This window comes from Macrobrachium nipponense, chromosome 44, assembly GCF_015104395.2.
Source record: "Macrobrachium nipponense isolate FS-2020 chromosome 44, ASM1510439v2, whole genome shotgun sequence".
Taxonomy (NCBI): domain Eukaryota; kingdom Metazoa; phylum Arthropoda; class Malacostraca; order Decapoda; family Palaemonidae; genus Macrobrachium; species Macrobrachium nipponense.
In genome coordinates this window covers 49,108,109-49,180,197 of record NC_087221.1, presented here as the reverse complement: position 1 = coordinate 49,180,197, position 72,089 = coordinate 49,108,109, and the positions used below count along the sequence as shown (strand labels likewise).

General features: G+C 42.6%; 3 protein-coding genes across 4 annotated transcripts in view; 2 read left to right on the top strand and 1 right to left on the bottom strand.

Moving 5' to 3' along the window:
* Positions 1-2,202: 2,202 nt before the first annotated feature.
* Positions 2,203-4,984, top strand: LOC135203989 (mitochondrial carrier homolog 2-like). Its single transcript, XM_064233913.1, has 4 exons — positions 2,203-2,220; positions 2,579-2,800; positions 3,062-3,129; positions 4,241-4,984. The coding sequence occupies exons 1-4, from the start codon at positions 2,203-2,205 to the stop codon at positions 4,422-4,424; spliced, it is 492 nt and encodes a 163-aa protein (XP_064089983.1). The 3' UTR covers positions 4,425-4,984.
* A 17,963-nt stretch (positions 4,985-22,947) lies between these two features.
* LOC135204339 (probable small nuclear ribonucleoprotein E) lies at positions 22,948-37,904 on the bottom strand. Its single transcript, XM_064234529.1, has 3 exons — positions 37,746-37,904; positions 24,084-24,252; positions 22,948-23,088 (listed from the first exon to the last, which is right to left on the bottom strand). The coding sequence occupies exons 1-3, from the start codon at positions 37,794-37,796 to the stop codon at positions 23,018-23,020; spliced, it is 291 nt and encodes a 96-aa protein (XP_064090599.1). The 5' UTR covers positions 37,797-37,904; the 3' UTR covers positions 22,948-23,017.
* Positions 37,905-62,125: 24,221 nt separating this feature from the next.
* Positions 62,126-72,089, top strand: part of LOC135204334 (uncharacterized) — a 20,980-nt gene continuing 11,016 nt past the window's right edge. Inside the window, exons 1-4 of one of the 2 annotated variants that reach the window (XM_064234522.1) lie at positions 62,126-62,221; positions 63,447-63,587; positions 63,760-63,854; positions 64,745-64,815. In XM_064234522.1, the coding sequence (XP_064090592.1) occupies positions 63,469-63,587; positions 63,760-63,854; positions 64,745-64,815 (285 nt within the window). In that variant the 5' untranslated portion in view covers positions 62,126-62,221; positions 63,447-63,468. Of the gene's footprint in view, positions 62,222-62,269; positions 62,383-63,446; positions 63,588-63,759; positions 63,855-64,744; positions 64,816-72,089 lie in introns of those variants that run through there. The other variant, XM_064234523.1, reaches the window with a different exon arrangement.

Below are 72,089 nucleotides of genomic sequence, written 5' to 3'. Positions count from 1 at the left end.
ATCCCTCCCTCGCTCTTACGACCAGGGAGGCATTCCAGGGATGGACGAACACCAGTCTGTTCATCAAAAAGACTCAGATTCCTCCCACCAAGAAGTGAGTCTTCCTATTGTTAAAGGACCGAGGGTTTGTATTACGTATCGGAACAAATGACAATTTGTCGAAAATTGCATTTTTCCTAACTATACAAACCTGAGGTCCTTTACATATAGTCCCTCCTCATGCCACCCCTCACTCTGCGTATTTTGCATGGGCCAAAAGCAAAAGTGATTTGTTTACCTCCAGCTGCGCGACGATCGGACAAGCAGTTAACTACCGTTCTCCCCTTGTTCGAAGCTTACGACCGTTCCAGCTGCCGCTAGCTACTTCCTATTGTTAAAGGACCTCAGGTTTGTATAGTTAGGAAAAATGCAATTTTCGACAAATTGTCATTTTTGTGGGGTTGTGGGTCTCGGGTGGTTGATTTGTGTTTGGTTGTCGGCGGTGGTTGTGTGTTGGCTAGCCTATAGCCTATATCCAGTGGACGACAGCACAGCCTAGTCCTAGGTATCAGAAGCCAGCGGTGAGTACCTGTTTGTGTTTTTTGTTCTGTATGTAGGTATTGGGGCAATTGTCCTGCTGTGTTTTTTAGTGTTAAGTGGAAAGTGTGATTGAGGGTGGGTTTGATAGCCAGGCAGGTTAAGTTTATGTGGGGAGGTTACTTGTTTTTGTGATCCCGCCACAAGGTAAGAGCCATTGCTACGTCCTTGGCTTTCAACAAGAATATGTCACTCCAGAATCTGATGAAAGCAACATTCTGGAGATGCAATTCAGTATTCGCGAACCACTACCTTAGAGACGTCAAGATTACTTACGATAAGTGCTTCGCGTTTTTATGGTTGTTTGAAAGAGGATGTGGGTAGGCATCTCTTTCTATTCGTATTGCTAACATTAGAATGGTTAGGTGATCTGTTTGTGCTAGAGCTCCCTGCATTGGTAGTGGTCAGGCTCTGTCATTTAAGAGGGAGAATCCCCATTGACATGATCCGACTTGGATTCTACTGAGTAAGCGGATATCAAATCCCTTCGGTAGACCCAAAGAGTCTTTTCAGCTGTAGGTCACGCACTCGCTGTAGCTCTTCAGGCTTTGCAGACTAATAGACAGTACGTATGAAGTCTTCAGCCTAATCAGGTAAGAACCAAGGTTTGTTAGTATCCTACAACAGATGTTGTTTCCCCTTTTTCCTTGTTAGCTCTGTCTCTTTCCTTCCACCAAGGGTGTCAATCAGCTAAGTATATATCTGGCAGGAAAGTTCATGTACAAAAATGATATTGTTATTTTACAATAAAGTTTTGTACATACTTACCTGGCAGATATATACTTAGCTTACGTCTCTGACGTCACGACAGAATTCAACACTCGCGGCAAACGCGACAGGTAGGTCAGGTGATCTACCCCACCCGCCGCTGGGTGGCAGGTGTATGAACCAATCCCCCTTTCCACCCCCTTTCCAGTCATATTTTCTCTTCCACCTGTCTCCTGAGGGGAGGCTGGGAGGGCCATCAATCGTATATATCTGTCAGGTAAGTATGTACAAAACTTTATTGTAAAATAACAATATCATTTTTCTGCGTCCTCTCATAATTTTCATAAGCGCCTCGGTGGCGTGATCGGTATAGTCTTGGCCTACCACCTCAGTGGCCGTGAGTTCGATTCTTGGGCATTCCATCGAGGAGTGAGAGATGTGTATTTCTGGTGATGAGTGAACTCTCAACGTAGTTCGAAAGTCATGTAAAGCCGTTGGTCCCGTTGCTGAATAACCACTGGTTCCATTCAACGAAAAAGCACCATACAAAGAAACAAACAAACAATGTTCATGTACATTTTGATGTGATAAATTTGCAATACCAAGATAATCTTGGCACAGTTAGTGGATCTGGTGTGATTGGCAGTGGGCCACAATATCCGGAGTATCATTGGAGTGCATAATTGATTGATTTGATTTGAGGTAGTTATACAGTTTATGATTTATTTAAACTGCTAATTCACACTTGACATGTGCCACTGTAAAACAAGAGAAGCATTGTAGTATTTACAGTTGCTACAATGTTGAGTTTCATAGACATATTTGAGTTTTTCCTATGAATTTTAATATTTGAAGTCATTGAAATGATAGTACAATATTTTTAAAAATTGCTTTTGGATTCCCCTTAAGGGACGCAACATGTCTATCCTTGGAATAGTTTGAAAATTTGTTGTCTCAGAAGATAAACTTTAATTGGTTGTGCAGTTGACCTTGCATAGTTAGTTAGAAGTAATTTGCATGGGTTGTAGTAAATTTAAAAACAGCTGGTGAAGGTTCATACATTTTGTTTTGTTAAAATTCAGATAAATTTGATAAACATTTTTTGAATTGGTAAACATAAAATAGCCGTTTTCCCTCTAAGAGGAGCCTCGCAGAATCATTTCACAGTAACTCTTCAGAAGGGAAAATGTGATGATAAATACAATATCAGAAAAAGAATTATATTGCTTTCCTAATTTGGGACTTTGATATTGCTCTTAAGTGTACAGTGGTCATTACAAGATTGCAGTTGTAGCATGTTTCACCTCAACTGGTGTGTGTTTTCCACAGGGGAGTCTTCACTGCAGTTGGAATAATATATCGGGAGCAAGGGATCCTGGGCTTCTTCTGTGGTCTAATACCACGTTTACTTTGTGATCTGACGGCTCTTTGGCTTGGCAAAACACTAGCTCACGTAATCAACAATTACTTAGTAGAAGACAGAGATCTCAAGCAGTATGTCTCAGCATCAATGAATGTAAGTACATAATCATGCCACTTACAGATTTTTTGGTCTGGTTATCGTCATCATTCACTATGTTGTCAGTGGTATTGCAGTTAGAGACTACGTAATTATATTAATTTGACAAACATCTCAGAAATTTCTCTATTCATGAAATATTTTTTCCTACTCTTATGTCATTGAAATGTATATATATAAAAGTTATTTATGGTAATGTCTTATGCATTAGAAACCTGTACTTCATGTCTTTAACATGTATTTTTCTCCGTGTGCAGTTTCCTTGCTGCAGCACTGGTGTATCCACTGCAAGTAGTGTCGAACTGCATGGCCATTTCGGGAAGTGGGTAAGTTGATGGATCATTTACTTGTTGACATGTGGGTATTCTAATTATTGTCATTACTTTTCATTCAGAGTATTCTGGAGTGGGGTTATGTAGATTATTCATTACATGTCCATGTCGTAGACAAGAATGGCCTGTTCGGAGACATGTAAGAATTACTTGCTTATGTCTCTCTTTGGTGTGATGAACTCCATTTTCCAACACAAGGTTTTGTTTTAATTTATTACTTTCAGGTTCTTCACTCCACATAGTTTGCCAGACTACCTATTGTGCAGCTGCTGGACATCACCTTTTTACTACTACTTCCTTTGCAATTTCATCTTCCCACAGCACTCTGGCTATCACTGTAGATTACATTACTGCTTACTAACAGGATATTTTTATTTATTTTATTTTTTTTTTTTTTTTATATAGTACCTGGCTTCACAACCCAATATATTCCCTGAAATATTTTACCTCTTCAAAGAATTGCTTTTGTTCAGAACATTGTGCTTCACTTTCTGCTCCTCCTTATCTTTTGTTACTGTATTGAGTCCTGCCATTACAAATGTTTCAGCATCCATGTGGCTGTTTTCCTCTTTTTAATTCACTTCCTTTCTTGTTACCACAAGCTTTGTTTTGTGTGTCAATGATGACTTCAAATTTTTCTTCTCTTCTGTTTTTTCAATGTATATCTACAACCTCTTCCTCTGGTTTTGTTATCATCACTACGACATTGGATCTATTGGCCCCGGGACCTTCATATTTGCGAACCTTAGTAATTTTCTCCATTGCTCTTGATAGACAACAAAGGATTCGGGGTACTTGAGGGACATCAACTTCCAGCTCAATTTTCTTTGGAACTTCCCATTTTTAGATGTATAATGCTTTAGGGTAGAAACATCATTAGCTTGTAACCCCCTCTGTGCATGTAGTGAGTACTGTAAAATTTATAATGTGCAGATGCTGTTAAACAGTGCAGTAGTATGTACGTAGATCAACCACTTATGACTTAACAATACATATTACGTTTCATATGGAATATGTAGGCCATCTTCTGAGTTTGGAAATTGGCAGTTTGGTTGACCTACACAGTAGTGTTGTCAAGTAATTTATTTTCATATCTTATCTGCAGATTGGTAGCTGGCTCACCTCCCCATATGCCAGTGTTTGATGGCTGGATTGACTGCTATAAACATCTACGACAGATTCGAGGACTGAGCGTGTGGGCTTCTTTGCTGTGGCGCACTTATACTGGCCCATTGCTCTTAGATGGAGTCACAAGTATACCTTCTGTAGATATGTTTACCAAAAGTTAGTTCTTCATCAGGCTTTAATAAATATTGAAGGTAGGGCACTTGATTGTATTTGTATTAATTTGTCAGTTCTGTTCAAAAGAACAGAGATAGTCACTAAGTTAGTGTATAGGAGATATCCTGATTGGAAGCAGTTATTTATTTAACTTACAATATTTATTTTTCATAAATGGAACATTGTGACTTAGGAAGTTATGTGTCATGGTGTCAACTTTTATAAAGTAGTCAGATTTAATTTAAATAAGCAGTGACAGTGCATCTTTTAACATCCTATGGACTAAGTACTGTACTTAGATTTTTACCGTTCAGTAGTTTTATTAGCATTATTTCTTTTTCTACCAATTTAACAGGATTTATGTACACAATTTGTGATCGCAATGAGTAGAGGTGTAGTGTAAGGTTTTGTACACCGTCGCAGTTTTTCATTGGCAATACTTTTTGTCCAAGTACTATTGTAAAAATTTATTTCTCAGAATTGCTTTTTAATACTTGCCCTACCCTTTTATAATAATAGTACATATTTGTATTGGTTAATAAGATTACACTTCAAGGACCACATTCAACCCTATACCTATATCAGATGTAAACTTATATGTTTCAAGTTACTTAGGAATAGAAATAGGCGTACCACAGGTTGTTTTGTGTATTGACTGAAAGTATAAACATTATTTCGCATCTATTAAAGGCTGAGTGAAATCGTTTTATATTCATTAAACAAGATGTTTCTTGAAGTTTTAGGAATGTTGAGTTTTTGTTCATTCTATTTTTGAATGGTAATACTGATGTTGCATTGTTCCTGCATATAGTTCAGATATTTAAACATTGTTGAAGAAAGTGTTCAAGAGTGTTCTGTATAAAATGTATATGTTAGACTCTAGCTTAAGTACCACAGCTTTTGCACCCTAACTGAATTTAAGGGTTTGTACAGTTCATTGTATACTTGTAGGGTATTAATAAAAAAGTTTTTGTTTTATTCAGTTATTGATTACCTGTGCAGTTCATAGGAACTTTCAGTAATGGGCTCAGTGTTTGCCTTGTGTTTAAATACCAAGTAGACGTACAGTCGTCCCCCAAGGATTCGCAGATTATAAGCACCACAATCCTCCGCGAATATTTGACACCCCCTCTGAAAATGCTTGCAATTGCCTCTCTTGATGGTTCAACCACCAAAAAGCCCATCTAAAAACACTTTAAAGTACCATAAAAAATGTATTTAGTCACAAAAATACAAAAATATCAATTTTTGAAAGTAAATGTATTTTTCCTAACTATACAAACCTGAGGTCCTTTACATAAGGAATTATGGCCATAACTACTGTATGGCAGGCGGGTAGGCTAGCCTGCCCGGATGTAAACACTCCACTTTGCCTTACACCCCAGGTTCAAATTGAGGGGTGGCATGAGGTGGGCATACTATATGTAAAGGACCTCAGGTTTGTATAGTTATGAAAAATACACTTTACTTTCAAAAATTGTGATTTGTTCCTACACGGTATACACGGTCGGTCCCTTTACATAAGTTAGACTCGTTGATTGGTGGGAGGAATATGAGTGAGACACCTAGGCTGCTACTCCTGGTTGTAAGAGTGAGGAGTGCCCTGCCTCTGACAACTTGATTGGAGCTGCATGATCAAGAGTCAGACTTCTGGGCCTTTTTGAAATGAGTGAGGAATCGTAACTATCCGAAAATGGGCTGTGAAGAATATTTAGAGTTGGAGGCATTAATGCAAAGTTCTGGGAAGGATTTGCATTATTGCCAGTCTCCTTCCTCCCCTTGCTAGAGGAAAGAGCGGGATTGCTTTATGATTCTGGTAAGAAATATAAAAAGGATGCTCTGTGTAAGCTTACTGCTCAATCCGCCCGAACCAGCCAGTGTAAGTTCCATTCTTATCCTCAACCCGAAGGATGAGGTGGGGAAGGTGGAGAGGCCAGTCACTCTCGCATCCTTCTTACCTCTAGAACTGCACACCATAGGTGAGATGCAACTTGTCCTTTTGAAGAAGCCGGGTAAGCAAACACAACCTGCAAGCATCCACCACTGGTCCAAGGAAATGAAGTTTCCAAGGACCTGTGGGCAGGCCCGAAGGGAAAGATAAATATGGTCGCAATGAGATCTTATCTATCTTCCTGTCTGACATATTCTTCGGAGTGATGACAAGTACACATCCACTGGACTATCTAACTGCAGAAAAGTCTCTCACGGTCTCGTAATATTCGGAGAAAGACGTGTCATTGGACACTTCTGCAGTGGCAATCCGCAGTGGATAAAGTCACCGACACACCAATAGGACAAAGTAATAACTGATCTGGATAAACCAATACAAGTCCACAGTGTAGCTCTTGACGATCTCGGACTCTTCAAGCTGCCAACTGACTGCGCTCAGTGTGAGCCGTCATGCATCCGAGACGTAGTCATATGACACTGGCCTTTAAAGGGTTATGCCGAGAAATTGTCTATCTTGTTCGCTGCCGATGTTGGGAGACAAGATGATGATTCTCTCAAGGCATGCGCCCATCAGACGATAGTCAATTGCCTTCTAGAGACCTAGGTCCCTGGTGGCAAGACAGAAGTTCTCACAGTAGTTGAATCTCAACTAAGGAGAACCAATACTATATGGTAGTGAAAGACTAAGGTGAATGCGGACCTACGTGTTCGCAGTTGAAACGAGAGAAGTCAACTCTCAAGACTCAGAATGTAGAAAAAGTCCCGTAGATGACACCAACCAGTGAAGACAGCTTTAATTTCTGTTGTTTTACAGAGGACTGAAAATCTAAACCGCTATTTCATTACTATTCGGTGAAAAGTCAGAGTTTGCAATGAAAGCAGAGCATCTTTCAGTAATGAAAACGGATTATACTGCCTGAAGAACTGCTCCTCATGGGCTGGATGAGGGAGGACATTTCTATTTACTGGCTGAGGCAGGCAGCGCCGTACACTGCTAGCTCTAACTTGTCATCTTGAGTTGCCAGGTATTCCATTCCATTCCATGAAGGAATGTGTTCGGCTAGAACCATCGAGCCCAAGAAAAATACGCTCGAGCATTTGCATTTTAACAGAAATGGGAGGGAAGAAAACCCTCCTATTCAGTGAATGCAAACGCTGTGGTGGTGTTGTAAACAATACCACTAGTATCTCAAAATTGAAACCGGTAACTCTTGGGAGGCCTGCAAGCCAGTTCTGAGTTGTAGGTTAATTAAGAGAAGATACTATTCGTCTCAGTCACATACCCGTAGTGTTAACTAACTTATATTGCCTACTACTCGGGAATCAATTCAAAGGATAAACAGAAGGCTCGCCATTGCTGCGAGAGAAATAAAAGTAGGTTCCTGTACATCTACCTCCAGCCTAAATTCCCTTCCATTTGAGGAACAAGAATGAGGACTGGAAGCAGACCTCCTTCATTCTCTAATGAACTCTAATGAAGAGAGCGAAGGTGAAGTTTTCCCGAAGGAAGACTTCTGCGGTGATAACAGGATATCGAAGACTTGGTTTTGGTTTGTATGGTGTTTTTACATTGCGTGGAACCGGTGGTTATTCAGCAACAGGACCAACGGCTTTACATGACTTCTGAACCATGTTGTGAGTGAACTTCTATCACCAGAAATACATCTCTCAGAAACCTCAATGGAATGCCCGAGAATCGAACTTGCGACCACCGAGGTGGAAGGTCAAGACCATACCGATCACGCCACTTAGGCGCTTGATATCGAAGACGACCAGTTCAAGCTGAACTGGATGTTCCTAAAACCGTAGCACTGGAGAGGCATACAAACACTCGGTGCTATCCATCCTGAACAGATGGACGTATATTCGGTAACGATCCTAGGATTGCCAACAAAAACAGTCTTTCGGGTTTGAATTCCGAGGAGTAAACTCCACCAAATTCCTCTTATTTTCTAGTTTCATTCTGGTATAACCAAGAAGTAAAGAGAGAAGAAAAAAAAAACGATGATTGACTGTTATTGCCCATTCTTCTCTATCCTGGGGGTGAGTGTGTACTGAGGCGACGGACCGTCAGGTCCATCCAGGTCAAGCCCCTCCCGAGATATTCTTCCTTCAAACGCTAGAAATTCCAGGAATTAATGGCTTATTGAGACTCCTGAGTTGGTAATAACAATTACCGAAAATGTCTGCCGACAGGATGTTGAAATTACAGGAAAACCCCAAACACTCCTGACGCCAGGAATTCTAGCATTTGGCCAGATTCCTGATTACCATGTAACAATTATCAGGAATTCTCGTCTAGCACACACTGGACCGTGGTCTCGCCCAAGTGTTTGCAGATCGTAGAAGACAAAAACGCTCAAGAGGGCTAGAAATTCCGAAGAATCTTAAGCGCTCGGCGAAACCCCACGATTTTGTTAGACGATCATCGGGTGGTGGTCCTCCCTGATTCCCGTAGAAATTGAGGAGGAATGGGCAAGATCCTTCCTCAACGACATGGGCTTACGTCCGGTAGGACCCGAAGGTCCCTCCAGGAATGCAGTCCCTGACGATGAAACCTACGGAGAGTGCTCTGCAGGATCCCTCCCATTCACGTCGCAGCCATAGGAAGAGAGGGAATGGGGGAGGAAGACTCGGACACTCTCGCTTCCCTTGCCAGTGGAACTAGCAGCCAGAGAAGCAAGTAACGGGCAGCCATCAACCTGTGGTGATAGCTGCTCTGAGTCTAGGAAGAAGTTTTCCCCCAGGGTGGTTACGAAACTCGTACTGTAGGCAAGACGTCTGCCGCCAGCGTGACCGTCGTCTGGGTGGGGGTGAGCGTGCGCCGGACAAGAGAGAGCCGATACCGTCCTCCGACGCATCCCAGTCCTCGTCAAGGACAGTCATGTGAACAGTGGTGATGGTCACTCAGCGAGTCTAGGAAAAGCATCGTCCTTGCCAGCCCCCACAATCTCCTCCAACCACTTGAGCGTAAGATCTGTTCGGTCCCAAGGCTCTCGTGGCCAGACTGTAAGAAGCGCATTCATCACGGTCCCTCCTGTTCGCCTCGTTCCTCCCGGTGCAGTCCGAGGAGGTTGAAGGGACAGGTGAGGGAGACCTGACGCTCCTACCCTGCCTACCAGCAGAACCAGTAGGCTGGGAGAACTCCAGGCGATCGCCAACCCACGGTGGTGATCGAGCTGCAGGTCTGGACCAGCGGTCTCCTTGCGGAGAAGCGCTGGAACAAGGACGGTAGCGTCAGTCTCGTGCATCAGGGAAACTGCTACGAGCGCTCCTACCCTGCCTACCAGCAGAACCAGTAGGCTGGGAGGACTGCAGGCGATCGCCAACCCTTGCGGAGAAGTGCTGCACCGAGGACGGTAGCGTCGGTCTCATGTGTGAGGGGAGCTACTACTCGCCACGGTCCCAGAAGCAGCTGAAAATGTTCCTGGAGACCTGGAAGGACCTATTCCCAGCCTCACTACATGAACAGTTTGGTGGGAACGTCACGTCAACCCAGGGTACCGGACAATCACTGCGTGAGTGATCGCCGGCCTGGTGAGTCACCTGAGCGACTCTTACCATCCTTCCGTTCTGTGCCTGAGTCCTGATATGGAGGAGTTATGAAGTTCCATTTGACAACGTCTGTGTGTGTGTGAGAGAGAGAGAGAGAGGGTGTAATTGCTGTATGGATAGTTAATGACTGAATTGGTTGTTGGTAGGTTCTGGGCTGTTTGCTGTTGGAGGTCTGTGTTTTGAGTGAGTGTTTTTGAGTCAGTCCAGTCTTAAGTCAGAAATGGTGATAGTCGGTGGTATCGGCAGCGATCTAGTGAAGGCGGTGAAATTCGTTTCAGTTGTGTGTTGTTGATTTGTTGTTGATTGTTCTTAAGTTTGATGTTGATTGATTTAGAGCTGTGTTGTTGGATTGTTGTGCTTGTGAGTTTTTTTGTTGGGTTATTGTGAGTTGTTATGGTTGAGGGTTGTTGTTGGGAGCTGTTGTGATTTCTTGAAGTTGTTAGTGGGTGTTTGTGTTGTTGGTTTTTTGTTGTTGTTAATTGTTTGTGCGTTGGTCTTTTGTTGTGTTGCTGTGTTGTTTGGTGGTTGTGTTCTTTAGTTGTTGTTGTGCAGTGGTCTTTTGTTGTGATATGTGAGGTTGTGTTTCTTGGTTGGTTGCTGTGTTGTTTGTGTTCTTGGTAGTTGTTGTGTTTTTGAGTTGTTTTGTGGTTGTATTCCTTGGTTGTTGTTGTGTAGTTGTGGTCCTTGGTGGTTGTTCTTGGTTGTTGTTGTTGGTGTTGTTGTTGTGTCTTCGACCAGCGGACAGCACAGGATAGCCCCGGAGTAACTGGAATGTTGGTAAGTACGTGTGTTTTGTGTTGTTCTTGTTTTGTGTTTTGTTTTTTGTTTTGTTTTTGTGTAGCTGTGAGGTCAACTGTCCTGCTGTATTCTGAAGTGTAAAGTAGAAAAGTGTGACTGGGGTGAGTTGGGCAGCTGGACTGATTAGGTATATGTGGGGGGGAATTTCTGCAGTTTTTTCCTAGCTTGTGATCCCGCCACATTATTTTTTGGCGCCCGAACAGGGACTGTTGGTGCGGCAGCTGCAGGGCAATTGGGTAGTGAGTTGTGTGATTGGTGGATAAGTGAGGATGGAAGGGTTGAAGGAGATAGAGAGGCTGAAGGAGGAGCTGAGGTTGGCGAGGGAAGCTAAGGGAAGGCTGGAAGTGGAGAATGAGAGGTTAAGGGTAGAGTGTGAGGAACTGAAGAGCGAGTTAGAGGAAATGAGAGGAATGCTAAGGAGTGCAAAGTGAATGAAAGAAGAGGTGAAAGTAGCGGAAGAGAGAATGGTTGAGAAAATGGACGAAAAGTTTGGGGTAATGATGAATGCAGTGCAAGAGATGATGCAGGAAATGATGAAGGGATTCGTGGGAGAGGGAGATGTAGGAGGTAGGCCTACTGGGTCTTGTGATGGGCCAGGAGTGATAAAGAAAGTGAAAGAGCGAGTGGATGAGAGTACGAGTGACGAAGGTGATTCGGTTGTGATAGGTAAGGGAAAGAAGGGGAAGACACAGGATAAGGATAAACCTGAGGACAAGAATAAGAAAGTGGCTGAGGAAAAGAAGAAGACTAAGGGAAAGAAGGTTAGTAAGGGTGATGGACAGGATGAGACTAGGTCAGAATACATTGGGGAAAGGGCTGAGAGTGATTTGGATAGCGGTGAGTGGAAACAGGTAAGTAGAAAGAAGAAGGGTAAGAAGAGCGTAGTCAGGGGTATGGACGTGAGCATGGAAGTGGATTCGCTGTATTCGGAAGAGGGAAAGATGGGTCAGAATGGAAGTAGCGAAAGTGAGAGTGAGAGTGAGCGGGAAGTACGAAAGGCTGTGTATATGAGAGAGGTACCCCGATGTGCACAATACGAGGAATATGGTAGTAGGGACATAAGGGACTTTTTTGAGGAAGAGAGTTAGGTAACTTTTTGACGGGATTTTTGTTGGATATGTATAGGGTAATTATGAGTGTAGGGCATGTGCCGTATGAGAGTGTAAAAGCTAGGATTGTAGAACAGGCAAAGAGGATAAAGAGTAGCGTTAGATATAGGAGAAAGCAAGATTTTGAGGAGGCAAGAATGAATGTTGGTGAGTCGTTGTCGATGTATGTCTAGGTTAGAAACATTAGCTAGGAAAAAGTTTGGGGACGAAGGGATAAATGAGTGTAAGGAGTTGGTGCGAAAGTTGTTGGCGACTGTACCAGAGTGTATATGAATTTGTAAATCTGAAACGTAAGGAGAAAATGCGATGGACGAATGAAAGGTTAACATGGAACGACATTTTAGAAATAGTAGAGGATTACGAGTTAGATAGGTGTATGAAAGAGAGTAGAAGTGTTAGTGTTAGGACTGAAGTAGCTGAGGTTGTACCAGAGTTTAGAAGTTATAGGGAGGCAGTTTTGGAAGGGCCGAGGCGAATGGCAGAGCGAGTGGTAGATAGGAGCATTAGGGCAAGTAATGTGAGTGTAGTTAGCCCTAAAAGAGATAGGAGTGCGAGTGTTGGAAGAGTAGGGTCAGTTAGTCGTGAGCGAGAAGATCAGTGTTATAGATGTGGTAAGCCAGGCCACAGGAAGAATGAATGTCGGTGGGCGTTAGGAGCGTGCTTCGGGTGTGGACAAACAGGGCATTTAGTGAGCGAGTGCAAGAAAGATAGGGATATTAAATGTTATAGGTGTGGACAGGCAGGGCATATAGCTAGTGGATGTCGGGGTACCCGTATGAACATAGTTTGCTGCAACTGTGGGAAGAACGGGCATTATGCTAGGATGTGTAAAGAACCGTGCGAAATGTGTTGAATGTGGAATGGAAGGTAACGTGGCGAGTGTGTGTAGGCGAAAGAGGATGAGTCAGGCTGGAGTTCGGGAAACTAGGTGAGAAGGGGATTCAGTTGGGTGGGTCCTCTGGTATGCGGTAGTAGGAGGTGATGCATGTGCGTGAAGGATTGTTACATGAAAAAGGGTTTGGGGATGGAGCTCATGAATGTATGAATGTAAAAGTGAGGTGCAAAGGGGTGTGTTTGGTTGCTTTGATTGATACTGGTTGTAGTGTCAATATTCTTTTTAAGCAGGGATGCGACAAGTTTGCAGAGTGAGTGTGAAATTGGGGAGTGTAAAGGGGAGGTACGAGGAATAGGATATTTGGGTAGCCATGCCTGGGGAGGTGGAGTGGTGCATGAAAATGTAGAAATCGGAGGGGTAGTGGTAGATGAAAGTGACTTTTATGTTGATCGAGGGGAGTGAGTGATAAGTATGATATGTTGTTGGGGTACAAGGTTCTTCTTGAGGAAGTGTTGGGATAAGTGGTCCGTCCAAGAGCAAATATGGTTGAGTTGCATATGAAGGGAACATACGTGGAGAGTTTGTACTTAGGTAGAAATGGGGAGGTAATCAGTAAAATATGGAAGGGGTGCCGTTAATTGCGCAAAGAGAGTGTAAAGGTGCCGCGAGAAGTTGGAGAAGTTGTTAAGTGTGAAAGTTGCGTGGCCGGATAGTCTTGGGATTGTCAAAGGTGACAAAGTGTACATACGTGTTGAGGGTGTGGATGCGAGCAAGTTAGTAAGAGCAAGCGTGCATGTATACGACGGGATTTTGGATATGGAGAATCCGCGGGTTTTTGTAGCCTCACTGCCGAGTGTTAGGAAAAAACAAGTGCGGGGTATACGTGAAGGTGATTGTGTGGGGTTGCTATACACGTTGTTAAGTACGGATGATGCAAGATATGTTGAAGTGAGACAGGTGATGACAGGTAGCATGACAGGCAGTGATGATTGGGAGTATGATGAGTTGAGAGGAAGAGTTGAGGTCAGTGAGAATGTTAGTGATGCACAAGAAGGATGGCGGGTTGATGCAGATGTTGTGGGATCGGCGGGGTGCGTTGAGTCGTGGTGACGAGGATTTTTGGGGTCTAAGCTTCCCGAATTCAAGATCTTGTTTTTGGAAGACGATACCCCCATATATCATCGTCCTCGCCACGTTTCCCCGCCTATTACCCGAGAGATTGAGGAGCAGTGTGAGGAGCTTGAGAGTGGGAGTGATAGAGAGGAGTGAGAGTGCTTGGAATAGCCCCATAGTCCCTGTACGTAAGCCGGATGGAAGTCTGCGGATGTGTGTAGATTATAGGAGGGTGAATGAAGTGACTGTGAAGGAGCGATTTCCGATGAATGTGGTGTCTGATTGTGTGTACAAGATGCATGGGATGAGTGTGTTTACCAAATTAGACCGGGTAAGGGGCTATTACCAGATGCCTCTTGAGGAGGGGGGAGCATGGCCTGTTACTGCTTTTTCAAGTGGTAGTTGCACTACCAGTTTAAACGGTTGAGTTTTGGGTTGGCTAAGCGCCTGCTGCCTTTCAAAGGGCAATGAATGGGGTTTTGGCTGGGTTTGATAGAAGGAAGGTGACTGTGTTTATAGATGATATTTTGATGCGAGTGAAACTGTTGAGGAGAATATGGAGCTGCTTAAGAAGGTATTAGAGCGGTTGGAAGAGGTTGGAGTGAAAGTGAAGTTGGAGAAGTGTTCGTGGTTGGCTGGGGAGGTGGAATTTCTTGGTCATAAGGTAAGTGCTAGTGGCGTAAGGAAGAGTGAAAAGTTTGTGGAAAAGGTAAGGGAGTTTCCACGTCCCCGGACCGTGTGCGAGTTAAAGGGGTTTTTGGGGTTGATTGAGTTTGGGAGGAAGTTTGTTAGCGATTGTTCGGGTATAGGGAAGCCGTTGATGATGGGACAGGGAAGAAAAATTGTACTAAGCTAAGGTGGGATGAGCGAATGGTGGGAGCATTTGAGAGATTGAAAGAGGAGGCCGCTAGAGATGTCACCTTGGCTTTTCCAGACTATAGTGAGGAGGCGAGTGAGCTTGAACTTGCTATACTGATGGGCGAGCGAGGTTAGTATGGGAGGGTGTTTGGCACAGATGCAAGAGGTGGATGGGGAGGAACAGTTGAGAGTAATTGCGTATGTAAGTAAAGCTTTTAATAAAGCGGAGCGGAAGTATTCGGTGGTTGAGAAGGAGCTTGCGGCAATAAGGTTTTGTGTGAAAGGGTTGAAAGTGTTTTTATATGGGGTAAAATTTGTCATCCGGATGGACCATCGGCCATTAGTGTATATGATCAAGAAGGAGAGTGTGAATGCTAGGATCGCGAGGACGATTGAAGATTTGAGTGAGTTTGATTTTAGATTAGAATATGTGCCAGGGAGTAAAAATGTGATTGCTGATGCAATGTCTAGGGGCAACGGTGTCGTGAAGAGTGACTGGGGTCCGAATGTGGTGCCTGAGGGTTTGGTTGTAAGAGAGAGGTTTGAGGGGGATGACAGTGTGTGTGAATGTTTGTTTTCGGCATTGAAAGACTTGGAAGGGAGAGGTCTGGTTGAAGAGGTACCTGGTAGTGCGAATGAGTTGCGAGTGAGGTTGATGAGTGAAGTGCAGAAAGGAGTGGCATATGCGGAGGAACAAGGTGGGGAAGAGGAAATGTTGCGTAAATTGCTTTTAGCAGTAGCTGAGTTGTTTTGGATGGGATAGACCGGTCGAATATCGAGGGAGGATAAGTACGGGCAGTGAGCATGGGGTTTTGAGGATTCAGTGCGGGGAAAATGGTTGTAATTGGTTGGTTAGGAAAGGGGACTGTGAAGGGGTTTTGAATCAGGAGTATGGAAGTGGGGAGGTAGCTGAGGATGAACGCGGTGAGGATAACTGTGATGTGGATAATCAGGTGGATGTGGCAGTGAATGTGTGTGCGCATGGGACACGAGGGAAGATGGTGGCGATGGTCAGAATAAATGATAGTGAATACTGTGGTTTGGCTGATACAGGGGCACAAGCTTCCTTGGTGAGTGGGCCAGTGGTAAGTGAACTGGAGAGATGTGATTGGGAAGTGAAAAGGTGGTGTACAAGTGTGAGGATACATGGGCTGGGACAAGGAAGTGTTTTGGTTTGGGAAGAGGTGCAGTTAAAGGTTAGGTTAGGAGATTTGGAAGTTGTACATAACTTTGTGATCATGGGAGAAAATGATATGCCAGCTTGCTTTTTGATAGGGATGGATTTTTTGAGGATGCATGATGTAAGCGTAGATATAGGAAATGGGATTCTTAGTAAGGGGGGTAGCACAATAGCTAGGATTCAGGATTGTAGTGCATTTGTAGCAAACTTTGTGGGGGTAATTGATATTGCTAGAAGTGAGAATGATTTGTTGAGTGAGGAGGAGATTGAGGAAATGCAAGATAAGTGCTTGGAGATAAGTATGTTGCGGCAGTGTGTCTTGGGGGGAGTATGTGTGGAAGATTGGCCACTGAGTTGGGTGTGTATAGGAGGGTTGCTAAACGGTTTGTGGTTTGTAAAAACATAGTGTACTTTTTGCATCAGGAAGGGGTGTATGACAGGGAAGTGTATGTGCCTGTGTTTTCTGTTGAGTCAGCAGTAAGTATGTGTTTGTTGGTGCATGATCAGTTTGGGCATATGGGGAAAAATAAGTTGTGGGAGTGCATGAGAGAGAGATTGTATGCGCCTGGGTTGAATAGGATTTGGGTGGATGTGGCTGTTACGTGTGAAGACTGCCAGAGGGGAAAGTATCAGAGTGTGCATGCGAGACCACCTGTGTTGCGGTTGCAGATGAAAGAGCCGTTTGAAATGCTTGTGATTGATTGTGTTTCGTTGCCAAAGACTGTGCGGGGGCATGTGGGAATGATTGTGATGGTGGATCATATGAGTAAATTTGCCTATGCGGTTCCCATCAAAGATAAGAGGAGTGAAACTATTGCACGGATGGTGGGGCAAGTGATGTTGCCTATGTGTGTGTGTAAGCCGGCGAAAATGTTGAGTGATAATGGGCCTGAGTTTGTGGAATGTTGAAGGAATGAGGTATTGTACACTCGGCAAGGAAACTTAAGATACAGTTTTTTTAAATCTTCGGACATATAGCTATTGTTCAATAATGCCACACCTGGCAACCCTTGAAAGGGGGCGGAGCTTCAAAATCATAGCGTTTGTTGCTTTCTAGATTTCCATCAACTTTTCACCATAAAGATTCTGCTGAGGTCCTATAATCATTTATACTTGAATGTAGAAACAGGCTCTATATTATTCGTTAATGTTGGTTTGGTAACGTCAGTTCAGGATAGAATATCGATCATCCTTTTTTAAATTTACTGTGAAACCTTATTTATAAGTAATGTTTGACACTAAACTGACGTAAAATTCATACGTAATTAAAGACGGATCTTAAACAATGAGAGAAAGGGTTTTAAAATTTGGGCAGTACTTGTGGAAATCGTGAGGAACAATACAGTCAAGAATGAAATATTATGGCGATAGAGAGAGAGAGCGCAAGCATAGGCCTATCGATAGAGATCCTTAATTCATTATATTTACTTTGAGAGATTGAGTGATAATATTTTTTCAATTGTGTTTTAAAAGAGAGAGAGAGAGAGAGAGAGGAGAGGAGAGGGAGAGAGCAAGAGGATGGAGAGAGAGAGGAGAGAGAGAGAGAGAAGCAAAATCTGCTCATGTGAAAGCTTAGGCCTATTTATAGCTACTTAATTTCATTATATTTTCTTTGGGAGATTGAGTGGTAATATATATATATTTTTAAAGTATGTTTTAGAAAGAGAGAGAGAGAGAGAGAATTATAGTACTGGTGACGGACTTGTGACGGGGGAAAGGCAGAAGAAAATATAATGAATTAAGTATCTCTATCGATAGGCCAATGCTTGCGCAATATATGACTGCCAAGATCGTGCTGCACTATGCTAGATAAAATTTGAAGGATCATAATATTCAAGTTAATTCTCTAAGAAAGTCATACCCTAATCTTGATTACATTCGACAGTTGCCGTAGCATTCAAAGATTGTAAAAAAACGTGGAAAATTTTAGACACAGGGTGCGGTCATTCTTACTTTTTTGATATAGTCTTTACATCCACAAATCATTCACGAATAAAGCTGTGTTAAGTAAAAATATTTATTACCACAAATAACTCAATATGTATTGCACAGGCAATTAAAGATTTATATCGTGGGAGATCTTTCAGCCTCGCGGCAAAGAAATGCAGTCGTGTAGGGCTGTAGGCTTCTACGAACTGCTTTGTAATGGGAGCATATAGCCAGAAAATCTTTGAGCTGGCATGCTACTTAAACCTTGATTAATATTTATGTTTAAAGACAGTAGCTTTTCTTTTTTTAACAGCAACTAGCATTCGATCCATGTCAACGTCAAAGTAATCAAAGTGTGAAATCTGTTACGTTAGCCAGTATCCAGGGACTTGCGCTTTCCCGCTCGAAGTTCTAGGGCTCCTCCTCACATCATAGAAAACGCTCTTGAGGATGCAACTAGATTAGTTCAACCTTCCTTGGCCGTCGCAAGATTGAGTGCCATTGACGTCAACTAACTTTAATCGCCTTGGAATACAAACATAAGTTTGTAGAAACTAAAATAATTGCATTCACCACTTACAATAATGCAATATATCCCTGTTCATGAGCAAAACGAGTAAATATTGTCGTCGTGATACATAGTACTAAAATCAGAAATTCACATTCTATCTACCAGATCTCTATGAACGAATCCATCTGAGAAATTCCAATTACTTCGGACATATATCGTGTTTTTAAGTATCTGAACGGTTTTGTTTTGCAGTTTTAACTTATATGATATAATTTCCAGTGTATTTTTATATTCAAGAGTAAATTTAGCGATATGTCTTTTCAGTAAAAACAAATGGGAAATTGGATGAACGAAAGCTAATGAAAACTGTATCTTCAGTTTTCTTGTCGAGTGTACATGTGTATTCTACTCCATATATGCCCAGTGCGAATGGTTTGGCGGAAAGGACTGTTAGAACGATGACTGAGATTTTGCGAATGATGAGTAAAGGCGACGATGATTGGGATATGTATATAGGAAGTGCAGTTTGGGTATATAAAGCCACACTGCAGAAGAGTATAGGTATGTCTCCTTGTAAGTATGTGTTGAATTTTGAAAGGATTGTTAGGCCGCGGCTGGGTCTGTCAGTGAGTGATCGAGATTTGTGGAAGAAAGCGAGTGAAAGGTTTGAAAGTTTTAGGGTTGGAGATAAGGTGTTGAAAGAGGTGGTTGAAAAAGGGAGAATGAATGTGAATAAGGTAAGGGAGAAATTTGAAGGGCCTTTTGAGATTTTGGAAGTGGGACCAAGTGGATTGAGTTATGTGTTGGGGAAATTGCGAGTAGATGGGGGTGTGGATGAGGTTAGGGCACACCATAACCAGCTCCGTAAGTGGAGGGAAGTACCCCAGTATGTTCGGGAGAATGCGATGAATGAGTGGTTGAGGGTGAATAAATGTGAACCGAGTGTCAGTGAGCAAATGGGTCTGGAAGATCGGCAGTTGGTGTTGGTTGAGTATGGAAGGAAGCGGAAAAAGGTAAGGAAAGGGAATGAAAGGGAGAAACGTAAGCTGCATGATAGAGGGGTTAGTGTTAGGGTAAAAATGGTGGATAAGGCTACACAGTGTAATACAGATGACCTTGAGGGGAGGAATGATACGTATAGCGTGTGGGGGTTTGAATTGTCAGGGTTTATTGAAGTTTCACCGGGAAGAGAATCAGGGAGTGAGGATGTAGTTGGCAGTATGAATGAGTCTCTTTGGGAGTTTGGCAGGAGTGTAAATGAGGTAAGTGATTTGGTGGCAGAGTTACGAGAGATGTTCGGACAAGAGTTAGAGGGGGTAGATGAGATAGTGAATGGGATTTGGGGGATGGTAGTGAGGGAGATAATGATGGTAGTCTGACTGGAAGTGATCTGGGAGAAGTTGATGGCGGTGTAACTGAGAGTGTGTACGAGGGCCCTCAAACAAGATCCAGGGGACCTGCATCTGAGCATCCGTGGGTGTTGCGGAAGGCTATTTAGTGTGGGTGTTGTGAGTGAAAGGAGACGTTGTCAAATGTAACAGGGGAGGAAATATGAAGGAGTTATGAAGTTCCATTTGACAAAGTCTGTGTGAGAGAAAGAGAGAGAGAGAGAGAGATAGAGAGAGAGGGTGTAATTGCTGTATGGATAGTTAATGACTGAATTGGTTGTTGGTAGGTTCTGGGCTGTTTGCTGTTGGAGGTCTGTGTTTTGAGTGAGTGTTTTTGAGTCAGTCTTAAGTCAGAAATGGTGATAGTCGGTGGTATCGGCAGCGATCTAGTGAAGGCGGTGAAATTCGTTTCAGTTGTGTGTTGTTGATTGTTCTTAAGTTTGATGTTGATTGATTTAGAGCTGTGTTGTTGGATTGTTGTGCTTGTGAGTTTTTTTGTTGGGTTATTGTGAGTTGTTATGGTTGAGAGTTGTTGTTGGGAGCTGTTGTGATTTCTTGAAGTTGTTAGTGGGTGTTTGTGTTGCCTTTTTGTGTTGTTGGTTTTTTGTTGTTGTTAATTGTTTGTGCATTGGTCTTTTGTTGTGTTGCTGTGTTGTTTGGTGGTTGTGTTCTTTAGTTGTTGTTGTGCAGTGGTCTTTTGTTGTGATATGTGAGGTTGTGTTTCTTGGTTGGTTGGTGGTTGTTGTGTTTTTGAGTTGTTTTGTGGTTGTGTAGTTGTGGTCCTTGGTTGTTGTTGTTGTTGTTGTTGTTGTGTCCTCGACCAGCGGACAGCACAGGATAGCCCCGGAGTAACCGGAATGTTGGTAAGTACGTGTGTTTTGTGTTGTTCTTGTTTTGTTTTTGTGTAGCTGTTAGGTCAACTGTCCTGCTGTATTCTGAAGTGTAAAGTAGAAAAGTGTGACTGGGGTGAGTTGGGCAGCTGGACTGATTAGGTATATGTGGGGGGGAATTTCTGCAGTTTTTTCCTAGCTTGTGATCCCGCCACACTGACGGTGAGCATACTCAGCCGTCTGGACCTTGACTGTATGGTGTGACCGTACACTCAGTGCGAGCAGCCGAGACAGTTCCCGGTCCGGAGGTGGAACCTCTAGAGCCGGGAGTGGAGGTACCAGTGGTGGCTGGTACCTTCATGGTCCCCTTCTTCTTCCCTGAGGAAGGAGACAGAGGCCCCGTTCCCGGAGGAACAGGAGGACCAGTGAAAGACCCACCTGTCTCAACAGAGCAAGACAAACCCTTACAAGTCCCGTGACGAGACAACCTTCTTCGACGGCAGAGCGCCTTAGGAGTCGAAGGGTTGGAGACTGATGAAAATATGATGAGCTCGAAGAGGACGACTACACTTCACAAGCTCTCTTCCTCTTTGATTCCTCCATAATCTTCCAGACCTCTACCATCAAGAATAGATAAACATCACAGGCCAGTGGCGAAAGCTTCGTCCAGTGACGTAACTCCAGGGATCAGTACACACACTCAAGGATCAGTATTACAACATGCCGAGTCACAGGTACAGTTCCAATGTTAGGATAACCAGTACGAAGAGCAATCCAACCAGTACTGCTGTAAAAACAATTCCCACTGTTAAGTCTTAAACAATTTTTCTAAAGTAATGAGGATACTCCTCTCACATCCATCCAAGGGCACCGCCCTCCGAAGTGTGAGGAGATCCCTCAAACACCAACACCACAAGGCCCCTTTTCTACCTTCGTCCGGTAGTAAGTGAAAGGGTGAAGAAGAGAAATTACCAGAAAAAAACAAAAAAGGACAAACCTCCAAAGTTCCCATTGGTAATAACCAAGCATAAGCGTAAATTTCGGATGAGTACAGGTCTCATTACAGGATCAATATCACTCACGTTAAATCCATGACTAGTCCTCACATTAAAGGGCTAAAGAATGTAAATATTTAATAAAGATGTTGGCATACCTTTGCCACTGACTCTTTAATACAAAGAGAACAGCAGCTATAAAGGCTATTACAAAAAACAAAAATAAACCAGAAAGATCCCACTGGGAAAATGATCAACTACCAGTCAGGAACAGCTCACAAACACACATCTTCATCAGAAGACGGCCGAAGGCAAAGTGGAGTGTGTTTACATCCAGGCAGGCTGGCCTAACCACCTTGTTCAAGAATTTAATGGCCGTAATTCCAGCTACGCCGAAAATAATTCCTTATGTAAAGGATCTAGGGTTTGTATATCGAGTAGAAACAAACAGTAATTGGTGAACATTTCTCTACAAATTGCATGAATATGTATATACATACTATATATGTACATTCCACAGAAAAACCCGCAAATAGTGGGGTCCTTATTTGGGTATTTTGTTATGGTTAAAGATCCCAGTTATGTATACATATGTATATTACAAGTATAACAGCAATTGCTTTTGTATGTTTTAAGCATGACTATAAACAACTATGGATCTTCTAACAGGACAATTTGCAGTTTTATGTATTATAATTCACCAAAGTCGTCACATTGTTTAGCAATAAGTGTACTTATTACTATTTCATATTGGATAAAAAATGCATTCAGCAATGCTATGTAGCCTTTGAACATTTGTTTCTTCAACATGAATGCAGAGGTATTGTGCCACTGGGCAGATCATCTCCTTACCATTTACATTGTAGACAAACAAGTATTAATTCACTGTGCAAATCTTGTTGGAAAATTTAAGGGTTATTCAGCAGAATTTTGCTGGTTACCTCCCCCATTGTTAACAGTACATTAGTGTAGTTGAATGGCACTTACCTGCTCTCAATCTGGTATTTGGACACTTCAGAAAATTATTCAGTGCTCAGTCAAAGAAACATGAATGGCTAGAACATGTATGAGATGAGATGCTTCGTGAACAAACTGCCAAATTTTCTTGTTTAAGTTTTATTATTCTTAAGTCACCATTGTGCTTAAGGTGAAAGGGAGGGGAAACAGCAAGCTAAATAGACTAAGAACAATTGGCTAAAAATAAACAGCTGAAATTGGTCTCCCACTGATCTTGCTAAGGAGTAATGCCAAGATCTACAATGAAGTTGCATAGAGTATGGCGAGGCTACCAGTTCTACCAAAGATGCTGCCAAGGGTTGTGGATCATAACTAACACTTCCCAACAACTAAACTGCTGTGGCATAATTTACACACCTAAGCTTGGAAACCTGCGAGTGGCTTATATTCCTGTCAGAACAAACTGCTGGTGAAGAGTTTGGATATTTGAAAAAAATGTTTGGAAGGTTAGGATACAATAACACTATGTTCAGTACATTTATTAACAAAATTCAAATAAAGCTTCCTTAATGTAAATGACTTACAAATTAAAACTACATGTTACTTCCATCAGGTTGTGTATTCTGGATCAATGTTATATTGTCACCCTTTAGGAGAATTCGCCCTGAAATGAGAAAACCTTACTTAGTAAAATTAACAATTTTATAATTTCCTGAAAGGTTCAGTGTTTCTTACATACAAACTTATGATTCATACGTATCCCTCCGCATGAACTGGAATCTGTTTAACTTGGTGACAAGGTAGTCAACTCGTGGTAGGTGGGTGACTATTGCCTTACAGTAAGAAGGGAGAGCAAGTCACTCACCAATTCAACTTTCAGCAATATGCCATTTGATTATCTTGGGTGAGGAGCTGTTTTTTGTTCAAGGGGAGAAGAAGCGTTTGCAAGGGACATGGCCCAGGAAAAGCGCATGATGCGAACCGAACCCCCTCTCATGAAATTACTAACCCCTAGCAAAAGAGATGGTAGTCTAAGTGGGAGGAGCCAAACAATTTAGCAATATATCAAATCCCCTTGGAAGAAACCATCAACCTTTGGCCTTTCTATAATGCTGCTCAACCTCTCTAATGCCAAGAAAAGCAACCAGCTCACTCCTAGCATAATGAAAATAGAACTAGTTATGGTGGCACTGAGGAGTGTCCAAACACCCTCTTACATCTTTTGTATACGTCAATGCTTGTTTCATATGAAAGAAGTTTCAACTTGATGGTCGGTCAAGAGGACAGCGAGATGTCTCAACTATGGCTGAATAGTGTTTAATTATGGCAGGTAAAAAGGGAGGGGGGGGGGGGGGTCCCTCAGCCACATATATACCCACAATTAACTACCTTATAAAATTTCCACAAATGATTCCAACTCGTGCTGAAGAATATAGCAGAAAGGTTGTGGTTTCTATTCCTTTACTAATAGTCAGGTTGTGATAAATTAAATCAATTCACTGCTGACTTACAATAGACAAAGGAGCAAAGCCTGAGGCATATAAATAGTACAAATGTTTGTTATAGCAAAAACATTAAATCTGCTAACACCAACATCCACACACAAGTATGGAATTACCTAATAAGTACATCTGTTAGCTGTTAAACTGCAATACTCACCAATATTTTTCCTTGTTCCTTTCTTGATATGTACTTCCTCTGCAGCATCTAACATAACATTCATGTATTCATCAAATCCAATGATGTGCCCTTCTATGCGTAGGTTTTGGTTCTCGTACAGCCACACCTGAACTCTAGCTCTAGACTGAAGATACCTAAAAATCAAGTTCTGAGAAATTTGTTAAGGAAAGTCCAAATTTTGGAATTCATTTTTACAAGGTGTAAAAGTTATTTTGGAATTAACCAAATGGTATACAGAGCAACCGGCTTTATTTCTTATACAATAACAATAATAATAAACACACACGCACACTAATAACCCAGTGGCTTAGTACCTTTATTAAGTACTAGTACCTATAGAACCTGTGAATATATATTACATATATAATTCCTGTATAAAAATAATGAGTGGAGGATTGCTCCTAAAGCCAAAACTATAACACCACTAAATATGAATTGCCTCAGATTGTCAATGAAACATAGCAAATCCAATGCCCAATTAAAATCTACCTTTCTAAGCTATATAGGTGTAGATTCCTTAACATCCTAAAGTACCAGTGAAATTTTTCAAATCTTTACAACAAGCATTAATTAGTGTCTTGACAATTATACGGTCAAGTTCTTTCAAATACGTAGTATGAGAAAACCAACAGTTAAATGACACATAATTCAGTGTGCAAAAGTGTGACAGAAAATTAGTAATAATTCAAAGGGTGTAAAAGTCTGACCGAAAATAAGTAAAACATTGCAATTTAACATTTTTTATTATTTTATATACAACCAACAGAAATGAGCAGACCTATAGTATATGGGTAAATTTCAGCCATTAAAGAATGAAATGGGTCAACATTTACTTTTACTAAATCCATGAAAATTTTATTACAGAAATTGCTTTATTACACTCCAGGTTATGACACTGCAGCCTCCCTTACCAGTAGAAATGTATAATATCAAAGCACATTACGTATGTTCAAGTCTGACAATGTTCATCAACCACTGGCTAAAATGGATCTGTTTCTTGGAACATTAACCTTAAAAACCTAATGAACCCAAGGGAAAAAATGTATGTCAAATGCAGAGTCTAGTATCGCACAAGATTGACTAACTGACAAATAAATATTCGAGTCTGACGTCCTGGCATTTCAACTGTTCGGTTAATCAGACCCAAGGTGAAAAATTGTTATAAGATAAAACTGTAATTAAAGGATCTAGTAAAGTGATAAAAATGGCTAAATATAAAAATTTTCAATATTTAAAAAATCTACCATCTTTGCTACAGAACCCAAATTTTGTTGCCCCATCTCTTCTACATATACTGCATCTGGGACATTACACCAATATTGTTATTATTAATCAGAATATAAACCCTATTCAAATGGTACAAGCTTACAGGGGCCACTAACTTTAACCTAACCTACCTTTGGACACTACGTTCTAACTTGGCAAGAGGGACTTCACCCCTATCACATGACTTCTTAGCCAATTATACTGCATTATGTTAAACAAGTCATGAGGCCTGCGACGCGCTTTCATTTGAATTTATAGATCAACATTAAATTGACATGAGCATGGCCACTGTAGAGGCTATAGCCTATGTAATCGTTGTAATTACAATTGAGGTTATTCATAAGAAATCTCCTTTCACAAAGAACATTTTATTGGGTATTTGGAGCTTCACAACTCTGTTTTGCCCAAGGTATTAATTTGCCCTAATTGCAATAAACAATGTGCATATTATGATCGCCATGTAGATATCATCCAAAGATAAAATGCTCTTAAGGCATTACACAAAGGCTTCATCAAATAAACAACTTATATGGGGTATTACTTTACATTCTTGTTCCGGAGGTAAAATTCTATGGAAAACCGTCAACTACCACAGACTAGTTTGTCGCAGAATACAGGCTTAGATCTACCATTATGTGGTGTTATTTCATTTAATTACAACTTGAAAGGCTTGTAATTGAAAGGTTAAGACAATACTGGCCCCCTCCAAAACTAATAAGGCAAATTACAACATATGGGTTTTCCACACTAGCGGGCATACCCGTCAGGAACTTCCAGCCGTTTATTTTTTTACTCGCCTCCGAAGCAGTGTTACCAGAGACCTGCATCGTTCTGGCTCCATACTCGATTGGTCAGTATATACCTAGTGGAACGGGTTATGAGAACAGCAATAACCTGTCAGGTACTAATCGCTAGGGTGGACAGGGACTTAGGTTAGGATAGCTAGTGCCAAAACTACTGAAGAATTGTTGTTACGACCCACACTGATTAACCACATAGCTTTTCTGGTGTAGCTACTATTTCCATGCGCTTTCAACAAATCCGAAGGAGAATTTTGTTGAAAATCCATGTTATTGGAATTGCGGTTCATAGTATGGTTTTCGGACAAACCTCCATCAAATTCATAGAAACGCCCACCAGAAAAACTATTCTGTTATCCAGTGTGGGATATCAGCAATTTTTTCAACAGCTACCTAGTTGTAGTAAATAGACTGATCATGTAGGCTTACATGACCTGTGATCGAGTAGATAAATTTCCACCCTTGGCCTAAAAAACATGTAGTTTGATATACCCAATAAAAGCCCTATGTAGGTCCATTAAACGTCCTTGGACAACTAACCGCCCTACATTGGTCTATAGTAAATATGTACTTTATTAAATAAATGCCCTTCGCAGGTCTAATAAACATGTGGTTGAGTAAACTTAAAAGCCGTTACGTAGACCTTGTAAACTTGTGGATGAAATAGGGGGAAACATCACAACAGGCCAACCCTCATCACGGTAGACGGGTCTTATTCACTCGATATTTAATTGGTGAAACATGAATACAATTGCAACTCTAAGCATACCATTTAAAAGACTGAAGTTTCGTCAACATATTGTGATATATGAAAGCCCCATACGAACTAAAATAAGCATGTGAGCTCTTCGTAAAATATGTTTTCAAGGCAGTTTTGAAATCCAATATGGCGGCTACGTTTTTCATGGACGGTTCTCATCAGTGACGGCCACCATCTTTCCCCAGCCTTCCCAGCACTCATTTGAACAATGTTAGCGTATGTATGTAACGTTTATTGATCTTACTCAAGATTGCAGTTGTAATCAGCACAATAAAACAACATTTTGTTGCCTATATTAGTGAAAGTATGAAACTTGTTATTCCCGGGGTTATGGTTGGAACTGAATTCATTCTTACCTTGTAATCGGCGGTTTTTATCCTTACTGCCATCACAACTGAAACTCCACAGTGCTTATTTGATTGTTATTATACACATTTTGGTCTCAGTTCACTCCACATTGCACTTTAAACCCGTTGCTGTTCCTGGTTTCTAAGCGCGCGCGCCATAAACACAATTACAAACAGCAGACGACGAAACTGCAAAGTTTTATTCCCTAAACTGTTTACTTTACTCGTTATTTAGTTTAAATTTACTTTGTTATTTAAAAATTTTGATTTAATTCATGTATATTATCCCTTTTTGCAACCAAATTACCCGAAAAATTACAGATATTTCTAAAGTAGATAAAATCAAATGTTTCTAACGTTTTCGTACATCTGGCTGCCGAAAACCATAGAGGAACGAATAGTTTTTTTTTTTTTTGCTTTTTTGTTTTTGCTAGCACTTTTCATTGATTTCAGTCTTTATTAGTATTTTGAATTTCTTTAATAATCGTATGCCAGAAATAAATGTAACCTTTAATGTTTGCATGCTAAGAATGGCAAAATCATCGTTGCCACATTAGTGGAGGCTTCACACATACGCCGTTCCATTATTATCCTGTTAAGCGTCCGCCCCTGATGAGCTCGCTGCTAACGTACCGTCACGCTTTTTTTTTAATCAGCGATCATAGCACTGATGATAGTTTTTCAAAGTTAATATTGATTTTTATGCTTGTTATTCATACTGTAATTAACTGTAGGAAATTCTCTCTCTCTCTCTCGGAGTCCAGTCACTCGGCAAAGAAAAGTCATCTTCACTCCCGCAATTGGAAGAAAAGTTTGTATCATCACTGGAGGATTCAGAACTAGAGCTCTCATCATCAAATAGGTTATCAATATCATACTCCTCATCTAGTATTTGATTGATCTCACCTGAAGAAATATGCCTCCTCTTTGGGACATTCATTGTGAATGACGCGAAATCCAATTTGTCTCGATAAACCCCCGAAGCGTATTGAAAGAAAACCAACAGGGACAGGCAGTTTTCTAGCATAAGCGACCACCAGGAAAGAGTTGCCAGGCTGGAAATAAGTTTCCCATGTGGCTGAGAAGTGTTTACCAAATGATGTTCCTACACTTTCTATACGAGTAAACGTATTATTACGGGGCTGACTGCTTGACAAGCACAGTTAAAGTCTTGAACGTAATATCCCGTTGAAGGCGCTACCGAGTAGATCGAGGTAAACGTATTATTACGTGGGTGACGCTTAACAGGTTATAAACTGTTTCCATGAATTCTAGTTGTCATAGTAATGCAATAATGATAAAATTGCTTTAATATTTATGTATATATACTTCCAATACATAGCCTAATTTCACCAATTTCAACGTTTTGTGTGTAGTCTTATACCCAGTTTGGAGGGTCAACACATACCGAATGGCAACAGAGAGAGAGAGAGAGAGAAAGGAAGGCGGAGGAACGAAGAAGAAAAGGGATGGCGGTGGAGGGGGGGGGGGGGGGGTTGGGGAGAGGGTAGGTGGAGCTTTATACGCGTGTTCGTATCCATTTCTGCATAATGGAGTTTTTGTCTCTTGGTACAAGGACAAGTGTCGTTATTCTTTACGATTAGTGATTCACGATACCCTTATAAATTAAGGCACTGGGTGTAATGCACTATAGCAAATCTCGTTCTGTTAAGAGTGTTCGTTACAGAAATAGGTATTGCCCAAAAACGTGCTTGCACTGTCTCTGAAACCCATAGTAGACATGCTGCTTAGTTGTCAATCAAGTTTTTATAACCAAGTATTTTTTACAAGCTAGCTATTGAATAAATTTGTATTTTTCTCAGTCAAAACATATGCCCCTCAATGCTAACTTTCCTCTTTTAACGACTTTCTGGTCATTGCAAATTCGGCCCCATAATTTCTTATGGTGCGAAAACAGACAGAGGCCCATGGACCGAAAACGATTGCGTCACACTACGGCGATAATCCAGCAGTAAAACATCTTCATATATCCAAAAAGTAAATAATAAAGATATATATGCGCATTACGATTATAACAATTACATGTATAGCTGATAACAATCTGCATGAATAACTGGTAAACTGTTCTGCAATGACAGTTGAGTATAGCAATTATTTACAATAGGTACGAAAGTCAAGATGTCGTGACGTCATAATACAGAACTTGAAAGAACGTTCTAATTCAGAAAAATAATTACTTAAATTTGAGTCAGAGTCGAGTTACTTTTTCAATAACGAATATTTTCAAATTAATCATCATAAATATGTAAAATAAGTAATTTTGTCGAAAAATTATTTTTTCCTATATACAAACCTAGGTTGTCTAACAAAAGGATATCCGCGGGAACGCGCCGCCGCTACCGCATACAAAGAGTTCAAACTTGAATTGCTGTACCTGGGTCTGGGGTAACTGCGCGGGGTGAGCCCGGGCCAGCTTGGGTAGGTCATTCTGTGATACCATTCTTTGAGCCGTTAGAATACTTAGTCTAAACAGACACACTCTTCAAAAGGGGGGCCATAACTCAAAGAGGGTGGATGAGGAGGGCCATTATCTGTTAGACAACCTAGGTTTGTATATAGGAAAAAATAATTTTTCGACAAAATTACTTTTGTTCCGACTAAGTACAAACCGTCGGTTGTCTAACAAAAGGAGACTCGAACTGAGGATGGGAAGGTGAGTGACCTGAATGTACCCTTTGAAGAGCCGCCAATAACTTCACACGACCTGATGTTAACCCAAACCCCCTACTCCTCATGACACTTTACACGGTAAGGATTCAATAGGGGTGTGGAGAACCCAAGGGGCTCCGGCTGTTGTCCTAACCTATGGTACTAATACTCACTCAGAGAGCTGTTCCTGAAGGATTCTTAGCCATCATTCTACTCTCCAGGTAAGTCAGTAGTGGCCAAGTCGTGTCATGGACAGTACAGTCATACGTAGGATATTACCAGGAAAACTCACTCATACCCCTTAATTCGGCCAGAATTAGGCGGGAATTGCTGGGAGTGTGTGTGTGTGTATTTCCAAATTGAGGTACGCAGTGCGGGTGACCAACGCCTAGAGGATCTCTTGGGCTGCCGACAATGGGGCCCAGAGAGAACACTTCTAGAGATTTGAACGTAACTTCTCGTAGGTAGAAGGAGGTGAAGGTGGTTTGACTCTTCCAGGTGCCTGCTCTCAATACCTGACCCACTGAGAGGTTCTTCCTGAAGAGCATAGAGGAGCCTATGCCCTAACTTCGTGAGCCCTCACCTTTGGCATTGGTACTTCCTTGTTTTCGTAGGCCCTTCTTATAACCTGTCTGATCCAGAAGGAGATGGTATTCTTAGCCACCTCTTTCGGATGCTTGCCCGTGGCCACGAACAGGGCCGTTTGATAGCCGGTCTGAACTGTCTCGTCCTCTTGAGGTAGGCTTTCATGGCTCTGACCGGGCATAGAATCAGTTCCTCTTTGTCAAAGCCGGTAAAATCCCCCAACCCCCAAGGAAGGAATGGTAAAAGAGGAAAACATCTCCTCTGGCTTGTATGGGTCTTGAGTCTTGGCTACAAAGCCAGGGACAAACGAGAACCCCATCTCCCTCCAACGCCTGGTGTGTGACACTTCGTAGGACAGCGCGTGTAGTTCGCTGACCCTCTTCGAAGATGCCAGGGCTAAGAGAGGAAAAGGGTCTTCAAGGTGAGGTTCTTCAAGGAAGCTGAATGTAAGGGCTCATAGGGAGGACCTCTCAAGGATTCCAGGACTAAGGCTACATCCCAGTGGGGAGTCCGTAGCTCTCTCGGGGGACAGGTCTTCCTAAAGTGCTTGAAGAGCAACAAAATTTCTGGAGATGCAGCGAGGTCCATGCCTTTCAACGCGAATACTTGATTTAAAGCCGCTCTATAACCCTCCACTGCCGATATGGATAGTCGTTTATCCTTCCTGAGGTGGTGGAAAAACTCGCTAGTTGAGGGATGGTGGCCTCGTCTGGGGCAATGCCTTTATCTTGACACCAATCTTGAAACCGTCGCCACTTTCCCTGGTACAATCTGCCTGAGGAAGGTTTCACAGGATTGGCCATGGCCTCAGCTAACTGCCTGGAAAAACCTCTATCGCGGAGGATTTTGATGACAGTCTGAACCCGTGTAAGCGGAGGGCCGACGGATTTGGGTGTAGGCATCCGTTGTTGGGTTGGGCGAGGAGATCTATTCTGTCTGGTAGGCTTACCGGGTCCTCTAACTGAAGATCCAGCACTTCTGGGAACCAGGGGGCTTCCGGCCACCAAGGAGTACTAAGGTTACTCGCAGGTTCTGCGAGTAGCGAATCTTCTGAAGGATCTTCTGGAGGAGGGGGAAAGGCGGGGGAAGGAAAGGCGTAAGCGTCCAGGTTCTTCCAATCTTGCAGGAGGGCATCCTCCCCGCTCGCCTGCGGGTCTGGGAGTGGGGAGAAGAACACTGGCAGTTTCCTGTTCCAAGGCGGTGGCAAAGAGGTCTATCGACGGAGAGCCCCACCTCTTTATCAGGCCATCTGCTACTTATTGATGTAGGGACCACTCTGTGTTGATTATCTGTCCCCTCCTGCTCAGATGGTCCGCCCAAACATTTTTCTTGCCTGGAATATATATCTTGCCTTGAGGGTGATGTCCATTTCCTCTGCTAACTCCTGGATTTGTACTGCCAGGCGACAGAGATCCAGTGAGACTGTGCCCCCCTGTTTGTTTAGATATGCCACCACCGTGGAGTTGTCTGACATTAGGCCCACCGTTTTCCCTTGGAGTTGAGACAGGAAGTGCTGAAGGGAGAGGAAGACTGCCTTCAATTCCAAGACATTGATGTGAGCTGCTTTCTCTTCTTCCGACCACAGGCCGCTCACTTCTTCCTCCGTCAGGTGCGCCCCCCACCCTTCTTTTGATGCATCCGTGAAGAGAAGAATCTCTGGGGTTCTCGGACTGAGAGAGATGCCCCTTGGAGGTGGGAAGGCACCATCCACCACTCCAGGGACTTCCTTACTTCTTGGGAGAGAAGAATTTTGCTGTTGGGGTCCCCTTCCTGAGGAGACCATTGTTTCTTGAACAGCCACTGAAGCGGCCTCATACGCCTTCTGCTGTGAGGCACTAGTCTCTCTATTGAGGCCATGTGTCCTAAGATGGACTGGCAGAGTTTTGCCGTGGGAGGGCTGGGCCCCAAAGCTCTCCGCACTTGAGATACTAGGCCGGAGACCCTGTTTCTCCGAGGGGAAGGCCTTCATGAGGGATGAATCTAGTGTCATTCCGAGGTACACCATCCTTTGTCTGGGAGTGAAATCCGACTTGTCGACATTCACCACCACTCCCAGTTCCTGAACGAATGACAAAACTAGCTGAAGGTGCTCCGCACACTGCGCAGCCGTCTCGGCTAAGATGAGCCAATCGTCCCGGTAGCGGAGGAGACGGATGCCTCTTGCGTGTGCCCAAACTGACACTATCTTGAAGACCCTGGTGAACACCTGTGGGGCTGTGGCGAGACCGAAGCACAGGCAGGTGAACTGCAGAGTCTTTCCCTTGCTGACAATCCTGAGGAATTTTCTGGAGGAGGGGTGAACAGGGACTTGGAAGTAGGCATCTTGAAGGTCTATTGAGGCCATGAAGTCTCCCTCCCTGACACAAGCTCGAACGGAGTCTGCCGTTTCCATCCGAAACTTTGTCAGAGAAAGGAACTTGTTGAGGGGTGAAAGGTCTATGACCGGCCTCCACCCCGTTGCCTTTTCTACCAGGAAGAGTCTGGAGTAGAACCCTGGACCTGGATCCTGAACCTCTTCCAACGCCCCCTTTCTGAAGTAGCTTGGATATTTCCTCCTCCAGGGCCCGTCCGCGGTCCGAGTCCGGTCGATAGGAAGGGACTTGGATGGGGGTAGGGGATAGAGTGGGTGTAGACTGGAAGGGAAGACGGTAGCCTGACTTGATAACCTGCAGGGTCCAATCTTCCGCTCCTGCTTGCTGCCACACTTGCCAATTGGCAGCCAAGCAACCCCACACCTTCCGCTGACGGGCAGGATCTGGCCTAGAATTTCTTGCGGGGACCTCCCTCTCTTCTGTTGCCCTTCTGCTTCCGCTCCTTTGATGGAAAGGGACGAGTCTTCTCCCCCCTATGGAACTTGTCCTTCGACACAGAGTAAGGTTTTCTTCTCCTCTCGCCTACGCACGGGAAAAGCCGGTCTCTGCGCTTCTCTTACCTGTTGGCTAATCTGTGGTGCTGGCCGTGGTTGCGGAATTGGAGAGAGCCCTAGATTGGAGAGATCGCTCCTTCTTCTCTGCTGCCTTGCGAACTTCTTCCGCAGGAATAAGTTCTTTCTGGAACAGCGGGTTTTTCCGTAAGTCCGGGAGGAGGTCTCTCACCACTGGGCGATTTGGCCTCCTTGAAGGCATTCTCGCTCCTTTTTCAACCTTCCATATTAGCCACAGGACCGCTAAGTTGTCTGCTTGGTGCGAGAGTGTCTTGATCCCACACTGCATGAACGAAGACAAGTTCTGCTGCTGCTGAGGCTGGAGCTCGGGTAGAACTGCGGAAAGTGCTGCCAGTAGACGTTCCATCCACGAATTCGTAGCGAGGGCCAGAGCTAGAGCGCGAATGAGTCCTTCGGTTTCTGAGGGAGAGAGCAAGAGGTGCTTTTTCTGAAGGGCGTCCAGACTGACATCTAAGAGATCTGCAAGGTCCCTGGAATATGCAGACTCCCTTAGTTTTGTCACCTGTTGGCCTATAATACCTGCTGGCCCCCTGAGCAGGGATAGGAAGCCACCTCTGTTTCTCAGATACCCTAGTTGGTGAAGTCGTGGCTTCTCGGGACGCTCTAGCCATGGCTATCCTAACCTGGTTGCTCCAGGGGAGGCTGACCGAGGGGGGCTGTGAATTCTTCAGGTTGGGCACCTATGCACCTCTGACTGAAACTCCTGGTTCAGTCCTCAGTTTCTGTTAGGCCATTGGCGCTTCTAATCAACGACAGAATCTGGTTGAATGATAAGGGCTCGGGCTCCGCAGGTGAGCTAGTCTGACTGCCGTCCGAATCGGGGTCAGAATCGGGCTCCCCCTCGGAGCATGAATCGGGCTCGGAATCAGAGTCAGAACTGTCACCCAGATCTGGAAACAGTTCCTCTGACTTCTTTTCCAAAAGGAACTTCTTCCTGGCTTCTTCCATCCTACGGGCAGACTCCTCTAGACTGGTGTTCTTCTTCTCCACTTGCTGGGAAACCTCCTTTTTGGAGCTTAAGTAGTCCTCCACCGCCTGTTTGACCAGGTTCGCAATGTCCAGTGCGGGAGTGAGGACCTGGGCCCCCACTGTACCTAGGCTAACTGATGGAGGTGGTGCGGAGGTACTAGGCTCATGCCTAGGCTTAGCTTTTTCGGGCATCAACGCTGGCACTGGTCTCTCAGCGCGACCTAGGCCTTGCGGCATCGAAAGGCCGCCATTGATGCTCCTCCTCCGAGCGTTGTGGCTGGCTGGCTTCTTGCGTCGGGTTTGCCTGCCCAACTTCTGGAGGGGAGGGGGCCTCCGGCTCCTGCGAGTTGGGTCCCGTTCCGGCTCCTTAGCACTGTCCTCAGGATGGGTAGTGGGTGAGGCAATCAGGTCCGTCACCGGATCCCTCCTGGGGCTGGACTGATTGTGCCCGAGAGGAACAGGGGGTTACCTTGGCACCCGGCTGTGTCTCGGTACTGCTATGGTCATACCTAGATAGTTCGGCCTTTAGGCTAGGCGGGAACAAGCTCTCGGTTGCAGACCCCTTCTTGTTACGCTTCGAGGCAGGAACATGGATCCCAGCCCCTAGGTAGCTTCTTTCCTCTTACCTGCTTTCCTAGCCCCCGACGACGAAGGTTTCTTTAGCCTAAGTTTCTTGGGAAGGACACTAGGCTCACTAACTAGGTCCCCCGTTAATAAGGAGGAAGGATTACTAGGCCTAGTGTTCTCCAATTGGGCACTATCCCCCTCACACACGTCCTTAGGCCCCACAGTAGTCGGCCTAGGCCTAGGCTTATCGGCATCAACATTAGCGTCACTGAAAACTCTCATGCGCCTCATAATAGAGCCTCCACTGATCATTATTCCACTGCGCACAGGTTGAACACGATGCATCAGGGGAACATTCAAAACCCCTACAAGCAATACACCACAGATGAGGATCCAAGGTTGGCGAAGCAAAGATGTACCGCAACGCATGCCATCGGAAACACACACACAAATCCTCCCCGAAAAACCCACCATAGATCCGCCTTCCATACTTACAGGGAAGTTAGGATGCTAGGTAATACTAAAGGATAAATAAAAGGATAGGAAAAGGGCACTGGGAAGCACTCAAGCACAGGATGTCAAAGATATATCACGATAAAGAAAGACTACAGTCGGCGGTCATGCGTTGTTTATCTCAAGTCGGGTCAAGGCGGAAGGAGTAGGTGTTGACACGACGGCTACCGCGAAAAGAATGGTATCACAATGACCTACCCAAGCTGGCCCGGGCTCACCCCGCGCAGTTACCCCAGACCCAGGTACAGCAATTCAAGTTTGAACTCTTTGTATGCGGTAGCGGCGGCGCGTTCCCGCGGATATCCTTTTGTTAGACAACCGACGGTTTGTACTTAGTCGGAACAAATTGATGTTTTACTACTTATTTAAAAATTAGCCAAGAGCACGCTTCTCGTCATCTTCTACCCCAACAGTTGTTTACGCCTGGCTTGTTGTTGATGAGAAATCGTGTTTCGATTGTTGTGATAAAAGTGCTCCAGCGTCTGTGGGTACAAGTGGTGTGCGGATTTATCACAGGAAATGGTTAGTTTATTGACACAAGCTACTCCGTAACCATCGAGATGGCGTCAATCTTCTAAATACCTCGAGTTGTAAGTAAAAATGTTGAACGCGTTTTGGTGAGATTTGCACTACGTTTGAGACCGTTTTCAGTACCTCTGTTTAATCTTAAAATTTGGCCTTAATTTCTAACTTTGGAGAAAATACTTACTTCGAAAGGAGAGTAGAGGTCTTTAGCTCCGTTTCTCACCAACAACAAGTCGCGACTGATGCCCATCTCGGGTGTCAGGACGCGTTATAATGTACTTTTTCGTAGGGTGGCTTGCATTGATGGTAGGTGGCCTGCTTGGCCTGCTGTGATGATCTACCCTACCTACCTAGCTCTTTCATATCCGCTTAGTTTTGAGCACCGTGTCCTCAGACATCCGAGGTATCTGGGAGCGCTCGACAGTGCGAAAAAATAATATAGAAAATTCTGCGAAAATATAAATTTTATGCCAACAACGTTCATTTTCTGTCCTTTTTTTCTAAATGTTAGTATTTTGTGGTGGAATAGTCAGAATAAGAGTCCCAGCCGTCTAAATATGAAAAAATGTGTTATTTAAAAAAAAAAAAAAAAAAAAAAAAAAACTTTATTTTTATATTTTCATTCGTAACCCAAAAACTATGAAAGTCAGGCGAATGAATTATTTTTAATGAGAAAGCCAATAAAATTCTCTAAATATCAACATATTAATCAATGGAAAACGAATAAGTCCAGTCAGTGAAAAAATTGATAGAAAAGAGGGTAAGAAACAGAGAGCAGTACAGGGATTTGAGCATGTGCAGTACAGAAACTACTTTGCTGGGGTATTGATACCCGAGATACACGGTCCAAGGTATGATCTAGCCTGTGGAAATCGCTACTTGTCAGGAAAAAAAAAAGATGCCCCTACCAAAAGCACATTTTTTTTTTGTAAATTTTACGTACCGCTACGTCAGTTGGATAGATAGGGGATAGAGTATTTTTACATACTATTACGTCAGTTAGACATGAAAGGGCTAGTATAAGCTAAACAAGACAAACTAAACATTGAGTATTTTTCCTAACAGGCAACAACCTTGGTGTACAATTTAGATAATAAAAATGTAGTTCTAAAAACGTCCAAAGTAGGCCTACTAACCATGTAAGTAGCAATAGATAAATTTGAAGTTGAAAATACAAACCCCCAAACCTAAGCCTAATAAACATGTAGTTGGATAAACTTCTAGACTAGGCCTAATAAAAATTAGTTGATTGAATGAACGTCCAAAATAGGTCTAATAAACATGTAGTTGATCAAGTGTACTAAACAAGGTTAAAACACTTGCAACTGGATAAGCAAAGGCCCAAACCTAAGCCTAATAAACATGCAGTTGGCTAAACAAACGCCCAAAACTAGGCCTAGTAAACAGGTAGCTGGATAAAGGGGCCCAAACTCAGCCTAACAAACATGCGGTCGAAATAAAGCGCAGCACAACAACAGTAGTCAGAACCTGGCCTATTACCTATATTAACCAAACAGACTTCCAAAACTAGGCCAAATAAACACGTAGTAGAATAAACAGTCCCAAACTAGGCCTAATACACATGCGGTCGAGAGGAAAGGAAAAAGTCGCTTCCCGCGCTCAGTCAGTCTAGGACCCGACTTCACCATCACCTCACCACACGGCGAATTAATCTGCCTTCCGATAAAAGGATACGATGGGCAACACCATCACCTTCTGCACCTTGGACTTCTGCGCGTAGGACATCTTGGAGGAGGATCGAGGACTTATTCCCTCAGAATCAAAATCACGAGTGCGTTTGGACACACTACAACACGAACGTTGCTACAGAGGAGGACAACAATATCAACAACACGTATACTCGATCGTGATTGGTCAATTCCCCGCAGGCTCCGAGCTGTACTCTCCTCTGATTGGCTGGAAGCGCACGCTCGCAGCCCGGCACTCGGTGGTGATTGGTTAAGCCTGGCGTGCCGGTAACAGATGATGAGCGCGAAGCGCGCGAGGAGCTCGCCGCAATCACAGTTACGGGTAGACTTCACTTACAAGAATTTTGAAAATTATGTTATTTGTTACGGGACTATTCTTAATTAGCATATCTTTAATGGTATTGTTATAAGAAAACACATCATTAACATTAAACGATTTAAATATTGATTTTATGGTTTCAAATTCACGAAAGTAAGGCAAGCTAAGTAAATATTGGAGGTTTCGTTAGCATTACTAGCACCACTATAAAACTTTTTGAGAGCTTTTTGATAACATAAATCAATTATATGAGGTGGGCAGCAGATATCGTTTCCTATCTTTTTTATATACTCTATTTCTTGGTCAAGATATTGTGGACTTGTGATACGCAAAGCACGTAAGAACATAGAAGAAATAAATGAAATTTTAATATAAAGATGGTGGCCAGAATAAAAATGTAAATATGTCAAATTATTTGTGGGTTTCCTATAAATACTGAATTTACATTAGAAATATTCTCTATGTATTAATACATCCAGGAAAGGGATGACATAGTTATATTAAATTTCAACAGTTAATTTTATGGATGGCACTAAATTATTCAATTAAGACAGTAAATCATTTACATCGATACCAACAGGTAGACTACCAAGATGTCATCTGCATATCTGAACCATTTTAAAGGGACAAGTGTGATATCCGGGAGGTGCTGTCTTTCAAAAAATTCCATATATAAGCTTGAAAGGAGAGGTGATAAAGGGTTACCCATGGCCATATCAAATATTTGTTGGTAATATTTTCCATTAAAAATAAAGCTGCAATCACAAATACACAACTTAATCAATGAAATTATGTGACCAATGGACATAGGTAATTCATGCAATACAAGTTCCTTACTTAAATATTCTAGCACAGAGTTAATAAGGACTTTTGTAAACAAGGAACATACATCAAAACTGTATTGTTTTCTGGATGAATCATCTGTTAACTACCCAAAGTGTGGCTGCCTAAAATCTTTAATCTTGCCCTCGGGCAGTTTTTCGTTTCTGTAGAGTGAATTGGACCTTATGCTAATCTTGTATGTTAGTTTGGATATTAAGCCTACTTGTACTATGTTTTTGCTCTGTATGATCAGTTGTGCCTAAGTAAAGGGTTGTGCTAGACCGAAAGTTCTTGGCTTTCTCGTATGTATGTATGTATGTATATATGTATGTATGTATGTATGTATGTATGTATGTAGCTTCCTCCGAAGCTACATACATACATACATACATACATAGATGAAGGCAGGCAGGAACAACACATTATGGCATTTATTCCGCCGTTTCGCAATACATTATTGCATCCTCAAGGAATTCTACAATGGATGTAAATAAGATAATTTTTAAAAACTTTAAAAAAATATAAAATTAAAAACAATAGTTATCTATAGGTCAATTTAAAACACAATACGTTAGGTCAAAACACAAGTTACATAAATTAGAAAAAAAGAATTAAAAACTATATAACTGAACATTAATATGCAAGGGTTTATTTTTTTAAAAAAATTAATAATAATAATAATAAATAAATAACTAAAGGAAGAGTGGAGCTAACCTGCCAGAGCAAAGTCAAGAATAAAACTAAAAGCAGAAACGAAAAGTAAACAATAACAGGCTTTAAGAACAACAAAAAGTCAAGATAAAAAAAAGTTGAACAGCTGAGGACTGGGGATTTAAAATCGAAACAAGTTGTTTTATTTTCAACGTCTCTAAAATAAATAGGTCTTTAGGGTTGTTGACCTGTCCAATTATAGGGAAATCTTTGTATTCTATGTTTGTTTTACATTGTAAAGAATAATTTCTTATATTAGATGTGTCTGGGCTGGACAGGCGAAACCCCCGTTCTGTGACTAACCCCCTTATGAGAATCGGGTCGTACCCTAAGAAGACGCTTCGTGGATCCCACATAATTTCCCATATCACATCTGAGACATGTATATTTATATACCACATTAGACGTCATCAAAGGGCAGAGTCGGTCTTTTACTCTGAAAAGGGAGCCAATTGTAAGGGGGTTTTGGGGAATCAACTTTACATCAACGGCATTAAAATGTTCATTGATTATTTTTGTAAAGCATGTACGGAAGTTGTCAGAGTTTATGTATGGAAAGGATGCGTAGAATTTTTTCTTTGGGACGTTAAAATGCAAAGGGCTGGTAGAGAACTTTTTGCTGAGTAATTTCTGTATGACCTTGTTAATGATCTTGGCAGGGAAACGGTCATCGTTAAAATATTTGTAGAGGAAGGTAATTTCGTTGTGGAAAAGTTGCTAGTGTGAAGTAAGTAATAGTGCCCGATGAATAAGTGTATAAACAGAATTTAACTTTAAGTTATAAAAACAAAAACTATAAAAATTGGAGCCCAGACCTGTAAATGTTTTCTTCCTAAAAATAGTGGAAGAAAACATTTACAGGTCTGAATTTTTATAGTTTTTGTTTTGATCTTTATTCTGCTCAGAGCCATTGTGCTTTTCATATCAATATTACTTTTGTTTGTAGCATCCTTTGCCAACCTATCAGCCATCTCATTCAAATGAATACCAACGTGAGATGGTACCCAGAAAAACTTGACAAAATACCCTTGATCTTCCATTGCATATACAAGTCCTTTACACTTACCTACTAATTCCCTGTCAACTGGATATCTAGAGTTAAGAGCAAGAGGAGCACTCTGGCAATCATCGAAAACAAACACGTTTTTCATCTTGTTTACTACGAAGGTTAACCCTTCATGAATGGCATGTAATTCAGCAGCAGTAGTTGAAGGTTTTATCCTCTATTCTTTTTGACAGCGTCTCGTCAGTACTCACATCATTTTCATAATATTCCCTTATAACCACCCCGCATCCAACCATGATATAATTCACTAAACCATCACAGTACATATGTATACTGTTAGCTTAAGGTAATGTGTTAATTTTAGACAAAATTAATTGTTTCAATTCTTATGTGTTGCACTCACTTTTTTTACAGCCAAGTTTACAAATACATTAATTTTGTAACACAACCACGGCTTCATTGGAACTACTACTTGTAATTTTACGCAAAATTTTATATCATATTTCATCAGTATATTATACAGTTTCTTAAAACACGTGTTATATTTAACAGGGCAAACTCTATTGCCTGGATAACTGTCAACAGCCCTCTTTAAGGTCTTTCTCCCCTTCTCATCATACGAAGAGCATTCGGTAGATTCAATTCTAGTCTCATGGAACAACCCAAAATAACTCTCATTGCCTTATTCTGAATTATTTCAAGAGGTCTCAACTCTCTGTTCGAATAATTCACCAGCACAGGTGATGCATAGTCAATAACTGAACGCACCGTACTGATGTACTTCATCCTTACAACAGGAATACCAGCACCGTTACCTCTGTTTGCCAACACCTGTAAAGGTCTCATTCGAGCTAGACAAACATTTTTTCAAGTAATTAATTTCATCAGAGCTTTTGTTAAATCCAATGTACATACCTAGATACTTATAACTATTTACTTTTTCCAAAGTTTTACCATTTATGGCAACCGTATTACTATTAACCATCCTTGACTGAAATTTGCTCTTTTCTTCATTTATCACCTAACCCATGTGCATGCACAAATTCTGTAATTCTGCATAGCCCTTATTAAAATGGTTTCACTAACACACTGTATCAAAATATAATCAGCATAAACAATAATCTCAGTACCAGCAGGAAAATTATGCCTCGCAATTTTATCCATCTAAACATTAAAAAGGGTAGGACTAAGAACACCACCTAACTCCATCAACATTTCCTCGGACTCACGTCCTTGGAGCCAAACTTTCGCTCTTCTTTCAGTTAAGTAACTCTTCATTCAACCCAGTAAAAATTCCCTGACGCCTTTCTTGACAAGCTCTTCTAGAATGACATCACTGGAAGCTCTATCAAAAGATCCTTTTAAGTCAACAAATGCTCTACATTTAGCATTAATTAAGACTTTAGTAACGCAATCTGAAGTACTCTTCCCCTTTATAAAACCATTCACATTCGGCGATAATTGGTCACCAATCATATAAATTAATCTATTCAATACAAGACTCTCCATTAATTTACACAAACAAGATGTAAGTGAAATAGGCCTATTTTCTCCGTTGCCCTTCACTATAGTTACAAAAAGAGATATTTTCCATTTCTTAGGAAGCCTGCCATTTTTATATGAAAGATTAAGTAGATCTAACAAAGGACGATCCTCCATCATAATCAAACAGTTTAAAATTATACCACCTATTACGTAAGCAGGCCTGAACATTGTTTGGGAGACCCACGGTCCAGATAGAACCACTGATACTTGCTGATTCCGACAATTTCCTAACCAATTCGTTGGCCTTCCCATTCGGATCATGATGAGCTACGGTTTCCTTCCTTTTCTTTCTCACTTTATTGACTAAATTCCATACAGACTCAATCTCTTCAGTAAGTGAAATTTCTTCCAAGAACTTATCCCAATATTTATCTCTGACCGTCCTCCTTATACCTCTGCTGTCCCGTCTGCCATTATGGTTTCTCTACTCCGACCATCACCTGGACTCCTACTCCAGTTACTTAGAGCTTTTCGAAGCAGTTTATTCCAACCCCGAACTATTTTGTCATTTGAATATACAGACTTTGTAAATGACGAGAAGCCACTTTTTATAGCGATATTTAAAATACTATTATTGACAGTATGCAATTCTTCATAGAATATGTTTTCGTCGTTTTGATGACCATTAACATCCTTGTTATATGAGTACCACTCACCAACTTTATTCAGAAACTCTAATTTTATATCAGGTTTTAAATGATAGCACTTCCTTTTTTTCCTGACAAACATCTCGTTTATGCTTAAAGATACTTCTATAGTAAAGTGATCACTAACAAACTCGCTAACAACTAACGTATAGCATAATCAATTCTGCCACCTCTCACGTGCGTTGATACACCATTCCCCAAGACTTTGACATTTTCCAATGAGTTAAGTATGTTATTTAATACAAAACCACTTCTGTTTTGGCTACCACTGCTTCCCAAATCATGATGGCGAGCATTAAGATCACCCACTAATAAACTGCTCATTAAAAATAACCTTTGGTAAATTCTCAAGATCCAATTTATCAGCATGCACATACACATTGATCATGTAAAATACAATATCCTTTAAATATAATTTTACACACAAACACTCAGTGCCGTTAATATTTCTGTCGCTTCAGACAAAACAGCTGGTATATCATTTTTCACAAAGGTAGTTAAACCCCTTATAATTTTCTCAGTATCTGCCGGAAGTTCAAATGATTGATAACCTGCTAATTGGAAACCGGCCCCATTAACACCAATTTCTTGCAAAGTTATTACCTCGAAATCACGAGAAAGAAACCGATCATGAACATCATTTCCTTTTTTTTTTTTTTTTTTTTTGAAGGCTATTTACATTCCACGATAGTGCTTTAAGACAAGACCCCTCCATTTTGGTCAATTTCCTTCCTCATTTTTCTAGCAAAAGTAACCACATTCATTTTAAGATCTTCATCTGGCCGCTGCAGGTACTCTAGTACTGCATCTAATAAGGAAGCAATACTAACAACTAAGTTGTCACATCCTTTCCTTTCATTTGGCAAATATGTCCTTAATTCATAATTTCTTTCATAAATGGAGGTACCCTGAAACACATTATCAGTAGACACTAATTCGGCATTTTCACATTCTCTGGCAGACATATGATCATCACAAGTAGCTCTATCTACAATTTAAACCTTATTTTGAATGCTGACATTATTAGAACCAGCACCTACATCATTCACTTCAGAAACATTCTCCTCCATCCCAATAGAAACGACTCTACTAGTACCACTACACACTTTTGATAGCTGATCACGCATCCTCAAGATTACCTTTTTAGGTTCTTCTATTTCTAAATGAAGTGTTTGAATAACACTGCCATGTTTATCACAAGCTAGATTGCGACTAGAGGTCTCCCCCATTTGAAGTTGCCTTTCTTCTTCTCTTCGTTCCCATACGTTTGTAGCTGGCATAACAACCTCGTTTTCGTTCTTATTCAGTGATTGAGAAACTAAAATACTACTTGGAGTTTTAACACCAATAACTGGCCTCTTTTTACACAACCAAGAACTAGCATTGGGGTTACCTCCACAATTGCAACATTTTGGAACAATGTTAACATTATTTTTTATTTTATTCAAACATTCTTTTGAGTCATGACTTTTGCTGCAATATCTATACATTTGAAGTTACTTTCACATTTATATGCAAAATGGTCCCATTTGCTACATTTAAAACAACATAGGACTTTCCTTAAACACATCAATCCGTTTATATCCAAGACAGGGAACAAATAATTTCTCTGGAACCTCACCTCTTACAAGTGCTATCACCTGCGAAACTTTTAAACTAGTTTCACCTTTCTGCTTAACCTCACGTTGTTTAGCTCAAACAACCCTTTCCTCTACCAATAAATCATTTGGATCCATACATAAAGGGTACCCAAACACACTAACTTGACTATACTTCCCATCATCCTTAGGTTTTTCTAACATAATGTCTTCAAAGCCAGTGGTAGTTCAGAAATTCACAGCATTATCAACTTTAACTTTTATATATGGTCTATATTTATCTTCCTTAATAATTCAAAATTTGCATTTTTTTTATAGTCTTACCGTCCACTGCATCTTGTCATGATAATCCATTTCCAGTGCATTGGGAAAATACAAACACTTCCTTGAACTTGGTCCTTCATTATTGGCTTCATTACTATTACCCAGAATGGTGATCGATTGCCATGTAGTACTAGTGCCACCAGTAGAATGATCAACCATTAGACTTGAACGAGTGTTATTCATAACTTTCCTACTCACTGCTTTTAGTCTTTTATTGACTAAAATATTTCTATCACTCTCAGCTACCTTCATCTCACTGACTTTTGTTTTCTTCGGTTTTTTCCTTCTCCTCCTAGATGTAGAAGCATAATTGATTTCACTTGTTTCACTAGTCATAAAGCCAGATCCTCTTCAACGTCTCTCCGACGGCATCCTTGGTTGCCATAGTGAGGCAACACGTTGAAAAAGGTTCAACGTAATGCAAAGAGCAATTAATTGCTTATAACCAGCAGAACATCCAACAAGGCGCCGGAGCAGAAAAAAAAAAAAAAAACCGGACGTCCGTTGTTGGCCAGAGGCCCAGAGCTCAGTCCAGACTCCAGTGACCTAATGATTGTAATAAAGTATAGTACCATAAGCTGAACCGAGACCTTTCAATATGGCTACCCGAAGTCACAATCTCGCGGGAAAATCGCCACTCCAGTGATTGACGCTCTATGATGGTAACACTGCGTCCCCGGCTTTAAATAGCAACGCTATGTGTAAGTTTTAGGTAAATGAAAGGATATCTGGGTGTACATTTGCACCTGAAAAGTGTTTTGATAATTTATTGTATGCGAATTACACCGTTAATATTCGAAATAGGATATTTTTATTATTGTTGAATGTAAACTGCCTTTTCAGGGTGGCGTATGGAACAGCCCAGACGCAATGGCGGGAAAATTGCTTATGTCGCTGTTCTCTATGGCAAGCTGTCAACTTTATTGGACCACACCTAGTACTCTGCTACTAAGCTACGTGTTACTTCATTACATATAGTTCCTTGCTGGACGAGTGGTTTTCGCGCTCGGCTACCAATCCGGTGGTCCGAAATTTGATTCCCGGCTCGGCCAACGCGGAATCAGAGGGATTTATTTCTGGTGATAGAAATTAATTTATCGATATAGTGTGGTTCGGATCCCACAATAAGCTGTAGGTCCTGTTGCTAGGTTGACCAATTGGTACCTAGCCATGTAAAAATATCTAATCCTTTGGGCCAGCCCTAGGAGAGCTGTTAATCAGCTCAGTGGTCTGGTAAAACTAAGACATACTTAACTTTTTAACTTCATTACACGTAAGTATATCTGTTATAACTTTTTAATTTTTATAAAAATGCGTGTTTCAGTACCATTTTCCCGCCGCGTGCGTCTGGCTGTTCCATTCGCCACCCCGAAAAGGCCGCTTACATTCAGCAATAATAACAATATCCTATTTCGAATATTAACGGTGTCATCCACATACAATAGATCATTAAAACACTTTTCAGGTGCAAATGTACACCCAGATAACCTTTTATTTACCCAAAACTTACACATAGCGTAACTATCTAAAGCCCGGGACGCAGTGTTACCATAAGCTCAACAGCAGGAGTTTTTTCAGAGGTGTAGAAGTTTCCTTGTAGTGGGATGCACAGAAATAAAGAAGAGGTACAATTTCAATGATGGTGTCCTGTCAAAGTTAAACTGTCTCTGTCCAAAAAATGCTCTCTCATCAGAATTCAGAGAAAGAATCCCCTCCTTATTCCCTCTTTCATCTGAGCTTCTTCTGATTGTACCCCCAGATGACCACTCACTACTTCAAAAGCTGGATGATCAATGGAGAATGTTTCCCATTTTTCAACATGAACTTAAACATCTCGTTAATGAGTCACCTGATAAGTTCTGGGGAGAAGTGTCCCAAAAAGAGTCTAGTTTTTCAGACCTAGCCAATTTTGCTTTAACTGCCCTTTGCTTGCCGCACTCTAATGCTGAATGCGAACGAGTGTTCAGTAAAGTTAACCTCAGGAAAACTAAACAAAGAAACAGACTGAAAACAAGGACAGTTAATGGGGCTCTTCTCTCTGCTAGTTGCATGTTTATCATGTTAAGCTGGTGAGTCTCCACCTATAACAATATCATCCAGATATGGATAAGCAAAATCATAAGAAGCTAACAATTGGGAAATGAACTTCTGAAATATTGCAGGAGCAGAATGGATACCAAATGGTAACCGTAAATATCTATATAGGCCCAAATGTGTGTTAATTACCAAATATTTAGTCTTCTGGAGCAACTTCCATTTGCAAATAAGCATTCTTGAGATCAAGTCTGGTATAATACTTATATCCAGACACATTGGAAATTAATTCTGACATATTAGGTAATGGGAATTTAGATTCATGAAGAATTTCATTTATTTTACAAAAACCCCCACAAACCCTAAGGGATCCATTCTGCTTCCTGACAGTAACAATTGGTGAGGCATAATCTGAGAATTCTACTCTTTCTATAATCTTATTTTTTTCATGCTCTTGCAGCGCACTCTCAACCTCACTGCGTAACGTCAAGTGGCACCGTGCGGGCCTTCTGAAAAACAGGAACATGACCAACTTTAGGATACAATCGGGCTTGACAGTTCTTAATAGGTTTCAAACTATCTGCATTATTGTTTTCCACAAAATCTTTTATATTTAACTGATGGACATTAATTATATTGTGCTTATCTATTAAATTCCTACCAATCAAGTTATTTGGGGAGTCTGACCCAACAATTATGAATTAAACGTCTGAATGATTTTGCTGATTGTATTGAAAATGTGGAACTTTGACCTTCCCAAATACTTTAATTGGCATTGGTTATAACCCTGCAATTTAGTTCTACAGTTCAGTAATGTACAATTTAACTTCTTGAAATCATCATACTTTAACGTGGAAATAGCTGAACCGGTGTCAGTTTCACATAAAAATGGTTTATGATTCAATGGACAACTAACAACATAAGGTTGAACAGAACTCTTGTTTACTATACATTTCAAATCAAGTGACTTCATCATTGGATTCCTCTTCTTGGATTAAAAATTCATGAGTCTTCTTCTAGTGGGGTTTCATCGTTGGCGGCGGTCTTGAGAAAACTAACCTGAAGCTGCTGTACAAGCCTAAGAAGACAATTGTCATAACTTAATACTTTCGCGGGCTGAATCTGGATTAAATACACACTTCGTGTAAAGTACTCACAGCTTTATTGTTCCTCCACTCCGTTACAGGTGGTATAACTTATGACTTTCGGGAACAAATGATCAGTGTGAGGCTATATCCCAAAATTATTGCCCCTACAGCAGATATTGGTAATTTGGTATAGGTATTTTAGGTGGGTGAAAATACAAGAGCGAAATAGGCATACAAGGAGGTATTCTAACATTGCCATGGCAACCTGTATCTGTAGGTTCTGATTCTGGTATTAAAGTGCAGAGTGCACTAGCTAAGTAAGGACCTTGTAACTTTGGCTTATGCTAGTGGTCTACCAGGCTATGACCTGATACATAAGGTTTAGGTTAGGTTAGGTAAGGTTAGATTCCCAGCCAATAATTTTTAATATTAATTTCCCAAAGTTAGGTTAGGTTGCAGTCCAGGAGGCGGCAAAAAAAGTCTGGCTATGTAAGGCCTTCTGTGCCTTTGACTTGGTTACATTGGGTTGCAACCCTGTTATTTTAATTCACAGCTCCATAAATTAGAGTGGGTTGGGGGGGACGCTCATGAGATCGGATCCCCCCGGCATCGTAGGTGGGATACCCTGATAGGTGAAATAAGTCAATGATTTTTCACCTACCCAAATACCCGGCTTTCCATATAAAAGGGGGTGGGGGGCGAGGGTTGTATTATTTAGGGAAAAAAAGTGCATTTTGGCCAAGCCCAACGTGCTAGATATAAGGCATTTTTTTTCAATTCGTTAAAATGCAAATTTCCTCGTTAATTGTAGCACAGTAATACCTTGATAAAAGAGACAAGTCTTCACAGTAATAGCTGGATAAAGGGGACAGTCTTCACAGTAATACCTGGATAAAAGGACTGTCACCACAGTAATACCTGGATAAAAGGGAAGGACAGCATAGTAATACCTGGACAGTCACCTCATTAATACCTGGTTAAAGGTGACAGACAGCACAGTAATACCTGGATAAAAGGGAGTGTCACCACAGAACACAGGATAAACGGGAGAGTCACTACAATAATACCTGGACCAAAGGGATAGTTACCACAGTAATACCTGGATAAAAGGACAGTAATACCTGTCAGTTCACCCCCACGACTGTTAAAAGGGTGAACGTCCACGTGTAAAAAATAGAACTGTCAGTCGGACCATCGCTCATTTGCCAGAAGAGTGATACAACTCAAAAAATGTGTTTTGAGCAATGATACCAGCAGATAGCCTGTTCTTTATTCCATATTGTAGTAAAATCTTCTTATTTGTTTTTGTCATTAAAACAGCTCAGTAAAAAATTCATTTAAATATAAATGGACAAAGTATAGAGAATTTCAACTTTAGATTACTTCTCCCGAAATATAGCAATTTTCGAGTTAAGACTCTCCTGGCAAATGAGTGACTATATACTCATATCCCAATTTAAAATTGGCGATATAAGTGAATTATAATCAAGTCTGACGATTTGGTTTGTTTCTTCATTTATTTAATGAATAGAACTTGGTTATTAGATTATTATTTTTGGTTATTATATTATTATTATTATTATTATTATTATTATTATTATTTTTTATTTATTTATTTTTTTTCTCTATCACAGTCCTCCAATTCGACTGGGTGGTATTTATAGTGTGGGGTTCCGGGTTGCATCCTGCCTCCTTAGGAGTCCATCACTTTTCTTACTATGTGTGCCGTTTCTAGGATCACACTCTTCTGCATGAGTCCTGGAGCTACTTCAGCCTCTAGTTTTTCTAGATTCCTTTTCAGGGATTTTGGGATCGTGCCTAGTGCTCCTATGATTATGGGTACGATTTCCACTGGCATATCCCATATCCTTCTTATTTCTATTTTCAGATCTTGTTACTTATCCATTTTTTCCCTCTCTTTTTCTTCAACTCTGGTGTCCCATGGTATTGCGCTATCAATGAGTGATACTTTGTTCTTGACTTTGTCAATCAATGTCACGCCTGGTCTGTTTGCACGTATCACCCTATCCATTCTGATACCATAGTCCCAGAGGATCTTTGCTTGATCGTTTTCTATCACTCCCTCAGGTCGGTGCTCGTACCACTTATTACTGCAAGGTAGCTGATGTTTCTTGCACAGGCTCCAGTGGAGGGCTTTTGCCACTGAATCATGCCTCTTTTTGTACTGGTTCTGTGCAAGTGCCGGGCATTCGCTTGCTATGTGGTTTATGGTTTCATTTTTCGTATTGCACTTCCTACATATGGGAGTGATGTTATTTCCGTCTATCGTTCTTTGAATATATCTGGTTCTTGTGCCGCTGTTATCATTCCTTCAGTTTCCTTCTTTAGCTCTCCCCTCTGTAACCATTGCCATGTGTCATCGCTGGCTAGTTCTTTAGTCTGTCTCATGGATTGTCCGTGCATTGGTTTGTTGTGCCAGTCCTCTGTTCTGTCTGGTCATTCTCCTGTCTCTGTATATTTCTGGGTCTTCGTCTACTTTTATTAGTCCTTCTTCCCATGCACTCTTTAGCCACTCGTCTTCAGATATTGCCCCAGTGCTCTGTTCTCGATGTTGACGCAGTCCTCTATACTTAGTAGTCCTCTCCCTCCTTCCTTTCGTGTTATGTATAGTCTGTCCGTATTTGCTCTTGGGTGTAGTGCTTTGTGTAATGTCATATGTTTCCTGGTTTTCTGATCTATGCTGCGGAGTTCTGCCTTCGTCCATTCGACTATTCCTGCACTGTATTCTGATTACTGGCACTGCCCATGTGTTTATGGCTTTTATTCATATTTCCGGCGTGAGTTTTGACTTGAGTCTCTGCATATATTCTTTTCCTGATCGTGTCCTTCATCTCTTGGTGTTTTATATCCCCTCCTTCCATTATTCCCAGGTATTTTGTCCGGTATTTGTATCCTGTCATCTATGTGTTTGATGTTGCTCCATCTGGTAGCTTTATCCCTTCAGTTCTCGTTACTTTTGCCTTTTTGTAAGTTGACTAAGGCGCATTTTTCTATTCCAAACTCCATCCTGATGTCCCCAGATACAATCCTTACAGTCTGGATTAGGGTATCTATTTCCTTGATGCTCTTACCATACAGCTTGATGTCGTCCATGAACATCAGATGGTTGATTCTGTTGCCTCTTTTCTTGAGTTGGTACCCGGCATCCATCTTCTGTAGTACTTTTGTCATGGGAATCATGGCTACTACGAAGAGTAGTGGGGACAGTGAGTCGCTCTGGAAGATCCCTCTCCTAATATTAACCTCTGCTAGTCTTATTCCAGAGCTTGTAAGTATTGTATTCCAGTTGCGCATTGTATTTTTGAGGAAGCTGATGGTGTTTTCCTCTGCCCCATATATTTTCAGGCATTCTATTAGCCATGTGTGTGGTATCATGTCGAAGGCTTTCTTATAGTCTATTCATGCCATGCTTAGCTTGGTTTTCCTTCTCCTACTGTTCTTCGTTACCATTTTGTCTATCAGGAGCTGGTCTTTTGTGCCCCTACACTTCCTTCTGCAGCCTTTCTGTTGGTATGGGATGGTGTTTGTCTCCTCTAGGTAATTGAATAGCCTTTCACTGATGATACCTGTTAGTAACTTCCACATTATTGGTAGGCAGGTGATAGGCCTGTAGTTACTGGCTATATTTCCCTTACTCTTGTCTTTTTGTACTAAGGATGTTCTTCCTGTGGTCATCCATTTGGGTGCTTGGTGATTTGTGATACAATGCTGGAGTTGTTCTGCTATTCGTGGGTGTAGGGCCTTGAAGTTTTTGAGCCAGTATCCATGGACTTCATCGGGACCTGGGGCTTTCCAGTTTGGCATTTTCTTTAGTTGGTGTCTGACTGTGTCTGTCGTGATCTCTGTGAATCTTTGTTTTATTCTCCCTGTTTCTTCTTCCTTGACTTCCTGGAGCCATGTTGCATGTTTGTTGTGTGATACCGGGTTGCTCCATATGTTTTCCCAGAGTCTCTTACTTGGTTCGGCTTCAGGAATTTCTTGGTGGTTGTTTCCCCATCTTAGTTGGCTGTATAGTCTTTTCTGGTTGGTTCCGAATAGTTTGTTCTGTTGGTATCCCTTATTCCTGTTCATGTACCGTTGGATCTTATGTGCTTTGGCCTTAAGCCTCTGTTTTACATCTTCTATTGTGTTGAGTTCCTCCCTTGTTTTCTTGCTTCTTAGTCTTTTTTCTGCCATCTCTTTCAGTTTACTCAAGTCAGATCTCATCACCATGATTTGCTTTTCCAGGCGCCTTTTCCAAGGAGGTTGCTGTTTTGGTTTCGTGGGTTGGTTGTTGTTGGTGGCGTTGTGTTCGTGTCCCCATCAGTTCTGCTACTAATCTTGCTCCTGCATATACCAAGTTATTTGTTTCTGTGATACTGGTGGTGTGTATTATGCTCATTATTTCATTGACCTCACTTGTTTTCTCCCTTAATTTCTTGGTGTTTGTAGGCTTCATGGAGGGGATCTTTGTTCTCTCTGTATCTGGCTCCATCCATTGTCTAATCTTTTCTACCCATTCCGTCCTCTCTGTTACTTCGTCGGTGTTTCTTTGTGTGTCGTTGTTTGATACCTCATCCTCCCTGTCGTCTTCTGTGGCATCGTCTCTCAGTTCGTCTTCGTGTACTTCGTTGTCGTGTGACATTTCCCTTTCCAGTTCTTCTCTTTCTGTTGGGGAGAGCCAGTTCTTTTTCTTTATGTTCCTTACTTGGTCTGCCAGCCTCTACTCTGTTTTGGGGGGTGTTATTCTCTCATTCCAGATGTTGACCAATCTTCTTCTATATCCTCTCTCCGTCGGGTTGCCTTCTGATGTAGCATCTCCATATTTCCTTATTTTTCTTCTCTTGTCCATTTTCTTCCTTTTTTGCTTCTGTAGCTCCAATCTCAGGCTGTTGATTACTGTCGTTGTGGTGATCAGTTGCTTGGATGACGACCTCCAAGTACCTGACCGTCTTCCCCTTCAATTGGGTTGAATACCTGGTTGCCGGACGAAGCTCCTCTGTTGCCAGAGGTTCCATTTACGTCGTTGTCGTTTATTCCTTCATTTCTTTCCATCATTGCTGAGTTTTGCTATTTAACCCATAGCTGGACCCTACCCCATCAGGGATAGGTACTCATTTACAGCTGAGTAGACTGAGGAAATTATGGTAAAGATCCTTTCCCTAGGAATCAACGCCGAGGAGAGCGGTCACCCATCCAACGACTGACCAGCCCCAATGTTGCTTAACTTGACTTAAGTCCATTGACGACCTAACCCACTCCTCCCACGCCCATATTATTATTATTAATTATTATTATTATTATTATTATTATTATTATTATTATTATTATTATTATTATTATTATTATTATTATTATTATCATTTGTCAATTGTGTAAGTAAATCCCTATGTACTATTCTTGCTTAAGATTTGCAGTCTTATGTCCAGTTACCCTTTTTGGGCATATTTCGGTACTAGCTAAGATTTATTTTTCCTGTGGTGCAGTTGAGTCATCAAGGAGTTTATTGTTATTTCGACGGAATAGATAAATTGATAAGTAGAGTGACATTTTCTCCTTCGTCAAATGGACAATTTCCCCCACGGTCCGGACCTTAAAGGGGAACTTCTGATTGCATTTCAGGTGTTCCATATGTAGTATTATTCCATTTAAGTACCCCAGGGGCGTTTTCTTATTTTTTACAACCAATTTTCTATTGCACCATTAGTGCAGCCATTTATGTGCAGCTCATCTGTTATGCGTGATGTCATGTCACAGTATGTTCAGGCAGGCGTAACTATTCCACCAATCGTGCTGTCTACACAATCCATGGACACACACATAACCACGTTTAGAAAACTGCCGTTCACCCCATCACACCAGCACATTTCGATTGACAAAAATAAATTTCAATTCAAATGCATGCAAGTGGAGGTACCATAGTATAGACAGCGGTAAATAGCCGCCCTATCTTCGTCAGTACAGTGGTCTGTTCGGAGGAACAGACCGTCATTTCACGTTGATCTATTTTCACTCATAGCTGTGGCCAACACTATTTCCTTTTAATCCGCCACACTAGTGCAGTTTTAACTGACAGTTATTACTGTTCAGTTATAACTGACACAGTTTAAACTGACGTCAGTTAGAAATGAAATGCACACACACACACAGTTCAATCCCTCAGTTTTTACCATGGATTCCGAGGAGTACGATCTTGACGCTCTTGGTGTATTATTTGTAATGCTACAAACAAATAGAAAAAAGAAAACTAAAAAGCGTAAACAGTGGTGCAAAAAGTGGTTACTAAGGCGAAATCAATGTTCTGATAATAAATTATTAAAGGAATTAAGTGAAGAACCAATTGATCTTCTCAATTATTTGCGCAAGGTTCAGATCGATAGAGATGAATTCAACAATCACTTCATTTTGTTTACGTGCCATCTGAACAAACTGCCCTCACCGCTACCACCTGTAGAAATGAGAAGTTGAGAACTGTACAGTTACGAATCCCCACACATGCTCAATTTAGTTAGTCCTTTCAGTTAAAGATATGGAACATTGCATTTGTCTCAGTTTAACTGTACAGTTTTGTTGAACTGACGAAATGAGCAACTGAGATACCCACACACGTGCAGTTTTAACTGACAGTTACAACTTAAGTTATAACTGTCAGTTAAAACTGCATGTGTGTGGCCGGTCTTAAGGAGAAAAAGGTTCCTGAATACATGATGTGGAAAAAAGAAGAAGAAAAACTACCCGGCCACTGTTTGTAATCCTGAAAAACATCATCATTAACAACTGTCTCCATTTTCTCTCTCTCTCTTTTGGTAATGTTGCAACATCATGTATATTACCACACGTGCACACACTTGCGCATACGCGGTATGCTTTTGTAAGGGCTGTCACTATTGCCATGAGTGATGGGTCTCAATAGTCCCTTTCAGGTGTGCGCAGTTCTGCTTTAGTACTTTTGATTCATTCGTGTACTTTGGCGTTCCTCGTTCATAGACAGCATGTCTAAAATGTGACAAGTCTTTGGTACATCATATCATATTATATGTATATATAATAATAATAATATAATATATATATATATATATATATATATATATATATATATATATATATGTGTGTGTGTGTGTATATATATATATATAATATATATATATATATATATATATATATATATATATATATATGTGTATAAATATATATATAATATATATATAGATATATGTGTGTGTGTTGTGTGTGTATATATATATATATATAGATATATATATATATATATATATATATATATATATATATATATATATATATATATATATATGTGTATATATATATATATATATATATATATATATATATATATATATATATATATATATATGTATTATATATAGATATATATATATATATATATATATATATATATATATATATATATATATATATATATATATATATATATATATAGCTAGATTATATATACATATATATATATATATATATATATATATATATATATATATATATATATATCTATAGCTATATATAATGATATATATATATATACTATATATATAGATATATATATATATATATAGCTATATAGCTATAGTATATATATATATAGAGATATATATATATATACTATATATATATATATATATATATATATATATATATATATATATATATATATATATATATATATATATATATATATATATATATATATATATATACCTAGATGGACAGAATAATATTAATGAAAAACCTCAATTGGAGTATCATACACAAGAATGGTACTAACACATTAGCTTTCCTATTCCAAACGGAGTAATTTCACATGTACTGTCTACACAAAAATAGTCTCTCTCTTTCAACTTACATCGAATGCAAAGCCTTAAACCTAAATGAAGGAACAAATGAAGAATTCCAGACCTTAGGGGCAAGATGAGAGAGAGAGAGAATTCATTACACAAAAGGGTAAATAAAGGAAAATCCCCGAATTTATTCCCATAGATGAGGTAAAAAAAAAAAAAAAACCTGCACGGAGAGAGAGAACACAGACAAAAAGAGATACAGACTGCAAAAATTCCCTATTGTTCTTACAAACTTGAGAGAGAGAGAGAGATTTCAGTAATTTATAACACTAAGAGACAAGCCATAATTAAAAATCTTTCAGAATCATTCCTGCTATATTTTGATAAATCAAAATATCTCTCGTGGAATATAGAAAATCAACGAAAAATCGAGAGAGAAAGAGGAGAGTATATGAACTGGATACTTCAGATATGGATTTCAGTTTGAAGAGAACGTGGCCTTACCTGGCCTGGGCAGCAGCTGTTGTTGGGACGTTGTTGTCCAGATGTTGTTCGAAATACGGAAGATCAGTCATCTTGTTTGCTGTGGCTGCCTATTCGCTGGTGAAATTTCTCTCCAGACTGATGATGATGGAGCTGAGCAGACCAAGGAAAAGAAACTGAACGAGAGAATTACGACCTTGCGAGATGCCATCCAGTGCCAGATAGAGCAGCGGGTCAACTTGGACAGGACAATTCTTCAGCTGCAACAGAGACTCGACTACTGTGAAGGGAAGAACGCGCTTGTGCCAACCAGATCACTCAAGAGGTGTTGCAACAGCAAGCCTGGCAAGACAAGGCCCCCTCGCGCGAAGCTGGAATGATAAAGAGAAGAAGACAAGATCCTCAAGATGGTAGAAGAAAATCAGCAGTTGAAGGACAATGCGAAGGAAATCGGGCAGAGAAACGATGGCCTATGTGAGAGGAAAAAGGATGCGATTGCACAATTGGCAGAGGCAAACTGCCTGCTTGAGAGACTCGAGAAACTCCTACGACAGAAGTAGAAAGACCTGCAGCTAAAGATGGCATAAGCGGCGCATCCAGGAACAAAAAGATGCGACCGAAAAGTGGGAATGCGAGAGGAAAGACCTCGAGTTGAGGTTCCAGTGCCTGCAGAGGCAAGCGGAAGACCTCTGGAGGGAAAAGTGTGGACTCCAGTGTGAAGTTGACCCGGCGAAACTCAAGAGGAACGAGCTGGCATTGCCTAGTAAAGAAAGGAAATCGTCGCCTGGAGACGCTGGAGAGGAAGGCCTGTGCCCAGGGCAATGGAACGACCAGCTAGAAGGTGGGGTTCGACAGCTGCGAGGAGCAAAAGAGAAATTGGTGTGCGATCTGAAGAACGTCCATGAGAAATAGACGCCTAGAGGAGGACAACTGGAAACTGTAGAAACAGCTGTCCATCTTCAAGGAATGGTGCAATGGAGACTGCGCTGGCCTCACGAAGACGGATTAGATGTAATATGTTAAAATGTTTTCTTAGTTTTATTGATTCCTGGAAGGGAAAGGCAAGGGGGGGATTTTAAAAAGGGTGAAGAAAATGAGGGGATTTGTGGAGGTGCCGGGAGAAGACCCAGGCTTCAGAAAAGCCCCTGAAGAGTTGAGAGAATTGAGTAGGATTCGTGGAGGTGCCAGGAGAAGGAGCAGAGGATTCATTAGGATTCAAAGAGTGCCAGGGCAAGAACTAGAGGATTCAGAGAAGCCCCAGGAGAATTGAGAGGATTCAGTGGCATATTCTGGTTCTGAGGTATAGTATAGGTGCAGTTCTCTGTAGCGACTGGCGGGCAAGGCCCGCCATGGGTCCCGGGACAGGTGGGAAAGGTCTGCCATGTGTCTCGGGATGGGCCGGCCAGGCCCGCCCCAAGTCCCGGGACTGGCGGGAGATGTCCGCCACGTGTCTCAGGATGGGCAGGCCGAGGCCGCTGCTGGTCCAGGGACGGGCAGGCGATGTCTGCAGTGTGTCCAGAAATGGCCGGGCAGGGCCTGCCGCAGGTCCTGGGACAGGTAGGTGGTGTCTGCCACATGTCCCAGGACGGGCAGGCCGGGGCTCCGGTGGGTCCCGGGACGGGTGGGAGATGTCTGCCACGTGTCTTGGGATGGGCGGGACGGGGCTGGTGCTGGTCCAGGGATGGGCGGGCAATGTCTGCAATGTGTCCAGAAATGGCCGGGCCGGGACGGGCGGGCGATGTTCGCCACGTATCTCGGGACAGGCGGGCGATGTCTGCCACGTGTCCCAGGATGGGCCGGGCGGGAGTGCCATGGGTCCCAGGACGGGTGGGCGATGTCCGCCACGTGACCTGGGACAGGCGGGCCGGGGCTACCGCAGGTCCCAGGAGGGGCGGACGATGTCCGCCACGTGTCCCGGGACAGGCAGGCCGCAGATGCCGCGGGTCCTGGGGTGGGCGGGCGATGTCTGCCACATGTCCCGGAACAGGTGGGCTGGGCCTGTGCGGGTCCCGGGATGGGTGGCTATGTCTGCCATGTGTCCTGGGACGGGCGGGCCAGGCCAGCCGCGGGTCCCGGGACGGGCGGGTGATGTCCACCACGTGTCCCGGGACGGACGGGCAATGTCCGCCAGGTGTCCCGGGATGGACAGGCAGGCGGTGTCCACCATGTGTCCCGGGACAGGCGGGATGGGTAGGCAGTGTCCGCTATGTGTCCCAGGATAGGCAGGCCGGACTCGCTGCAGGTCCTGGGAGGGGCGGGCGGTGTCCACCCCGTGTCCCGGGATAGGCGGGCCGGGCCCACCGCAGGTCTGGGGATGTCCACTACGTGTCCTCGGATGGGCTGGCCAGGCCTGCTGCAGATTCTGGGACGGGCGGGAGATATCCGCCATGTGTCCTGGCACGGGCAGTCTTGGCCTGTCACGGGTCACCGGACGGGCAGGTGATGTCTGCCACGTGTCCCGGTACGTGTGGGCGATATCCGCCATGTGTCCCTGGATGGATGGGCTGGGCTCGCCGCAGGTCCTAGAACAGGCAGGCGATGTCTGCCCTGTGTCCCAGGATGGGCAGGCTGGGTCCGCCGTGGGTCCCAAGATTAGTAGGCAATGTCCACCACATGTCCCGGGACAGGCAAGCTGGGCCTGCCGTGGGTCCTGATCCTGGGACAGGCGGGTGAAGTCTGCCACATGTCCCAGGACGAGCGGGCCGGTCCCGCCGCGGTTTCTGGGACGGGTGGCCCCTGTCTGCCGCGTTTCCTGAGATGGGTAGGCCGGGCCCGCCACATGTCCCGGGACAGGCGGGCCAGGCCTTCCGTGGGTCCCGGGACAGGTGGGCCATGCCTGCCACGGGTCCCGGGACACGTGGCAATGTCCTCCATGGGTCCCGCAGCGGGTTCTGGGACAGGCGAGCAATGTCCACCACGTATCCTAGCATGGGCGGTTTGGGCCTGCCACAGGAAATGGGATGGGTGGGCGATGTCCGCCACATGTCCTGGGACGGGCAAGCATGTCTCTCCACAGGTCCTGGTACGGCTGGCGATTTCCGCCATGTGTCCCAGTATGGGCGGGCCGAGCCTGCTACAGGTCACGGGATGGGTGGGTGATGTTCGTCACTGGTCCCAGGACTAGTGGGCTGGGCCCTGCCATGCATCCCGGGACGGGCGGGCTTGTCCCTCCACGGGTCCTGGGATGGGCCAGCAATTTCCGCCACGTGTCCTGGCATGGCTGGGCCTGGCCTGCTTTAGGTCCCGGGACTGGTGGGCGATGTTTGGGCCGGGTCCACCATATGTCACAGAACGGGCGGGCGATATCCGCCACGTGTCCTAGGATGGGCGGGCAGGGCAATGTCCGCCACTAGTTCCAGGACGTGCTGGCTGGGCCCTCCACGGGTACTGGGACGGGTGGGCAATGTCCCCCACTGGTCCTGGGACGAGTGGGCTGGGCCCACCACGGGTCATGGGACGGGAGAGCGCTGTCGGCCACAGGTCCCGGGACAGGCTTGTGGGGCCTGCCATGGGTACATGGACGGGAAGGCAATGTCCGCCATGGGTCCCGGGTTGGGCGTGCTTGGCCCTGCTAAGCGTCCCTGGATGGGAGATTGATGTTAGCCACGCATCCTGGGGTGGGTGGGCGATGTATGCCATGGGTCTCAGAACAAGTGGGCGATGTATGCCATGGGTCTCAGAACAAGTGGGCGATGTCCGCCTCATGTCCTGGGAAGGGAAGGCCACGGCTAGCCATGGGTCCTGGGACTGGCGGACCCCGACCTGCCCTTGCCTGGATGGGCATTCAAGGTCTGTCACGGGTTTGGTGGGCAAGGCCCACCATGGGACCCGGGACGGGTTGGCGAGGCCCACCATGGGTCCTGGGACAGCCCAGCGAGCCCTGCAACGGGTTCCGAGACAGTAGGGCGAGGCCTGTCATAGGTCCCGGGACGGGCGGGTGAGGCCTGCCATAGGTGCCAGGACTGGCGGGCCAGACCCGCCACGGGTGCCGGGACGGGTGTCATAGGGTGGCCACTTCAAAATTCCCAAAAAGGACGATAATTTTTTTTTTTTTGCCAACACCAATTTTTTACCTAAATTGAACATGATTATTGAGGGGTTGAAATATAAAATGATGTATATGATGTATAATATAGATATATATATACATATATATATATATATATATATATATATATATGTATGTATAAATGAGCGTTTATTTGTCAAATAGCATAAGAATAAAGAACTGAAATGAATTAATGCTCAATTTTATTAATGATGGGACAATTTAGTACATAATAATAATAATAAAAATAAAAATAACTTGGGTGAAAAAATTAACATTATTTTAGAAACTAAATAAATGAGTTACTGAATGATCAATCTAATGTTTGTACTTTGCCCCTTTCCTTACCATATTTAAGAGGTTTCTATTTGCTATTATGGCCTCGGATGATTCACTGTTATCACTGTAAAAGTCAAGTAACAGATGGTGCACTCCCTTCTCAAAATGAAAGTATCTCAAAAGTATTGGGAAACACTTTGTTGCACCTTTGTTTCAAGCATCAGTTGCTATTGAAAAGGGTAATCCATGTTCTTTGATGTACTCCAAATGTGTTTTTACAGAATACGGTGCTAGAATATTTTTACACAAAGCTTTTGTTTTAGTTTTCCCACATGTTACTCCCTTCACTATCAATGAGTCACTATAAAATTCTTTGTCAACTTTTACTCCACAATCAACACTTCTGTATGATTGATGATGCTTCACAACATGATACACTTTACAAAATTTTGCAGCCATTATTTTATCATCTTGAGATGATCGAGATGGGCAGAAATATGATAACACTGATGATGTGCTAGCACTACGAGTGTTAGTTTTATGTTTATCTGAGGCAGCATGTCGTTCAATTGCAATTTTTCCCGTGCCACCGATATCCAGTTCACAATGGTATACTGTGCAAAGTGCATATTAATCACCTTTTCTGCTTTTAGAAATAAATCCAAATTCCGTGGTCCTTCATGGTTAAATGTAGTCTTTCTTTTTGGCATTTCTTTAGGGTATTCAATAAAGCGAGAAATAGTCAACCAAATCTCACTTCAACATTCAGCAGAATGACATCTCTGATTTTTTAGACAGACACAAAAAGTAGGACATTATTATTGTCCTTCTTAAGGCAAAGCAGGACAGAGGACAGAATGCTCAAAAACAGGACTGTCCTGCTTAAAGCAGGACGTCTGGCCCGGCAAGGCTCTCCATGGTTGCCAGGACAGTTGTGCGAGGCCCGCCACGGGTGCCAGGATGGATGGGCAAGGCACATCACAGCACAGGTCCTGGGACGAGTGGGTGAGGAGACCAGGTTTTACAGAATAAGTAATCATGCACGGTTATTCCAGAACATCAGAGAACATGAATTTGATTTGGAAGAAGATTCTTAAACATATACTTTACAATTATTATTGTTATTAATTTCTTTATCATAGGATAGGTATCAATACCAGTCATCTTTAATTATATATATTTATTTTAAATTACTACTCAGTGATGCTATTTTGATTTTCGATGTTTTTGGTTGTTTAAAGATATGTTTGAGTGGGCCTATCAACTTACATATCTTCGTGTTAATTCGTTATCAGTTTAGTTTATATTATGGAAAGAAGTGACGTTCTAAACTGTAGACATTTTTTTTACAACTGTGTTAATACAACATAGTAATAATTTGTTCATAACAATTGTTCATAACATTAACTAATTATTCATAACTCCATTTTTTCCGTTTTTGTAGAGAGAAATGTTTCATTTGTATTTTTTCCTTAATTATGTAAATTGCAAGATATTAATGACTACAAAGAAATCATACATATATTCATTATTTTGTCAAATTATAAAAAAAAAGTGTTAAATATCAGAAACAGTGTAACATAATAATTACGGCAAAATCTACAATTCTGTACGATATTTTTACTGAAAAACCCAATCCGAGAGTGTGGCAACAATGTACCAAAGGCGGGAACTGGGAAGTGGGAACTTCCGAATCCGAACTTGGGAAGATTTATTGAGTGTTAAGACTTTTAGTGTGACGTTTGTGGTAGGTACCGTTGGTGCAAGGATTCTAACCATTGTTAAAAAAAGTGAATCATTTAGCTTTGACGTGAATGAGGTCTAATGGTAACTTCTTCAGGTCTCTACACAAACAGTTAACGAGAGCCTCTGTGTTTGTTTAAATGTTCAATCATCTACCTAGTATAGGTAGGCTACTTAGGATAAGATTCCTGACTTCACCCAACTTGGAGGGACTTCGGCGAGAATCTATCGATTTTCTGTATTTGTACTAAATTTCACATTTTATATTATTTTACTGTTGTATTTAAATCTTCGCAGGAAGTCATTGTAGAAGCTGGAGCTGTTATTACCCTAACATCAAATTCTAAGGCTAAACCTGGTAATTTTTTTTAGGTGTATTAAGCTACGCCTAGGCCAGGCCGGTAGATCTATAGGCCTAGTGTGATAAGCTATATGTGAGCCGAGTATATGTTTTTCTTTCCTTTTTTCCTTTTCGCCTTCAGGGTACTACTATACCCTATAGCTACTACCAATAGGCTAATGCTAGATATAGGTATCTTTTCACAATTTGGAAAGGTACATTATAGGCTAGGTAGGTAGTACGAACGCTTCACGCATGATTAGTATAACCTAGGCCTGCGTAGTACCATCACCAGGGATAAGGTTATCATAGACTGAGAATGTTTTATTCCAAGCCTGAGGTCTCTTTAGGTCCTAGTTTTCCTATGTCCTGCCTAACCTAGCTCAATTTTTATTCATCTAGAACTAAAATACTACCATAGCCTCAACTATCCTAGTCCTAGTAGTATAGTATATTCGTACCCCTATATTTCTGTTATAAAATAGGCTACCAATAAATAGCCCAAATTAAACTTACATCTGCAGTAGTAGGCTGGTATTGTTTTTTTTAGAACTTTGGCTAAGCTTTTCAGTAACCTGTTTTATTAGAAATATAGGCCTATGTTGCTGGAACTGTATTCGGATAACACTGGTAAATTTACAGTTATTGCCAGAATACTAAGACCCGTTTAACATGTATGGTATACATGATACTTGATATAGGTAACTGGTACTACCTAGTAATTGATAGATCTTCTGGCCTTTATATCTTACACATGAAATATTTTTATATGTTGATAATAGTGAATTGGTCATATCAACTAAAAAAAAACCACCAATACTGTACTGTACATGACTGCTATCTGCTGGAAAACCTAAAACATTATTTTAATTACTCTTTCATTGTTTAGAGGTATTGATGTACTACCTAGTATGAACTGGGTTGGAGGAGTACGCCGCAGGGTGTTTTCTAAGGCGGAGGAAAAGCGCAGGCAAGAACAGTTTTTTGCCAAACATGCTGCCGCTGCAAAGTTGCGTGGTCTTAATAACAGGTATATATAGTGTAATTATATATGAATTAAAATGTGTGGATGGGTGCAGTATTATATTTTCTGGTCATATAAGCTCTAAACCAGATATGGTGTTTGTGAAAAGGAGTGAAATTGGTAGAGATTGCAGTAACAGTACATATACTCAGTTGTTTTATTGTCTTTTTATTTTCAGCTATTCAAGAAACACTAGAAAGGATCAGGTGTTGGATGTTTTTTCATCATCAAGACAAAGACCTGTAAAATTGGGAGGCTCCCATCTGAGAGTGCGTAAGTATATGACAAGACTAAAATGTCGCTAAGGCCACTGACTTTGCGTCGGATATATTTTATCATTTAATCTTAATTATCTCTACAATACAGGCAGTCACCAAGTTATGGCAGGGGTTCTGTTCCCAGCAGGGTTCTATTAGCCAAAAATCACCCTAACTAGATCCACTTACAGCACTGACATATAGTGGTTATCAGCACCATGAGTCCAGTGCCGTAAGTCCAACGATGTAACTCGAACGTGACATAACCTGGGGAATGCCTATATATGTGTGTAACTAATACGAATCCTTAGTCATTCCATAATGTGATCTCAGTGAGCCATATTATTTCTGGAAATAGCTGCCAGACAGTTTATATTAAAATGTAATTTGTCATTTATAAAATGTGGCAAAGAGAAAAAATTTACATATCGAAATGTTGTCTGGTAATTTAGTTTGCAGTTAATTATGTTGCCCAAATCCAAAATAGAAGCACTACATGAAGTAGAACCTGAAAAATGAGCAATGCCGTTAAAATAAATGATTCACAATTAAGTTTGAAAGTGGAATGATCTGCTGAATTCATGTTTAGACTGAATAGACAGAACATGTATGTATTAACTAAATTATCATTATTATACATTCTCTAATCTTTATATCAAAACATACCTATGCAAATATTGCTGGAATGGTTGCAGTTGTTGTGACATGCCGACCTCAAGCCTATAAAAAAAATCATTGGCTCTGTATCATGATCAGTTACTGCCGCAATTTGGGGTCTGCGGTGGGAGGTTGAAACCAACACACTTAGGAAGCTTTCATTTGAAGTCAATGGCCCCTGTGTGCTTGTTCCATGTGAATAGGTTTCATCTACCGAAATAATAATAATAAAATATCTTTATTTTGCAGGGAACCATGAAAGAGAAGACATAGTCTTTGCAAAGATTAGGAGTGGAGAGTCATGTAGCGTTAACAGTAAGGTATGTATGTATACCTTGCTTCCAAGGTACAATGAATATGCAATCTTCATGAAGTAATCCCCCAATTGTTCGTCTCTCATTTGCAAATGTGCCATGGTATGATAAGATGCATAGAGTAAAGATTGAGCAGCTGATTGGCAATATGAGACTGTTGTGTGTTGATTGGCTTACTGTGAGAAGAGGGAGGGATAAGAAAGGGATAATGTGTCAGTTGTGGGTGTTAAGAAAATTGTGTACTGAATTGGCCTTAGTCATGAGGTTTGTTCTCTCAACTGTGTTCACAGTTTGGTCTGGGGTTCATGGTAAATTTGTCAGAAAATGGGCTTAGGTCATTTCCTCTGGAATTGAACTCTGATTCCATGCGGCGTGAGAAGAGGTTGGAATCACTGAGCCCTGTATCTCTTTAAGAGGTGGTATTTGGTGATTTTATCATGGACAAAAAGATTTATTCAGCAGAAAATTAATTTTGAGTATGAAAAAGTAGTTGTTCCTACACGATATACAAACCCTTGGTCCTTTACAATGGGAATATGCTTAAGGTGAACCCGGACCAGCCGCTGAATTCTTAGCAAGGCAGTTAGGTAGTTACCTGCCGGTCCGGTTGTTGGCATCTCCAGCGCTGCTACCATACCACGTGGGGAAAAGACCATGTTCTCCTCGGGAGCTTGCATCGCTTATACAATCGCGCTCTCCTGAACTCTCACACTTGTCGCCACTGTAGGCTGGTACAATGCCTTAGCTCACTCCCCAGGCAGCAGCGCTGTGAAAGGGAGTGAAGGTATATAATTCAACTTTAGTATTCCATTTATCGCCATTGTCATCATCTCCTGGTACGTCGTATTGTTCCTGGAGAATGTTTTGAAGAAGTCGAGGAGGAAGAGAGCTAGGAAGGTGTGGTCGTCTTCCTCTTTGCCTGCCTCCTCTTCCCCTTTACCTCTGAAGGTCCCCTTTACCTCCGAAGGTCGCACAACCTAAAGAAGGAGAAGGCCGTCTCTGCCCCCTCCTAAGAAGTCTCATGCTGAAACTTCTAAGGGTCTGCACTCCTCCTCCAGGAAGAAGGCAGTTGGCTCTCTTGTTGGCTCTCCCTCTCCTTCGGGAAAGGGAACCGAGACTCCGCCTTCAGAGGCCAGAGCCTCGGCAGCCTCTGGAAAACCAACTAGCGTTCGCACTCCAACTCCGAGTTCTGATGGTGCTGCTGGAGGAATCAGAGCCAGCCGTGTCTGCCTCTTGTTTGCGAGTAACTCTGAGTATATTGCCTTCCAAAAAAGGCAGCACATCCAATGGTGGTGCCACAAAACGAGAGAAGGGATTGAGCCATGGCTTGAACCCTCCTGTGAAGACGAAGACTGGTTCTTCGTCAGGAGCCATGACCGTTGCACCTCCCACATCGGAAGGAGCAGTGGAAGAGACGAACAAGATGGCCCCTGTTCAGTCCTCTTCATCGGGCTTTGGCTCCGAAGAGCACTGGGACGTGTCGTGAGGAGGATGCACGTTCTCAGTGGGTGGGGAGCTGGGTCTCTGTGACCAGCAGCGCTGCTCGGAAGAAGACTACGTTTCCCACCAGCGCTGCTGCCAGTCCTGCTACCAGCACTGCTGCAGAGCGGAGAGAACAATTGTAGTCTCCTCGGGAGTCCGCATCGTTGGTACGTTCACGGTCTCCTAGACACACGTCCTCGTCACCACCGCGGGTTGGTACAGGGGCGTGGCTCACCCCACCTGGCAGTACTGCTGCTAGGAGGAGTGTTGGGATACACCGGGAGGGGCGAGGTGAATGGTAGGAACCCTGTAGAGACTTCTCCATGGGATTCAGCGATGGCAGCATACGTTCCTGGAGTCCTAGGACCCCAACGATCATACACCAAAGTCGTTGAGTATGGATCAAAGGATGTCTGGCTTGGTTCCTCCTGATGGAGGAGCAGATTGGGTAGACCGATCTCTGGAGGAACTTGGGCCTTTACCAAGGGATTCGGACACCCCCAAAATGCAGAGGACGTTTGCAGAGATTGTTGCACTGATCCGTCAGCACAACGATCTCAGGGATGCTGCCACAATATCCTCTTCAGGAGATTGTCCCTCCTGCCTCGAATCCTTTTTGGATCTGTGAGTCGGTGCATGATCTACCTGGATGGGGAGCAGCGCTGCTGACTGCAGGAGCCCAGCACTACTGCAAGTCCTTCTACCAGTCCTGCTAACGGGACTTGTCTACAGCCAGGTAACCGGGACCCAGTTTACCTGGGTCCTGGTGTGTCTTTGCATACCTGACGAGCGAGGAAAACTTAGTGTTCTGGAGACCTGTCCGGAGGTGGGACTTTTCCTACCTGGCACCAGCCTACTGCCTAGATTCCTGCTCTCGTCGGCCTTCCCACTTCTCCAGAAGTTGGGACTGAGTTTCTCTCCCCAGCGATCGGGATCTTGGGGCGGAGGGTGCCTCTAGAGACCACTAAGGCTTGTTCTCCAATCTCTGTTCCCATGGGCTCTGCTCAAGGGACGGAGATCGTGTCGGAATCTCGTTCACAAGAATCTCCAAATGTACAACCTTCTAAGGGAGGACATACATCCACAGCCAATGAGGGATTCTGTCCTTTCCATGACAGTGACACAGGGCAAGAGCAGGACTCTTAACTAAGGCTCTGTCCCACCTGTGAAGAATCTTGATTCTTCTACAGGGGTTAGGGACTTTGTCGCTATTCCTTGAGGCAAGACACATGGAGGATAGCGGGCGATCACTTGTCTGGCCCTCCTTCCTTGAGTTTTTGGCCTCAAAGAGAGTTTGCTTTCACTACGGGTCGACACGAGAACGTGGCTCATTCGCCCTGACAACGGTACTGTTAAAGGGAAAAAAGCATTCGATGCTCTTCTCTCATTCCTTCTACTCCTCGCACAACACACCGGTTGGGCTCTCAACCGCTCCACAGGTGTCACAAGTGTTTGACCTGGTCTCAGCTTGAATGCATTCGCATGGTATATGTCTTTGAGGTATCCCAACGTTTGCATGGTCCAAGTGAACTCCCGTTCATGGTTTTTCACTGGACGGAAATCGACTCCTCGAGTGTCTCAGGGATCTGAAGACCCGGATAACCATGAGAGATTCAATTTCAAGCTCAAGCAGAGGACTTGCTGCTACCTGTGCTTGCTGGTACATGAGCCCTATGCGAACTTTAGTACCAGCATGTTCAGGTAGACAGTAAGCCTGTTCCAGTCTCGACAGGAATGATCTGTTCGGCCATGTCTTGTCGTCAGGCTTTGACTGCCGCCCCTGGAGAGTCGGGACCAAGGAAGATACACTAACCGAGAAAAGTTGCAGAAGTACGGGAACTTCAAGACAAACACCTTCTCATCAACGTCCTGAAACTCAAGGTTGCTTTCCTGGTTTTCCAAGAGTTTTGGGAGACAGGGATAATCAACACTACAATAGTGGCACACGTCAATAAGCGAGAGACTTGCTTCTCCCGAGCTCCTCCTTGACAGTGCAGGTGATCGAGTGGGCAACAGCACACTCGATCGGACAGTCAACCAGATGCATTCCAGACGAGAAATGTAATGGTAGACAAGCTTAGTCTTCAGTATCTGATGACTTCGAGAAATGACCAGGAAGAAGTACTAATCTGCTGCTGATGGCAATGGTACGCTTCCCCTGAAGAGGTCTTGAGGCCAGGGGCATTGCCCCATTCACTCACGTTCCATAGAACCTGTTGGTTCAGGATGTTACCCACAGGCCCCTGGACACTTTTCCTTGGGATCAGTGGTGGCTACTTGATAAGTAGTGTATCTTACCCAGCTCCTTTATTGGATAGTATTGCATCTCACCTTGTTGTACGGTATGATTGAGCTGATTGGGGAATGACTGGCTCCCCCTTTCCTCTCTTTCATCCTACCTGGGAGAGTATGCGGACTGTTATATGCTGGACCAAGCGATTGAAGCAGGTATGACACTCCTTGGAGTAACCTATTTTCTTGATTAGATAATAAGAGTAACTCCCGCCCATTCCCTTCACAAGGAGAGGAAGAGGCACCTGGACATAAGACAAACTCATTGCTTGCATTTGCCTTATAGTCTCCGACATTTGGTTCTTAGCTTTCTCTTGAGGGGGACACATATTCTCTCCCTTATGAGTAAGCCCAGAAGACTGACTATTATCTTGCAGTTCTTAACTCTGATCAGTAGTCAGTGGCTGGATTCCTTTCCTAGCTCTTACGACCAGGAAGGAAATAGCAGGTAGGGGAACCCCCTGTCAGTTCACTGGAGATCACTCAGATTCCACCCTCCAATCAGCGAGTCTTCCTATTGTAAAGGACCGAGGGCTTGTATATTGTGTAGGAAAAATAACTAACGGGGTCACAAGTTAAAAAGGGGTATGTAAGTGGCTCCACATGTCTTGTGACCAAGCACATATGCCAATAGTCCCTTGCGCACACAATTATTTTAAACTACCGGTTTCCAGCTAGCGCTGAGTATTTATCCTAATGTTAAGACCTCAGGTTTGTAAGTTATGAAAAATACAAATTGTTTAAAAATTTATCATTTTTGGGAGTAAATTGTATTTTCATACAATCAACTTACTGTCAGATATATACATAGCTAAGACTCCGTCGTCCCCGACAGAAATTCAAATTTCGCGCCACTCGCTACAGGTAGGTCAGGTGATCTACCGGCCTGCCCTGGGGTGGCAGGACTAGGAAACCATCCCCGTTTTCTATCATATTTTTCTCTGTCGCCGGTGGTATCAACATTGTTGTTATTACCTCCTGACTTAGATTCTTTTTTCAACATTTGATCAACGTTTTTCGGCTTTTTGGTGACGTATTTGGATCGTGTTTTGGCATTCGCTACTGTGAACTGTTTTTGGATTTTTCTCAGTATGTCTGATTCTAATGAGAAGTGTGTGAATGTAGGCTGCAGGGTGAGGATACCGAAAGCTTCGGTTGATCCTCACACTGTATGCCGTAAATGTAGGGGGTTTCAGTGTTCTGCTATCAATACTTGTAAGGAATGCGAGGGATTGAATGCAGAGGAGTGGAAGACTTTGACTTCTTATTTGAAGAAGTTAGAGAGGGATAGAATTAGACGATTGAAAGGTGTGAGTTCAAGGCCTATTGAGCCTTTTACGGATAATTCTAATCCTACTGATGTAGATTCTCCCTATGTATCTCATTCTCAGAGTGCTTTTTCGGATTCGGCATCGGAAATCGCCAATCTGAAAGCTACAATTAGAGACATGAAGTCCAAGATGGCGGACTTCAAAGGTAAGGCTAGTGAAAGTGAAGTGAGTTCTCCCAGTGTTGTGGAGGGGGCGTTTGACCGTCCCTGCGACGCTCCCAGGCCTAGACCTCTTCCAAGCTCACAAGCCCAGAGGAGAAGGAAAGTCGAACGCCTTAAGGAGGTTGTGGGGGATCCCCAACGGTCAGACGTCCCTTCAGCTAGCTCTGCTTCGTGGCAGGCTGCTCAATGGCGCTTTAGGAAAAGCGTCATTCGCGAGTGTTTCTCGTCATCTCCCTCTCCCTCACCTAAACGAGGGTGGAAGGAATCGAACTTGTCGAGACCGCTGAAGCGTCATATGAAGCTGACATGATTCTAAGTCCAGAGCGTTTCTCAGATGACGCTCCGTATTCCTAGCAAGAAAGCGAAGGGGACGTCAGCGTCACCTGACGTGTACGCGGAAGTACCCTTTCCTTCTTCTCCCCGAGTGATGACGAAAGACGTCATGCACTGGACGTGGGAGAAGCGTCAAGAAAGATCATCATGGCAGTTCAAGAGCAACTGTCATCTTTAGTGGGAGTTTTAGCGCCGCGTCGGAAGGACGTGACGCTTCCAATTAAGAAGTCTCGTCCTCTCTCACCTGTTCAACGAGAAGCGTCATACAGACGGGAAACGGCTAAACGTCTTACAGAAACGTCTAGTTCGAGAGCGAGAACAGGTGCTTACGAGAGTGTCGTAACGCCAGAGAGACGTAAGACGTCTTTTAGACGCGAAGCGTCATTGGAAAAGGAGCATAGACATGACGCTCCGTCCAATATTATGACGCCAAGTAGGACGCCTTTGGAGAGCGGAGCGCTCTTCCAAGCGCGAAGCGTCATCGAGACGTCAGCAAAAGACGTCATCCATGACGCTTGCCGAACGGGAAGCGTCATGTAAGCGGGAAGCGTCTTCTAAGATTCTAGAGAAGCCGCAGCCGATGACGCCTTCAAAAACTATTAGAGCGGGAAAGAGGAAGGAGTATCATTCCCTTAGCCCCTCTCCTATTAGGAGTTTGTCTCCTCAAGAAGACGAACGTTCGGAAAGGAGAGCGGAGAAGCATGTGGATCCCGAGTTAGAGGAAAACTCGGATGACAAATATAGTGGAAGAGAAGGTCTCTCTAACTATAAGGTGTTGACTACCATACGGCTGGAGGAGTACGGAGACGAGTTGACTCCTGCCGCTCCTCCTTCTCCGCGATCGCTCTTTTCCAGTACTAAGACGAAGAAGCCTTCGTCTTTTCTCAAAATGAAACCTACCATATCGATGAAAAGAGCTTTACATTCCTTAGACTCTGGATGAAGTCTAAGAAAGACTTAGTAAGGACGGTCTTCTGTATGCCTCCAGCAAGATTGGCTGGGAAAAGAGGCGTTTGGTATCAGACGGGAGAGAATATGGGTATTGCTCTCCCTTCTACAACCGCTTCAATTCTTCCTCAAGAGGTCTTGGAGCGGGAAAACCGGACAACTGTCGGACGTTTTTTCCCATTCCAGTGGAGATAAAGTCACACCTACAATGGTGGTTGCTCCCTCTGGAAGAGAACAAAGGGATCTCTCTAAGAACACAGAACCCAGACCTAGTGTTGTTCTCCGACGCGTCGGAGAGAGGTTGGGGAGCGACATTAGGCTCAGAGGAAGGTAGTGCAGGCACCTGGCAAACCAGCACAGGTGTCTTGGCACATAAACTGCAAAGAGCTCTTCGCAGTACATCTGGCCTTGAAGAGCCTAGAACCGCTGGTGTCAAACAGGATAGTGCAAGTAAACGTGGACAACACCACCGCACTTGCCTACATTCGGAAACAGGGAGGGACGCACTCCTCGTTCCTTACGAGCTCACGAGAGATCTATTACTTTGGACGTTCACAGGAACATCTCCCTGCTTACAAGGTTCGTACAGGGAGTAAGGAATGTGAGGGCGGACGGAGGCAGGCCAGCAGGAGGAACCAGGTCTTCATACAGAATGGACACTACACGAGGAAGTGTGTCCGATCTCTGGTCTCTGTGGGGAACTCCTCATGTGGATCTCTTCGCAACATTCATT

Excerpts from the sequence above, each read along its gene's own strand:
- LOC135203989 (XM_064233913.1), top strand. Across the intron at positions 2,801-3,061 it reads ATGTCTCAGCATCAATGAAT|TTCCTTGCTGCAGCACTGGT; the intron begins GTAAGTACATAA and ends TCCGTGTGCAGT. Across the intron at positions 3,130-4,240 it reads ATGGCCATTTCGGGAAGTGG|ATTGGTAGCTGGCTCACCTC; the intron begins GTAAGTTGATGG and ends TCTTATCTGCAG.
- LOC135204339 (XM_064234529.1), bottom strand. The coding sequence starts at position 37,796 with ATGTCCTACGCGCAGAAGTCCAAGGTGCAGAAGGTGATGGTGTTGCCC. Across the intron at positions 24,253-37,745 it reads AGGTGATGGTGTTGCCCATC|AACTTGATTTTTAGGTATCT; the intron begins GTATCCTTTTAT and ends CAAATTTCTCAG. Across the intron at positions 23,089-24,083 it reads AGGAACAAGGAAAAATATTG|GGCGAATTCTCCTAAAGGGT; the intron begins GTGAGTATTGCA and ends TTCTCATTTCAG.